The sequence below is a fragment of the Somniosus microcephalus genome, unplaced genomic scaffold, assembly GCF_052327205.1.
Source record: "Somniosus microcephalus isolate GS21.2 unplaced genomic scaffold, FLI_Smic_1.0 unresolved_chr5, whole genome shotgun sequence".
Lineage (NCBI taxonomy): Eukaryota > Metazoa > Chordata > Chondrichthyes > Squaliformes > Somniosidae > Somniosus > Somniosus microcephalus.
In genome coordinates, this window is record NW_028225183.1 from 24,074,014 (window position 1) to 24,129,217 (window position 55,204).

Below are 55,204 nucleotides of genomic sequence, written 5' to 3' on the forward strand. Positions count from 1 at the left end.
ATCATTGTTAAAAACCCTTGAAAACAACATAAGACACGTCTGTGTATTGATTATTCACAGAGTAGTAATCAATATATCGGTTTGGATGCCAACCCGATACAACGCATAGATGTCATGGTCAACAACCTTGCCAAATACAAGGTATTTTCAACCTTCGATTTAAAGAGCGTGTACCATCAGGTACCACTGAAAGACTCTGACAAAAAGTATATGGCCTTTGAGGGCACTGGTCGGCTTTATCAGTTTTGTTGCCTTCCATCTGGGGTCACCAATGCGGTGGCCATCTTCCAACGGGCCATGGATGGCCTAGTCCGGCAAGTGAACTTGACATATACCTTTCCATATTTAGACAATATCACTATTGCCGGCCATGATGAAAAGGAGCATGACGCCAATCTTCAGAGATTTTTTGACGTTCTCTGTCGTCACCACTTAACATTAACCGAATCCAAATCAGTGAAATCGGTGCCAGCAGTGAACATTCTCGGCAACTGGGTGGGCAACGGTGTTATTAAAACGGACCCAGACTGACTTCATCCACTTCAGGAGCTCCCTCCCCCTACGAATCTCGGCTCTCTTCGTCAGGCACTTGGCATGTTTGCTTATTATGCAAAGTGGATAGCTCACTTCTCCGATAAAATACAGCCCCTGCTTCATGCGAAGTCTTTTCCACTAGAAGCAACGTCTATTTCTGCCTTCAACCTCCTCAAACGACAGCTGGAGAAAGCCACGCCTCACTCCATGGATGAAAACCTTCCTTTTGTGGTCGAATACGATGCATCGGAGGTGGCGATCTCGGCTACCTTGAATCAAGGTGGTCGGCCCATGGCATTCCTATCCAGAACCATACAGGGTAGCGAACTCCATTACCCCCCCGTCGAGAAGGAGGCTACAGCCATCATCGAGGCTGTATGCCACTGGAGTCATTTTCTTGCTCAGCGTCATTTCACACTCGTAACTGGCCAGCGCTCCGTGGCCTTCATGTTGGATAACCAGAAGTGCACAAAAATTTAAAATAATAAAATACAACTCTGGAGGATGGAGCTGGCCGCCTTTGAATATATTATCCTTTACCGACCCGGCAAATAGAATTTTGCCCCTGATACCTTCACACGGGCATTTTGCTCTTCAATATCAACGTCGACTCTGGTGGATCTGCATATGGACTAATGCCATCCTGGCGTTACCCTTATCTTGCACTTTGTGCGCTCCAAAAATCTATCATTGTCAACGGAAGACATAAAGAAAACTTGCTCCTCCTGTAGGATTTGTGCAGAATTGAAACCACAATTCTTCTGCCCATCAGGTGACTTGCTCATACATGCAATGCAGTCTATGCAGAGGCTCAGCATAGACTTTAAAGGGCCATTGCCTTCGTCGACGCAGAACACCTACCTACTTACAATGGTAGACAAGCATTCACACTTTCCCTCTGCCTTCCCTGTCCTAATATGCTTACCTCTATGGTAATTAAACACCTCGATCAGGTCTTTTCCCTTTGCTGGATGGCCAATTTTATCCAAATGGATTGGGGTCCCTCCTGTATGTCGAGTGAACTTAAAAGGTATCTCTCCCAATGGGGAATCATCTCGAGTAAGACGACACCATCTCACCCAATCGACAATGGACAGGTTGAAAGCTACAATGCCATTATCTTGAATGGTGTCTGTCTGGCGCTGAGGTCACGCAACCTACCAGACCAGCAGTGGGAAACTGTGCCGCTGACGTGTTACACTCTATCAGGTCTCTCCTCTCCAACTCCACTAATTTCACACCTCATGAGCTATTCTTCAAGTTCTGGCGTCGCTCTACACATGGGACATCTCTACCATCATGGTTGGTGGCTCCAGCCCCGTGCTACTCCAGAGGTTTGTCCGGTCGGCCATGAATGAACCTCTCGTTGACGAGGTGGAGTTAACGGAGGTAAACCCAACATATGCACATGTGCAGTACCCTAATGGCCGGGAGTCCATTGCCTCGCTCAGAGATCTGGCTCCATGCCCAACTGGTCACACAGGCCCGAATGATGTAGGATCCCATGACGATGATGTCAACACTCCGCACCCCTATGAAGATGATGCCCTACCTGGGACATCGAGGGATCTGCCGGCAGTGCTACCGGATCAACTCAGGGAGCCGAACGCTCCCCGTAGGATGGCCGCACGAAATGAGGACGCCGGACAATCTCTGGCTACGACCCAGGATGAGGCCAGCTCCATGCCTGTGAGGACCCGCACCCAGATTCATGATATTCCCAGGCCTCCACAGGACAATCAAGACAATGTGGACTCTACCGACTTACCGGTACGGGCCAAGCGACCCAGGGCCCAGGACACGGTCCGGGGAGATGTGCCCTCCGGTCACAAGCAGAAAGCTAAACGACTACGGCTATTTTTGGTCTGCCTAGTCCGTTAAAGGAAGAGTGGACTTCCAAACCTTTTAGGGAGGAAGAATTTCATAAATTGAAATTTCCACAGGGAAGTACTACTGAACGGCCAGCTGAGGGCGCTGCCCGAGGAGTATAAATACTAGGGCGTGGGCCCAGCTTGGCCAGAGACAGTCTAGAAACAGGAAGCTAGTGGCTACTAACTAGACCTCCATGTTCTGTTACAAGTCGATTAAAGCCTTGCTTTATGTACAACCAAGTGCGTAGTGAGTCTTTATTAATCACAGGGTACTGAATTTGGATTATCAGCCATGATCGCATTGAATGGCAGAGTAGGCTCGAGGGGCCGAATGGCCTACTCCTGCTCCTATCTTCTATGTTTCTATGTTTCTTTGTTTATCGTTTTGCCTTCTGATCGTTATTTGCAATGCAATAGGACATTGCAATTGCACCTCACTTTGCATTGTAGCAGTCATTTGCAATGTAATTGCACATTGTAATTGAATATCCCTGAAACATAATCGCCATTTGCAATGCAATATAACATTGCAGTGGAATATCACTTTGCAGTATAATAGTAATTTGCCATGCAATAGCACATTTCAATGGAATATCACTCTGCAATATACTTCATTTGCAAGGCAATAGTACATTGCAATGGAATATCAATTTGCAATATAATTGACATTTGCAATGCAATAGAACATTTCAATGGAGTATCACTTTGCAATACATTCGACATTTGCAATGCAATAGAACTTAGCAATGGAATATCGCTTTGTAATATGATTGTCATTTGCAATGCAATAGAACATTGTAATGGATTGTCTCTGCAATATAACCAGCATTTGCAATGCAATAAACGTTGCAATGGAATATCAGTTTGCAATATAAAAGTCATTTGCAATGCAATCAAACATTGCAATGGAATATAACTTTGCATTATAATAGTCATTGCAATGCAATGGAACATTGCAATGGAATATAACTTAGCTCAATAATAGCAATTTGCAATGTAATAGAAAATTGCAACGGAATATAGCTTTGCCTTCTGATCGTCATTGCAATGCTGTAGGACTTTGCAATTGAACCTAATTTTGCACTGTAGCAGTCATTTGCAATGCAATTGCACATTACAATGGAATATCACTTTGCAATATAATAGTAATTTACAATGCAGTAGCACATTGCAATGGGATATCACTTTGCAATATGATAATCATTTGCAATGCAATAGAACATTTCAATGATGTATCACTTTGCAATATAACCGTAATTTGCAATGCAATATAACTTTGGAATTAAATATCACTTTGCAATATAATAGTCATGGCAATGCAATGGAACATTGCAATGGAATATTATTTTGTAATATAATAATAATTGCAATGCAATGGAACATTGCACTCGATTATCAGTTTGCATATTAATCATCATTTGCAATGCAACAGAATATTGCAATGGAATATCGCTTTGTAATAAGTTCATGATTTCCAATGCAATAGAACATTGCAATGGAATATTGCTTTTGGATATGATCGTTATTTGCAATTCAGTAGAAAATTGCAAAGGATTATCATTTTGCAATATAATCGTCATTTGCAATGCACTAGCACTTTACAATGTAATGTCACTTTGCAATATAATAGTCATTTGCAATGAAATATGACATTGCAATGGACTATTAACTTGCAATGTAACAGTCACTTGCTACACAATATCACATTGCAATATAATATCACTTTGCAATATGATCGTCATTTTTAATGCTGTAGAATTTTGCAATGGAATAGCGCGTTGCAAAATAATAGTAATTTGCAATGCAATAGCACATTGCAAATTAGTATCACTTTACAATATAATTGCCATTTGAAATGCAATAGGATATTGCAATGTAATTTTAGCTTGCAATATTATATTAATTTGCAATGCAATAGGACATTGCAATGGAATATCAATTTGCAACATAGTAGACATTTTCAATGCAACAGAACATTGTAATTGATTATCACTGCAATATAATTGTCCTTTGCACTGCAATTAACATTGAAAAGGAATATCACTTTGCAATATAATTGTCATTTGCAATGCAATCAAATATAGCAATGTAATATAACTTTAAAATGGAATAGTGATTGCAATGCAATGATCATTGCAATGGAATATCAGTTTGCAACATAATAGTCCTTTGCAATGTAATAGAAAATTACAAATCAATGTCGCTCTGACTTCTGACCATCGTTTGCAATGCAGTAGAATATTGCAATGGAATATCACTTTGCAATATAATCGTCATTTGCACTGCAATAGCACATTGAAATGGAATATCACTTTGCAATATTATAGTCATTTGCAAAGCAGCATGGCATTGCAATGGACTAGTAACTTGCAATATAATAGTCATTTGCAAAACAATATCACATGGCAGTATAATATCGCTTTTATAATATGATCGTCATTTGCAATTTAGTAGAACATTGCAATTGACTAGTGCATTGCAAAATAATAGTAATTTGCAATGCAATAGCACCTTGCAATGGAGTATCACTTTACAATATAATTGTCATTTGAAATGCAACAGAAGATTGCAATGGAAATATAACGTTGTAATATATTTGTCCTTTTACACTGCAATAGAACATTGCAATGGAATATCACTTTGCAATATAATCCTCATTTGTAATGCAATCAAACATAGCAATGGAATATAACTTTGCACTATATTAGACATTGCAATGCAATGGAACACTGCAATGGCATTTCAGTTTGCAATATAATAGTCCTTTGCAATGTAAAAGAAAATCACAATTTAATTTCGGTTTGACTTCTGATCATCATTTGCAATGCAATAGGTCTTTGCAATTGAACCTCACTTTGCATTGTAGCAGTCATTTGCAATGCAATTGCACATTGCAATGGAATATCACTGCAATATAATCGTCATTTGCAGTGCAGTAGAACATTGCAGTGGAATATCAATTTGCAATATTACAGTAATTTACAATGCAATGCCACATTGCAATGGGATATAACTTTGCAATATAATTGACATTTGCAATGCAATAGCACATTACACTGGAGTATCACTTTGCAATATACTCTTCATTTGCAATGCAATAGAGGTAAGAAATGAAGTATCACTTTGCAATATAATAGTCATCACAATGCAATGGAACATTGCACTGGAATATCAGTTTGAAATATAATAGTCATTTGCAATGTAATACAAAATTACAATTTAATATCCCTTTGACTTCTGGGCATCATTTGCAATGCAATAGGACCTTGCATTTCAACCTCACTTTGCATTGTAGCAGTCATTTGCAATGCAATTGCACATTGCAATGGAATATCACTGCAATATAATCGGCATTTGCAATGCAATAGAACATTGCAGTGGAATATCAATTTCCAATATAACATTAATTTACAATGCAATGGCACATTGCAATGGAATATCACTTTGCAATATAATTGACATTTGCAATGCAATAAAACATTGCACTGGAGTATGACTTTGCAATATATTCTTCATTTATAATGAAATAGAAGTTTGGAATGCATTATCACTTTGCAATATAATAGTCATTGCAATTCAATGGAACATTGCAATGGAATCTTACTTTGCAATATAATAGTCATTTGCCATGCAATAGAGCATTGCAGTGTAATATCACTTTGGAATATGATCGTCATTTGCAATGCAGTAGAATATTGCAATGGAATATCACTTTGCAATGTAATCGTCATTTGCAATGCAATAGCACATTGCAATGGAATTTCGCTTTGCAATATAATAATCATTTGCAATGCAATATGACATTGTAATGGACTAGTAACTTGCAATATAATAGTCATTTGCAAAACAGTATCAAATGGCAATGTAATATCGCTTTGCAATATGATTTTCATTTTCAATGCAGTAGAACATTGCAATTGATTAGCTTGTTGCAAAATAATAGTAACTTGCAATGCAATAGCACATTGCAATGGAGTATCACTTTACAATATAATTGTCATTTGAAATGCAACAGAACATTGCAATGGAAATATAACTTGCAATATTATATTCATTTGCAACGCAATATGACGTTGCAGTGGAATATCCCTTTGCAACATAGTATTCATTTGCAATGCAACCAAATATTGTAATTGATTATCACTGCAATATACTTGTCATTTGCACTGCAACAGAACATTGCAATGCAATACCACTTTGCAATATAATCATCATTTGCAATTCAAATCAAACATTGCAATGAAATTTAACTTTGCAATATAATAGTCATTGCAATGAAATGGAACATTGCAATGGAATATCAGTGTGCAATATAATAGTCATTTGCAATGTAATAGAAAATTACAATTTAATATCCCTTTGACTTCTGAGCATCATTTGCAATGCAATAGGACCTTGCATTTCAACCTCACTTTGCATTGTAAGACATTGCAATGGAATATCACTGCAATATAATTGTCATTTGCAATGCAATAGAACATTGCAGTGGAATATCAATTTCCAATATAACATTAATTTAAAATGCAATGGCACATTGCAATGGAATATCACTTTGCAATATAATTGACATTTGCAATGCAATAAAACATTGCACTGGAGTATGATTTTGCAATATATTCTTCATTATTAAAGCAATAGAAGTTTGGAATGCAGTATCACTTTGCAATATAATAGTCATTGCAATTCAATGGAACATTGCAATGGAATCTTACTTTGCAATATAGTACTCATTGCAATGCATTGGAACATTGTACTGGAATATCAGTTTGAAATATAATAGTCATTTGCAATACAGTATAACATTGCAATTGAAGATAACTTCACCATATAATCATCATTTACAATACAATAGCACGATGCAAAAGAATATCACGTTGCAATGTAATAGTGATTTGCAATGCAATATGACATTGCAATGGACTAGTAACTTGCAATATAATAGTCATTTGCAAAACAATATCACATGGCAATATAACATTGCCTTGCAATATGATTGTCATTTGCAATGCAGTAGAACATTGCAATTGATTAGCGTGTTGCAAAATAATAGTAATTTGCATTACAACAGCACATTGCAATGGAGTATCACTTTAAAATATAATTGTCATTTGAAATGCAACCGAACGTTGCAATGGAAAAATAACTTGCAATATAATATTCATTTGCAATGCAATATGACGTTGCAGTGGAACTTCCTTTTGCAACATAGTATTCATTTGCAATGCCACAGAATATTGGAATTGATTATCACTGCAATATAATTGTCATTTGCACTTCAATAGAACATTGCAATGGAATAACACATTGCAATAAAATAGTCATTGCAATGCAATGGAATATTGCAATGGAATATCAGTTTGCAATATAATAGTCATTTGCAATGTAATAGAAAATTACAATTTAATAGCGCTTTGACTTCTGTTCGTGATTTGCAATGCAATAGGACTATGCAATTGAACCTCACTTTGCACTGTAGCAGTCATTTGCAATGCAATTGCACATTGCAATGGAATATAACTGCAATATAATCGTCATTTGCAATGCAATAGAACATTGCAGTGGAATATCAATTTCCAATGTAACATTAATTAAAAATGCAATGGCACACTGCAATGGAATATCACTTTGCAATATAATTGACATTTGCAATGCAATAGAACATTGAACTTGAGTAACATTTTGCAATATACTCTTCATTTGCAATGCAATAGATGTTTGGAATGAAGTATCACTTTGCAATATAATAGTCATTGAAATACAATGGAATATTGCAATGGAATATTACTTTGCAATATAATAGTCATTGCAATACAATGGAACATTGCACTGGAATATCAGTTTGAAATTTAATAGTCATGTGCAATGCAATAGCACATGGCATTAGAATATCACTTTGCAATATAATAAAGATTTGCAGTGCAATATGACTTGCAATGGACTAGTAACTTGCAATATAATTGGCATTTGCAAAAGAATATCACATGGAAATATAATATTGCTTTGCAATATGATTTTCATTTGCAATGCAGTAGAACATTGCAATTGATTAGTGCATTGCAAAATAATAATAATTTGCCATGCAACAGCACATTGCAATGGAGTATCACTTTAAAATATAATTGTCATTTGAAATGCAACTGAAAATTGCAATGGAAATATAACTTGCAATATTATATTCATTTGCAATGCAATAGGACGTTGCAGTTGAATATACTTTTGCAACATAGTATTCATTTGCAATGCAACAGAATATTGTAATTGATTATCACTGCAATATAATTGTCATTTGCACTGCAACAGTACATTGCAATGGAACATCACATTGCAATATAATCGTCATTTGCAATACAGTAGAACATTGCATTGGAATATAAATGTGCAATGTAACATTAATTTACAATGCAATGGCACATTGCAAAGGAATATCACTTTGCAATATAATTGACATTTGCAATGCAATGGAACATTGCACTGGAGTATCACTTTGCAAAACACACTTCATTGCAATGCAATAGAAGTTTGGAATGAAGTAGCACTTTGCAATATCATGGCCATTGCAATGCAATGGAAAATTGCAATGGAATATTACTTTGCAATAGAATAGTCATTGCAATGCAATGGAAAATTGCACTGGAATATCAGTTTGAAATAGAATAGTCATTTGCAATGAAATAGCACATTGCAATGGAATATCACTTTGTAATATAATAGTCATTTGCAACGCAATATGACATTGCAACATAATATCACTTTGCAATATGGTAGTCATTTGCAATGCTTTAGAATATTGCAATTGATTAGCGCATTGCAAAATAATTGTAATTTTCAATGAACAGCACATTGCAATGGAGTATCACTTTACAATATAATTGTCATTTGAAATGCAACAGAACATTGCAATGGAAATATAGCTTGAAATATTACATTCTTTTGCAATGCAATAGGACGTTGCAGTGGAATATCCCTTTGCCACATTGTAGTCATTTGCAAAGCAATAGAAAATTGTAATGGATTATCACTGAAATATCATCGTCATTTGCAACACAATAGAATATTGCATGGAATATCACTTTGCAACATAATAGTCATAGCAATGCAATGGAATTTTGCTATATAATATCAGTTTGTAAGATAATAGTCATTTTCAATGCAATAGAGCATTGCAATGGAATATTATTTTGCAACATAACATTTATTGCAATGCAATGAAACATTGCATTGGAATATTAATTTGCAATGGAATAATAATTTGCAATGCAACAGAACATTGCAATGGAATAAGACATTCCAATGGAATATCACTTTGCAACTTAATGTTCATTGGCAATGTAACAGAACATTGCAATGGAATAGCACTTCAATATAATCGTCATTTGCAATGCAATAGAGCATTGGAATGGAATATCACTTTGCAATATAATGGTTATTTGCAATCCAATATGACATTGCAATGGTCTTTTAACTTGAAATAAATTAATCATTTGCAGAACAAAATCACATTGCAATATAATATCGCTTTGCAACATGATCGGCATTTGCAATGCAGAACATTGCAAAGGATTATCATGTTGCAAAATATCAGTAATCTGCAATGCCGTAGCACATTGCATTGGAGTATCACTTTACAATATAATTGTCATTTGAAGTGCAATAGAAGATTGCAATGGAATTTTAACTTGCAATATTATGTTAATTTGCAATGCAATACGGCGTTGCAATGGAATATCACTTTGCAACAAAGTTGTCATTTGTAATGCAACAGAACATTGTAATGGATTATCCCTGCAATATAATCATCATTTGCAATGCAATAGTGCATTGCAATGGAAAAGCACTTTGCCAAACAATCGTCATTTGCAATGCAAACAAACATTGCAATGAAATATAACTTTGCAATGGAATAGTCATTGCAATACAATGGAGCATTGCAATGGAATATCACTTTGCTATATAATAGTCATTGCAATGCAATAGAATATTGCAGTGAAATATCACTTTGCAATATAATAGTAATTAGCAATGCAATAGCACATTGCAATGGAATATCAACTTGCAATATGATAACCATTTGCAATTCAATAGCACATTGCAATGGAATATCACTTTTCCATATAATTAAAATGCAATGCAACAGCACATTGCAATGGACTTTATCAAATGTCTTTTGCTCCATGTCGACAAGCTAATAATAATTTGTGAACTGGGATTCATAAACCTCTTTGCTCCTCAACGGTTAATAGCTTCCCATTATTTAGAAAATACTCAGAACTATCTTACTTTGTTCCAAAGTGGCTGGTGTCAAACTTGCGTACATTGAACGCGATTTGCCTTTGTTTTGCAGGTTTACTGTGTCTGTCTCTGTCCGTTTGGTTACCTCCATTTCCCAACTGCACGACAAGCAGACTGTCTAACTTAGTGCGATCTTCAAAATATGATGCACAGTGCTCCATTGCTCCATCCAAGTCAGTCATAAATACGGTGAACAGTTGATGATCTAATACAGATATCTGGGGGACGGCACTTGTCACATCTGACTCCGCTGCTAACGAGCGTGTCTTTTGTGGGTGGGTTAATATTTCTGAAGTGATAGTGGTCTGAGGCAGTCAATCCGGATTTGTGGGAGAAATGTGCTGTGCAGGTTGTATTATGGACAAGTAAATTGAATTTGTCGGAGGTGCAATGATGCACTGCAGCCAATGAAAGTACTTTTGTGAGCTTAGCATTGCAAGAGCCCGGACAGCTCAGTCGGTAGAGCATTAGACTTTTAATCTGAGGGTCCAGGGTTCAAGTCCCTGTTCGGGCGCTGCTTTTAAATCGCGATACTCAACTTTACATTCGAACTTTGATCATTTTGCAAAGAAAATAACAACAGCAGCAGGCCATTTCATGCCTGGAGCCTTTCTGCCATTTAATTAAATCATCGATCGATATTCCTTTGCTCCAGATGCCTTAATACCTTTGGTTAACAAACATCTCTCAATCTCAAGTTTAAAATTGACAATTGGCCCAGCTTTAATTGCTGTTTGCGGAAGCGTGTTACAAATTTCTGTCACACAAACTTCTCTCCTGAAACGCTTGGATCTAATGTTGAGGCTATGGCCCCTTCTCCCAGATGGGTCAATCATCAGAAATAGCTTCTCGCTATCTACACTAGCATTTCCTCTTAATATCGTGAATACTTCAATCAAATCACCACTTCAGCTTCTAAATTCCAGGAAAAAAAACCGAGTTTGTGCAATATCCCGTTGTAATTTGTCCCTTGGACTCTATGTCTCCTTCACTTTTTAAGCCTAATAATACATTCCCAAGCTGTGATGCCGAGAATTGAACACAGTACCGCAGCTGTGGCCTAACCAGTGCTTTGTATAGCTGTGGCATCATTTCACCCTCTTATATTGTAATCCTACAGATCTAAGTATCACTTTTCAATTAGCTTTTTGATTCATTTCTGTACCTGTCCATGACCATTTAATGATATATGTACAGGGACACAAGTCTATTTGGATATCAACTGTTTCCAGCTTAACATTATAAGGAGTGTATTCTAAATACTCCTATAAAGATCGGTAGTGGATCACGTCACACTTGCTAATATTTAAATCAATTTGCCAGAAAATTACACATTCACTTAATCTATGAATATCTGGTCAAATGTCTTGCTTCCATCTCAACTGATTATAATGCCGCCTATCTTTTTTGTCATCCTCAAATTTGGATGTGTGGCTCTCAATCCCATCAAGTAAGTCGTTAATGAAATCGGTTATTAGTTGAGTTCCCAAAAGTGATCAATCAGAGACACCACTCGTCATAATCTGCCAATTAATGTACCTGATCATCATCTGCAAACTTTGTCTCCTGCCGTGCCACCAATTTCCTAACCAGGTTAATAATTTGCCTTCAATTACATGCGTTTCAAATTTAGCCCAATGTCCCATATGCGGGACTTTTTCAAATATCTTTGCTCCATGTCTACAAGCAAATAATAATTTGTGAATTGGGATTCATAAACCTCTTTGCTCCTCAACAGTTAATAGCTTCCTATTATTTAGAAAATACTCACAACTATCTTACTTTGTTCCAAAGTGGCTGGTGTCACACTTGCGTACATTGAACTCGATTTGCCTTTGATTTGCCGGCTTACTGTGTCTGTCTCTGTCCGTTTGGTTACCTCCATTTCCCAACTGCACTACAAGCGGACCGTCTAACTTAGTGCGATCTTCAAAATATGATGTACAGTGCTCCATTGCTCCATCCAAGTCAGTCATAAATACGGTGAGCAGTTGATGATCTAATACAGATATCTGGGGGACGGCACTTGTCACATCTGACTCCGCTGCTAACGAGCGTGTCTTTTGTGGGTGGGTTAATATTTCTGAAGTGATGGTGGTCTGAGGCAGTCAATCAGGATTTGTGGGAGAAATGTGCTGTACAGGTTGTATTATGGACAAGTAAATTGAATTTGTCGGAGGTGCAATGATGCACTGCAGCCAAAGAAAGTACTTTTGTGAGCTTGGCACGGCAAGAGCCCGGATAGCTCAGTCGGTAGAGCATCAGACTTTTAATCTGAGGGGCCAGGGTTCAAGTCCCTGTTCGGGCGCTGCTTTTAAATCGCGATACTCAACTTTACATTCGAACTTTGATCATTTAACAAAGAAAATAACAACAGCAGCAGGCCATTTCATGCCTGGAGCCTTTCTGCCATTTAATTAAATCATCGATCGATATCCGTTTGCATTCCTTTGCTCCAGATCCCTTAATACCTTTGGTTAACAAACATCTCTCAATCTCAAGTTTAAAAGTAACAATTGGCCCAGCTTTAATTGCTGTTTGCGGAAGTGTGTTACAAATTTCTGTCACACAAACTTCTCTCCTGAAACGGTTGGATCTAATGTTGAGGCTATGGCCCCTTCTCCCAGATGGGTCAATCATCAGAAATAGCTTCTCGCTATCTACACTAGCATTTCCTCTTAATATCGCGAATACTTCAATCAAATCACCACTTCAGCTTCTAAATTCTATGAAAAAAAAACGAGTTTGTGCAATATCCCGTTGTAATTTGTCCCTTGGACACTATGTCTCCTTCACTTTTTAAGCCTAATAATACATTCCCAAGCTGTGATGCCGAGAATTGAACACAGTACCGCAGCTGTGGCCTAACCAGTGCTTTGTATAGCTGTGGCATTATTTCACCCTCTTATATTGTAATCCTACAGATATAAGTATCACTTTTCAATTAGCTTTTTGATTCATTTCTGTACCTGTCCATGACCATTTAATGATATATGTACAGGGACACAAGTCTATTTGGATATCAAATGTTTCCAGCTTAACATTATAAGGAGTGTATTCTAAATACTCCTATAAAGATCGGTAGTGGATCACGTCACACTTGCTAATATTTAAATCAATTTGCCAGAAAATTACACATTCACTTAATCTATGAATATCTGGTCAAATGTCTTGCTTCCATCTCAACTGATTATAATGCCGCCTATCTTTTTTGTCATCCTCAAACTTGGATGTGTGGCTCTCAATCCCATCAAGTAAGTCGTTAATGAAATCGGTGATTAGTTGAGTTCCCAAAAGTGATCAATCAGAGACACCACTCGTCATAATCTGCCAATTAATGTATCTGATCATCATCTGCAAACTTTGTCTCCTGCCGTGCCACCAATTTCCTAACCAGGTTAATAATTTGCCTTCAACTACATGCGTTTCAAATTTAGCCCAATGTCCCATATGCGGGACTTTTTCAAATGTCTTTGCTCCATGTCTACAAGCAAATAATAATTTGTGAACTGGGATTCATAAACCTCTTTGCTCCTCAACAGTTAATAGCTTCCCATTATTTAGAAAATACTCAGAACTATCTTACTTTGTTCCAAAGTGGCTGGTGTCACACTTGGGTACATTGAACTCGATTTGCCTTTGTTTTGCCGGCTTACTGTGTCTGTCTCTGTCCGTTTGGTTACCTCCATTTCCCAACTGCACTACAAGCGGACCGTCTAACTTAGTGCGATCTTCAAAATATGATGTACAGTGCTCCATTGCTCCATCCAAGTCAGTCATAAATACGGTGAACAGTTGGTGATCTAATACAGATATCTGGGGGACGGCACTTGCCACATCTGACTCCGCTGCTAACGAGCGTGTCTTTTGTGGGTGGGTTAATATTTCTGAAGTGATGGTGGTCTGAGGCTGCCAATCCGGATTTGTGGGAGAAATGTGCTGTACAGGTTGTATTATGGACAAGTAAATTGAATTTGTCGGAGGTGCAATGATGCACTGCAGCCAATGAAAGTACTTTTGTGAGCTTGGCACGGCAAGATGCCGGATAGCTCAGTCGGTAGAGCATCAGACTTTTAATCTGAGGGGCCAGGGTTTAAGTCCCTGTTCGGGCGCTGCATTTAAATCGCGATACTCAACTTTACATTCGAACTTTGATCATTTAACAAAGAAAATAACAACAGCAGCAGGCCATTTCATGCCTGGAGCCTTTCTGCCATTTAATTAAATCATCGATCGATATCCGTTTGCATTCCTTTGCTCCAGATCCCTTAATACCTTTGGTTAACAAACATCTCTCAATCTCAAGTTTAAAAGTGACAATTGGCCCAGCTTTAATTGCTGTTTGCGGAAGTGTGTTACAAATTTCTGTCACACAAACTTCTCTCCTGAAACGCTTGGATCTAATGTTGAGGCTATGGCCCCTTCTCCCAGATGGGTCAATCATCAGAAATAGCTTCTCGCTATCCACACTAGCATTTCCTCTTAATATCGTGAATACTTCAATCAAATCACCACTTCAGCTTCTAAATTCCAGGAAAAAAAACCGAGTTTGTGCAATATCCCGTTCTAATTTGTCCCTTGGACTCTATGTCTCCTTCACTTTTTAAGCCTAATAATACATTCCCAAGCTGTGATGCCGAGAATTGAACACAGTACCGCAGCTGTGGCCTAACCAGTGCTTTGTATTGCTGTGGCATCATTTCACCCTCTTATATTGTAATCCTACAGATATAAGTATCACTTTTCAATTAGCTTTTTGATTCATTTCTGTACCTGTCCATGACCATTTAATGATATATGTACAGGGACACAAGTCTATTTGGATATCAAATGTTTCCAGCTTAACATTATAAGGAGTGTATTCTAAATACTCCTATAAAGATCGGTAGTGGATCACGTCACACTTGCTAATATTTAAATCAATTTGCCAGAAAATTACACATTCACTTAATCTATGAATATCTGGTCAAATGTCTTGCTTCCATCTCAACTGATTATAATGCCGCCTATCTTTTTTGTCATCCTCAAACTTGGATGTGTGGCTCTCAATCCCATCAAGTAAGTCGTTAATGAAATCGGTGATTAGTTGAGTTCCCAAAAGTGATCAATCAGAGACACCACTCGTCATAATCTGCCAATTAATGTACCTGATCATCATCTGCAAACTTTGTCTCCTGCCGTGCCACCAATTTCCTAACCAGGTTAATAATTTGCCTTCAACTACATGCGTTTCAAATTTAGCCCAATGTCCCATATGCGGGACTTTTTCAAATGTCTTTGCTCCATGTCTACAAGCAAATAATAATTTGTGAACTGGGATTCAGAAACCTCTTTGCTCCTCAACAGTTAATAGCTTCCCATTATTTAGAAAATACTCAGAACTATCTTACTTTGTTCCAAAGTGGCTGGTGTCACACTTGCGTACATTGAACTCGATTTGCCTTTGTTTTGCCGGCTTACTGTGTCTGTCTCTGTCCGTTTGGTTACCTCCATTTCCCAACTGCACTACAAGCGGACCGTCTAACTTAGTGCGATCTTCAAAATATGATGTACAGTGCTCCATTGCTCCATCCAAGTCAGTCATAAATACGGTGAACAATTGATGATCTAATACAGATATCTGGGGGACGGCACTTGTCACATCTGACTCCGCTGCTAACGAGCGTGTCTTTTGTGGGTGGGTTACTATTTCTGAAGTGATGGTGGTCTGAGGCAGTCAATCCGGATTTGTGGGAGAAATGTGCTGTACAGGTTGTATTATGGACAAGTAAATTGAATTTGTCGGAGGTGCAATGATGCACTGCAGCCAATGAAAGTACTTTTGTGAACTTGGCACGGCAAGAGCCCGGATAGCTCAGTCGGTATCGCATCAGACTTTTAATCTGAGGGTCTAGGGTTCAAATCCCTGTTCGGGCGCTGCTTTTAAATCGCGATACTCAACTTTACATTCGAACTTTGATCATTTAGCAAAGAAAATAACAACAGCAGCAGGCCATTTCATGCCTGGAGCCTTTCTGCCATTTAATTAAATCATCGATCGATATTCCTTTGCTCCAGATCGCTTAATACCTTTGGTTAACAAACATCTCTCAATCTCAAGTTTAAAATTGACAATTGGCCCAGCTTTAATTGCTGTTTGCGGAAGTGTGTTACAAATTTCTGTCACACAAACTTCTCTCCTGAAACGCTTGGATCTAATGTTGAGGCTATGGCCCCTTCTCCCAGATGGGTCAATCATCAGAAATAGCTTCTCGCTATCTACACTAGCATTTCCTCTTAATATCGTGAATACTTCAATCAAATCACCACTTCAGCTTCTAAATTCCAGGAAATAAAACCGAATTTGTGCAATATCCCGTTGTAATTTGTCCCTTGGACTCTATGTCTCCTTCACTATTTAAGCCTAATAATACATTCCCAAGCTGTGATGCCGAGAATTGAACACAGTACCGCAGCTGTGGCCTAACCAGTGCTTTGTATTGCTGTGGCATCATTTCACCCTCTTATATTGTAATCCTACAGATATAAGTATCACTTTTCAATTAGCTTTTTGATTCATTTCTGTACCTGTCCATGACCATTTAATGATATATGTACAGGGGCACAAGTCTATTTGGATATCAACTTTTTCCAGCTTAACATTATAAGGAGTGTATTCTAAATACTCCTTTTAAGATCGGTAGTGGATCACGTCACACTTGCTAATATTTAAATCAATTTGACAGAAAATTACACATTCACTTAATCGATGAATATCTGGTCAAATGTCTTGCTTCCATCTCAGCTGATTATAATGCCGCCTATCTTTTTTGTCATCCTCAAACTTGGATGTGTGGCTCTCAATCCCATCAAGTAAGTCGTTAATGAAATCGGTGATTAGTTGAGTTCTCAAAAGTGATCAATCAGAGACACCACTCGTCATAATCTGCCAATTAATGTACCTGATCATCATCTGCAAACTTTGTCTCCTGCCGTGCCACCAATTTCCTCACCAGGTTAATAATTTGCCTTCAATTACATGCGTTTCAAATTTAGCCCAATGTCCCATATGCGGGACTTTTTCAAATGTCTTTGCTCCATGTCTACAAGCAAATAATAATTTGTGAACTGGGACTCATAAACCTCTTTGCTCCTCAACAGTTAATAGCTTCCCATTATTTAGAAAATACTCAGAACTATCTTACTTTGTTCCAAAGTGGCTGGTGTCACACTTGCGTACATTGAACTCGATTTGCCTTTGTTTTGCCGGCTTACTGTGTCTGTCTCTGTCCGTTTGGTTACCTCCATTTCCCAACTGCACTACAAGCGGACCGTCTAACTTAGTGCGATCTTCAAAATATGATGTACAGTGCTCCATCCAAGTCAGTCATAAATACGGTGAGCAGTTGATGATCTAATACAGATATCTGGGGGACGGCACTTGTCGCATCTGACTCCGCTGCTAACGAGCATGTCTTTTGTGGGTGGGTTAATATTTCTGAAGTGATGGTGGTCTGAGGCAGTCAATCATGAATTTGTGGGAAAAATGTGCTGTGCAGGCTGGATTATGGGCAAGTAAATTGAATTTGTGGGAGATGCAATGATGCACTGCAGCCAATGAAAGTACTTTTGTGAGCTTGGCATTTCAAGAGCCCGGATAGCTCAGTCGGTAGAGCATCAGACTTTTAATTTGAGGGTCCAGGGTTTAAGTCCCTGTTCGGGCGCTGCTTTTAAATCGCGATACTCAACTTTACATTCGCACTTTGATCATTTAACAAAGAAAATAACAACAGCAGCAGGCCATTTCATGCCTGGAGCCTTTCTGCCATTTAATTACATCATCGATCGATATCCGTTTGCATTCCTTTGCTCCAGATCCCTTAATACCTTTGGTTAACAAACATCTCTCAATCTCAAGTTTAAAATTGACAATTGGCCCAGCTTTAATTGCTGTTTGCGGAAGTGTGTTACGAATTTCTGTCACACAAACTTCTCTCCTGAAACGCTTGGATCTAATGTTGAGGCTATGGCCCCTTCTCCCAGATGGGTCAATCATAAGAAATAGCTTCTCGCTATCTACACTAGCATTTCCTCTTAATATCGTGAATACTTCAATCAAATCACCACTTCGGCTTCTAAATTCCAGGAAAAAAAACCGAGTTTGTGCAATATCCCGTTGTAATTTGTCCCTTGGACTCTGTGTCTCCTTCACTTTTTAAGCCTAATAATACATTCCCAAGCTGTGATGCCGAGAATTGAACACAGTACCGCAGCTGTGGCCTAACCAGTGCTTTGTATAGCTGTGGCATCATTTCACCCTCTTATATTGTAATCCTACAGATATAATTATCACTTTTCAATTAGCTTTATGATTCATTTCTGTACCTGTCCATGACCATTTAATGATATATGTACAGGGACACAAGTCTATTTGGATATCAACTGTTTCCAGCTTAACATTATAAGGAGTGTATTCTAAATACTCCTATAAAGATCGGTAGTTGATCACGTCACACTTGCTAATATTTAAATCAATTTGCCAGAAAATTACACATTCACTTAATCTATGAATATCTGGTCAAATGTCTTGCTTCCATCTCAACTGATTATAATGCCGCCTATCTTTTTTGTCATCCTCAAACTTGGATGTGTGGCTCTCAATCCCATCAAGTAAGTCGTTAATGAAATCGGTGATTAGTTGAGTACCCAAAAGTGATCAATCAGAGACACCACTCGTTATAATCTGCCAATTAATGTACCTGATCATCATCTGCAAACTTTGTCTCCTGCCGTGCCACCAATTTCCTAACCAGGTTAATAATTTGCCTTCAATTACATGCGTTTCAAATTTAGCCCAATGTCCCATATGCGGGACTTTTTTCAAATGTCTTTGCTCCATGTCTACAAGCAAATAATAATTTGTGAACTGGGACTCATAAACCTCTTTGCTCCTCAACAGTTAATAGCTTCCCATTATTTAGAAAATACTCAGAACTATCTTACTTTGTTCCAAAGTGGCTGGTGTCACACTTGCGTACATTGAACTCGATTTGCCTTTGTTTTGCCGGCTTACTGTGTCTGTCTCTGTCCGTTTGGTTACCTCCATTTCCCAACTGCACTACAAGCGGACCGTCTAACTTAGTGCGATCTTCAAAATATGATGTACAGTGCTCCATTGCTCCATCCAAGTCAGTCATAAATACGGTGAGCAGTTGATGATCTAATACAGATATCTGGGGGACGGCACTTGTCACATCTGACTCCGCTGCTAACGAGCATGTCTTTTGTGGGTGGGTTAATATTTCTGAAGTGATGGTGGTCTGAGGCAGTCAATCATGAATTTGTGGGAAAAATGTGCTGTGCAGGCTGGATTATGGACAAGTAAATTGAATTTGTGGGAGATGCAATGATGCACTGCAGCCAATGAAAGTACTTTTGTGAGCTTGGCATTGCAAGAGCCCGGATAGCTCAGTCGGTAAAGCATCAGACTTTTAATTTGAGGGTCCAGGGTTCAAGTCCCTCTTCGGGCGCTGCTTTTAAATCGCGATACTCAACTTTACATTCGAACTTTGATCATTTAGCAAAGAAAATAACAACAGCAGCAGGCCATTTCATGCCTGGAGACTTTCTGCCATTTAATTAAATCATCGATCGATATTCCTTTGCTCCAGATCGCTTAATACCTTTGGTTAACAAACATCTCTCAATCTCAAGTTTAAAATTGACAATTGGCCCAGCTTTAATTGCTGTTTGCGGAAGTGTGTTACAAATTTCTGTCACACAAACTTCTCTCCTGAAACGCTTGGATCTAATGTTGAGGCTATGGCCCCTTCTCCCAGATGGGTCAATCATCAGAAATAGCTTCTCGCTATCTACACTAGCATTTCCTCTTAATATCGTGAATACTTCAATCAAATCACCACTTCAGCTTCTAAATTCCAGGAAATAAAACCGAGTTTGTGCAATATCCCGTTGTAATTTGTCCCTTGGACTCTATGTCTCCTTCACTATTTAAGCCTAATAATACATTCCCAAGCTGTGATGCCGAGAATTGAACACAGTACCGCAGCTGTGGCCTAACCAGTGCTTTGTATTGCTGTGGCATCATTTCACCCTCTTATATTGTAATCCTACAGATATAAGTATCACTTTTCAATTAGCTTTTTGATTCATTTCTGTACCTGTCCATGACCATTTAATGATATATGTACAGGGGCACAAGTCTATTTGGATATCAACTTTTTCCAGCTTAACATTATAAGGAGTGTATTCTAAATACTCCTTTTAAGATCGGTAGTGGATCACGTCACACTTGCTAATATTTAAATCAATTTGACAGAAAATTACACATTCACTTAATCTATGAATATCTGGTCAAATGTCTTGCTTCCATCTCAACTGATTATAATGCCGCCTATCTTTTTTGTCATCCTCAAACTTGGATGTGTGGCTCTCAATCCCATCAAGTAAGTCGTTAATGAAATCGGTGATTAGTTGAGTTCCCAAAAGTGATCAATCAGAGACACCACTCGTCATAATCTGCCAATTAATGTACCTGATCATCATCTGCAAACTTTGTCTCCTGCCGTGCCACCAATTTCCTAACCAGGTTAATAATTTGCCTTCAACTACATGCGTTTCAAATTTAGCCCAATGTCCCATATGCGGGACTTTTTCAAATGTCTTTGCTCCATGTCTACAAGCAAATAATAATTTGTGAACTGGGATTCATAAACCTCTTTGCTCCTCAACAGTTAATAGCTTCCCATTATTTAGAAAATACTGAGAACTATCTTACTTTGTTCCAAAGTGGCTGGTGTCACACTTGCGTACATTGAACTCGATTTGCCTTTGTTTTGCCGGCTTACTGTGTCTGTCCGTTTGGTCACCTCCATTTCCCAACTGCACTACAAGCGGACCGTCTAACTTAGTGCGATCTTCAAAATATGATGTACAGTGCTCCATTGCTCCATCCAAGTCAGTCATAAATACGGTGAACAGTTGATGATCAAATACAGATATCTGGGGGACGGCACTTGTCACATCTGACTCCGCTGCTAACGAGCGTGTCTTTTGTGGGTGGGTTAATATTTCTGAAGTGATGGTGGTCTGAGGCAGTCAATCTGGATTTGTGGGAGAAATGTGCTGTACAGGTTGTATTATGGACAAGCAAATTGAATTTGTCGGAGGTGCAATGATGCACTGCAGCCAATGAAAGTACTTTTGTGAACTTGGCACGGCAAGAGCCCGGATAGCTCAGTCGGTACAGCATCAGACTTTTAATCTGAGGGTCTAGGGTTCAAGTCCCTGTTCGGGCGCTGCTTTTAAATCGCGATACTCAACTTTACATTCGAACTTTGATCATTTAGCAAAGAAAATAACAACAGCAGCAGGCCATTTCATGCCTGGAGCCTTTCTGCCATTTAATTAAATCATCGATCGATATCCGTTTGCATTCCTTTGCTGCAGATCCCTTAATACCTTTGGTTAACAAACATCTCTCAATCTCAAGTTTAAAATTGACAATTGGCCCAGCTTTAATTGCTGTTTGCGGAAGTGTGTTACAAATTTCTGTCACACAAACTTCTCTCCTGAAACGCTTGGATCTAATGTTGAGGCTATGGCCCCTTCTCCCAGATGGGTCAATCATCAGAAATAGCTTCTCGCTATCTACACTTGCATTTCCTCTTAATATCGTGAATACTTCAATCAAATCACCACTTCAGCTTCTAAATTCCAGGAAATAAAACCGAGTTTGTGCAATATCCCGTTGTAATTTGTCCCTTGGACTCTATGTCTCCTTCACTATTTAAGCCTCATAATACATTCCCAAGCTGTGATGCCGAGAATTGAACACAGTGCCGCAGCTGTGGCCTAACCAGTGCTGTGGCATCATTTCACCCTCTTATATTGTAATCCTACAGATATAAGTATCACTTTTCAATTAGCTTTTTGATTCATTTCTGTACCTGTCCATGACCATTTAATGATATATGTACAGGGACACAAGTCTATTTGGATATCAAATGTTTCCAGCTTAACATTATAAGGAGTGTATTCTAAATACTCCTATAAAGATCGGTAGTGGATCACGTCACACTTGCTAATATTTAAATCAATTTGCCAGAAAATTACACATTCACTTAAACTATGAATATCTGGTCAAATGTCTTGCTTCCATCTCAACTGATTATAATGCCGCCTATCTTTTTTGTCATCCTCAAACTTGGATGTGTGGCTCTCAATCCCATCAAGTAAGTCGTTAATGAAATCGGTGATTAGTTGAGTTCCCAAAAGTGATCAATCAGAGACACCACTCGTCATAATCTGCCAATTAATGTACCTGATCATCATCTGCAAACTTTGTCTCCTGCCGTGCCACCAATTTCCTAACCAGGTTAATAATTTGCCTTCAACTACATGCGTTTCAAATTTAGCCCAATGTCCCATATGCGGGACTTTTTCAAATGTCTTTGCTCCATCTCTACAAAGCAAATAATAATTTGTGAACTGGGATTCATAAACCTCTTTGCTCCACAACAGTTAATAGCTTCCCATTATTTAGAAAATACTCAGATCTATCTTACTTTGTTCCAAAGTGGCTGGTGTCACACTTGCGTACATTGAACTCGATTTGCCTTTGTTTTGCCGGCTTACTGTGTCTGTCTCTGTCCGTTTGGTTACCTCCATTTCCCAACTGCACTACAAGCGGACCGTCTAACTTAGTGCGATCTTCAAAATATGATGTACATTGCTCCATCCAATCAGTCATAAATACGGTGAACAGTTGATGATCTAATACAGATATCTGGGGGACGGCACTTGTCACATCTGACTCCGCTGCTAACGAGCGTGTCTTTTGTGGGTGGGTTAATATTTCTGAAGTGATGGTGGTCTGAGGCAGCCAATCCGGATTTGTGGGAGAAATGTGCTGTACAGGTTGTATTATGGAAAAGTAAATTGAATTTGTCGGAGGTGCAATGATGCACTGCAGCCAATGAAAGTACTTTTGTGAGCTTGGCACGGCAAGATGCCGGATAGCTCAGTCGGTAGAGCATCAGACTTTTAATCTGAGCGGCCAGGGTTTAAGTCCATGTTCGGGCGCTGCATTTAAATCGCGATACTCAACTTTACATTCGAACTTTGATCATTTAACAAAGAAAATATCAACAGCAGCAGGCCATTTCATGCCTGGAGCCTTTCTGCCATTTAATTAAATCATCGATCGATATCCGTTTTCATTCCTTTGCTCCAGATCCCTTAATACCTTTGGTTAACAAACATCTCTCAATCTCAATTAAAAAGTGACAATTGGCCCAGCTTTAATTGCTGTTTGCGGAAGTGTGTTACAAATTTCTGTCACACAAACTTCTCTCCTGAAACGCTTGGATCTAATGTTGAGGCTATGGCCCCTTCTCCCAGATGGGTCAATCATCAGAAATAGCTTCTCGCTATCCACACTAGCATTTCCTCTTAATATCGTGAATACTTCAATCAAATCACCACTTCAGCTTCTAAATTCCAGGAAATAAAACCGAGTTTGTGCAATATCCCGTTGTAATTTGTCCCTTGGACTCTATGTCTCCTTCACTATTTAAGCCTCATAATACATTCCCAAGCTGTGATGCCGAGAATTGAACACAGTGCCGCAGCTGTGGCCTAACCAGTGCTGTGGCATCATTTCACCCTCTTATATTGTAATCCTACAGATATAAGTATCACTTTTCAATTAGCTTTTTGATTCATTTCTGTACCTGTCCATGACCATTTAATGATATATGTACAGGGACACAAGTCTATTTGGATATCAAATGTTTCCAGCTTAACATTATAAGGAGTGTATTCTAAATACTCCTATAAAGATCGGTAGTGGATCACGTCACACTTGCTAATATTTAAATCAATTTGCCAGAAAATTACACATTCACTTAAACTATGAATATCTGGTCAAATGTCTTGCTTCCATCTCAACTGATTATAATGCCGCCTATCTTTTTTGTCATCCTCAAACTTGGATGTGTGGCTCTCAATCCCATCAAGTAAGTCGTTAATGAAATCGGTGATTAGTTGAGTTCCCAAAAGTGATCAATCAGAGACACCACTCGTCATAATCTGCCAATTAATGTACCTGATCATCATCTGCAAACTTTGTCTCCTGCCGTGCCACCAATTTCCTAACCAGGTTAATAATTTGCCTTCAACTACATGCGTTTCAAATTTAGCCCAATGTCCCATATGCGGGACTTTTTCAAATGTCTTTGCTCCATCTCTACAAAGCAAATAATAATTTGTGAACTGGGATTCATAAACCTCTTTGCTCCACAACAGTTAATAGCTTCCCATTATTTAGAAAATACTCAGATCTATCTTACTTTGTTCCAAAGTGGCTGGTGTCACACTTGCGTACATTGAACTCGATTTGCCTTTGTTTTGCCGGCTTACTGTGTCTGTCTCTGTCCGTTTGGTTACCTCCATTTCCCAACTGCACTACAAGCGGACCGTCTAACTTAGTGCGATCTTCAAAATATGATGTACATTGCTCCATCCAAGTCAGTCATAAATACGGTGAACAGTTGATGATCTAATACAGATATCTGGGGGACGGCACTTGTCACATCTGACTCCGCTGCTAACGAGCGTGTCTTTTGTGGGTGGGTTAATATTTCTGAAGTGATGGTGGTCTGAGGCAGCCAATCCGGATTTGTGGGAGAAATGTGCTGTACAGGTTGTATTATGGAAAAGTAAATTGAATTTGTCGGAGGTGCAATGATGCACTGCAGCCAATGAAAGTACTTTTGTGAGCTTGGCACGGCAAGATGCCGGATAGCTCAGTCGGTAGAGCATCAGACTTTTAATCTGAGCGGCCAGGGTTTAAGTCCATGTTCGGGCGCTGCATTTAAATCGCGATACTCAACTTTACATTCGAACTTTGATCATTTAACAAAGAAAATATCAACAGCAGCAGGCCATTTCATGCCTGGAGCCTTTCTGCCATTTAATTAAATCATCGATCGATATCCGTTTTCATTCCTTTGCTCCAGATCCCTTAATACCTTTGGTTAACAAACATCTCTCAATCTCAAGTTAAAAAGTGACAATTGGCCCAGCTTTAATTGCTGTTTGCGGAAGTGTGTTACAAATTTCTGTCACACAAACTTCTCTCCTGAAACGCTTGGATCTAATGTTGAGGCTATGGCCCCTTCTCCCAGATGGGTCAATCATCAGAAATAGCTTCTCGCTATCCACACTAGCATTTCCTCTTAATATCGTGAATACTTCAATCAAATCACCACTTCAGCTTCTAAATTCCAGGAAAAAAAACCGAGTTTGTGCAATATCCCGTTGTAATTTGTCCCTTGCACTCTATGTCTCCTTCACTTTTTAAGCCTAATAATACATTCCCAAGCTGTGATGCGGAGAATTGAACACAGTACCGCAGCTGTGGCCTAACCAGTGCTTTGTATAGCTGTGGCATCATTTCACCATCTTATATTGTAATCCTACAGATATAAGTATCACTTTTCAATTAGCTTTTTGATTCATTTGTGTACCTGTCCATGACCATTTAATGATATATGTACAGGGACACAAGTCTATTTGGATATCAAATGTTTCCAGCTTAAAATTATAAGGAGTGTATTCTAAATACTCCTATAAGAATCGGTAGTGGATCACGTCACACTTGCTAATATTTAAATCAATTTGCCAGAAAATTACACATTCACTTAATCTATGAATATCTGGTCAAATGTCTTGCTTCCATCTCAACTGATTATAATGCCGCCTATCTTTTTTGTCATCCTCAAACTTGGATGTGTGGCTCTCAATCCCATCAAGTAAGTCGTTAATGAAATCGGTGATTAGTTGAGTTCCCAAAAGTGATCAATCAGAGACACCACTCGTCATAATCTGCCAATTAATGTACCTGATCATCATCTGCAAACTTTGTCTCCTGCCGTGCCACCAATTTCCTAACCAGGTTAATAATTTGCCTTCAACTACATCCGTTTCAAATTTAGCCCAATGTCCCATATGCGGGACTTTTTCAAATGTCTTTGCTCCATGTCTACAAGCAAATAATAATTTGTGAACTGGGATTCATAAACCTCTTTGCTCCTCAACAGTTAATAGCTTCCCATTATTTAGAAAATACTCAGAACTATCTTACTTTGTTCCAAAGTGGCTGGTGTCACACTTGCGTATATTGAACTCGATTTGCCTTTGTTTTGCCGGCTTACTGTGTCTGTCTCTGTCCGTTTGGTTACCTCCATTTCCCAACTGCACTACAAGCGGACCGTCTAACTTAGTGCGATCTTCAAAATATGATGTACAGTGCTCCATTGCTCCATCCAAATCAGTCATAAATACGGTGAACAGTTGATGATCTAATACAGATATCTGGGGGACGGCACTTGTCATCTGACTCCGCTGCTAACGAGCGTGTCTTTTGTGGGTGGGTTAATATTTCTGAAGTGATGGTGGCCTGAGGCAGTCAATCATGAATTTGTGGGAAAAATGTGCTGTGCAGGCTGGATTATGGACAAATAAATTGAATTTGTGGGAGATGCAATGATGCACTGCAGCCAATGAAAGTACTTTTGTGAGCTTGGCATTTCAAGAGCCCGGATAGCTCAGTCGGTAGAGCATCAGACTTTTAATTTGAGGGTCCAGGGTTTAAGTCCCTGTTCGGGCGCTGCTTTTAAATCGCGATACTCAACTTTACATTCGCACTTTGATCATTTAACAAAGAAAATAACAACAGCAGCAGGCCATTTCATGCCTGGAGCCTTTCTGCCATTTAATTACATCATCGATCGATATCCGTTTGCATTCCTTTGCTCCAGATCCCTTAATACCTTTGGTTAACAAACATCTCTCAATCTCAAGTTTAAAATTGACAATTGGCCCAGCTTTAATTGCTGTTTGCGGAAGTGTGTTACGAATGTCTGTCACACAAACTTCTCTCCTGAAACGCTTGGATCTAATGTTGAGGCTATGGCCCCTTCTCCCAGATGGGTCAATCATAAGAAATAGCTTCTCGCTATCTACACTAGCATTTCCTCTTAATATCGTGAATACTTCAATCAAATCACCACTTCAGCTTCTAAATTCCAGGAAAAAAAAACGAGTTTGTGCAATATCCCGTTGTAATTTGTCCCTTGGACTCTATGTCTCCTTCACTTTTTAAGCCTAATAATACATTCCCAAGCTGTGATGCCGAGAATTGAACACAGTACCGCAGCTGTGGCCTAACCAGTGCTTTGTATAGCTGTGGCATCATTTCACCCTCTTATATTGTAATCCTACAGATATAATTATCACTTTTCAATTAGCTTTATGATTCATTTCTGTACCTGTCCATGACCATTTAATGATATATGTACAGGGACACAAGTCTATTTGGATATCAACTGTTTCCAGCTTAACATTATAAGGAGTGTATTCTAAATAATCCTATAAAGATCGGTAGTTGATCACGTCACACTTGCTAATATTTAAATCAATTTGCCAGAAAATTACACATTCACTTAATCTATGAATATCTGGTCAAATGACTTGCTTCCATCTCAACTGATTATAATGCCGCCTATCTTTTTTGTAATCCTCAAACTTGGATGTGTGGCTCTCAATCCCATCAAGTAAGTCGTTAATGAAATCGGTGATTAGTTGAGTTCCCAAAAGTGATCAATCAGAGACACCACTCGTTATAATCTGCCAATTAATGTACCTGATCATCATCTGCAAACTTTGTCTCCTGCCGTGCCACCAATTTCCTAACCAGGTTAATCATTTGCCTTCAATTACATGCGTTTCAAATTTAGCCCAATGTCCCATATGCGGGACTTTTTCAAATGTCTTTGCTCCATGTCTACAAGCAAATAATAATTTGTGAACTGGGACTCATAAACCTCTTTGCTCCTCAACAGTTAATAGCTTCCCATTATTTAGAAAATACTCAGAACTATCTTACTTTGTTCCAAAGTGGCTGGTGTCACACTTGCGTACATTGAACTCGATTTGCCTTTGTTTTGCCGGCTTACTGTGTCTGTCTCTGTCCGTTTGGTTACCTCCATTTCCCAACTGCACTACAAGCGGACCGTCTAACTTAGTGCGATCTTCAAAATATGATGTACAGTGCTCCATTGCTCCATCCAAGTCAGTCATAAATACGGTGAGCAGTTGATGATCTAATACAGATATCTGGGGGACGGCACTTGTCACATCTGACTCCGCTGCTAACGAGCATGTCTTTTGTGGGTGGGTTAATATTTCTGAAGTGATGCTGGTCTGAGGCAGTCAATCATGAATTTGTGGGAAAAATGTGCTGTGCAGGCTGGATTATGGACAAGTAAATTGAATTTGTGGGAGATGCAATGATGCACTGCAGCCAATGAAAGTACTTTTGTGAGCTTGGCATTGCAAGAGCCCGGATAGCTCAGTCGGTAGAGCATCAGACTTTTAATCTGAGGGTCCAGGGTTCAACTTTACATTCGCACTTTGATCATTTAACAAAGAAAATAACAACAGCAGCAGGCCATTTCATGCCTGGAGCCTTTCTGCCATTTAATTACATCATCGATCGATATCCGTTTGCATTCCTTTGCTCCAGATCCCTTAATACCTTTGGTTAACAAACATCTCTCAATCTCAAGTTTAAAATTGACAATTGGCCCAGCTTTAATTGCTGTTTGCGGAACTTCTCTCCTGAAACGCTTGGATCTAATGTTGAGGCGATGGCCCCTTCTCCCAGATGGGTCAATCATCAGAAATAGCTTCTCGCTATCTACACTAGCATTTCCTCTTAATATCGTGAATACTTCAATCAAATCACCACTTCAGCTTCAAAATTCCAGGAAAAAAATCCGAGTTTGTGCAATATCCCGTTGTAATTTGTCCCTTGGACTCTATGTCTCCTTCACTTTTTAAGCCTAATAATACATTCCCAAGCTGTGATGCCGAGAATTGAACACAGTACCGCAGCTGTGGCCTAACCAGTGCTTTGTATAGCTGTGGCATCATTTCACCCTCTTATATTGTAATCCTACAGATATAAGTATCACTTTTCAATTAGCTTTATGATTCATTTCTGTACCTGTCCATGACCATTTAATGATATATGTACAGGGACACAAGTCTATTTGAATATCAACTGTTTCCAGCTTAACATTATAAGGAGTGTATTCTAAATACTCCTATAAAGATCGGTAGTGGATCACGTCACACTTGCTAATATTTAAATCAATTTGCCAGAAAATTATACATTCACTTAATCTATGAATATCTGGTCAAATGTCTTGCTTCCATCTCAACTGATTATAATGCCGCCTGTCTTTTTTGTCATCCTCAAACTTGGATGTGTGGCTCTCAATCCCATCAAGTAAGTCGTTAATGAAATCGGTGATTAGTTGAGTTCCCAAAAGTGATCAATCAGAGACACCACTCGTCATAATCTGCCAATTAATGTACCTGATCATCATCTGCAAACTTTGTCTCCTGCCGTGCCACCAATTTCCTAACCAGGTTAATAATTTGCCTTCAATTACATACGTTTCAAATTTAGCCCAATGTCCCATATGCGGGACTTTTTCAAATGTCTTTGCTCCATGTCTACAAGCAAATAATAATTTGTGAACTGGGACTCATAAACCTCTTTGCTCCTCAACAGTTAATAGCTTCCCATTATTTAGAAAATACTCAGAACTATCTTACTTTGTTCCAAAGTGGCTGGTGTCACACTTGCGTACATTGAACTCGATTTGCCTTTGTTTTGCCGGCTTACTGTCTCTGTCCGTTTGGTTACCTCCATTTCCCAACTGCACTACAAGCGGACCGTCTAACTTAGTGCGATCTTCAAAATATGATGTACAGTGCTCCATTGCTCCATCCAAGTCAGTCATAAATACGGTGAACAGTTGATGATCTAATACAGATATCTGGGGGACGGCACTTGTCACATCTGACTCCGCTGCTAACGAGCGTGTCTTTTGTGGGTGGGTTAATATTTCTGAAGTGATGGTGGTCTGAGGCAGTCAATCATGAATTTGTGGGAAAAATGTGCTGTGCAGGCTGGATTATGGACAAGTAAATTGAATTTGTGGGAGATGCAATGATGCACTGCAGCCAATGAAAGTACTTTTGTGAGCTTGGCATTTCAAGAGCCCGGATAGCTCAGTCGGTAGAGCATCAGACTTTTAATTTGAGGGTCCAGCGTTTAAGTCCCTGTTCGGGCGCTGCTTTTAAATCGCGATACTCAACTTTACATTCGCACTTTGATCATTTAACAAAGAAAATAACAACAGCAGCAGGCCATTTCATGCCTGGAGCCTTTCTGCCATTTAATTACATCATCGATCGATATCCGTTTGCATTCCTTTGCTCCAGATCCCTTAATACCTTTGGTTAACAAACATCTCTCAATCTCAAGTTTAAAACTGACAATTGGCCCAGCTTTAATTGCTGTTTGCGGAAGTGTGTTACAAATTTCTGTCATACAAACTTCTCTCCTGAAACGCTTGGATCTAATGTTGAGGCTATGGCCCCTTCTCCCAGATGGGTCAATCATCAGAAATAGCTTCTCGCTATCTACACTAGCATTTCCTCTTAATATCGTGAATACTTCAATCAAATCACCACTTCAGCTTGTAAATTCCAGGAAAAAAAACCGAGTTTGTGCAATATCCCGTTGTAATTTGTCCCTTGGACTCTATGTCTCCTTCCCTTTTTAAGCCGAATAATACATTCCCAAGCTGTGATGCCGAGAATTGAACACAGTACCGCAGCTGTGGCCTAACCAGTGCTTTGTATAGCTGTGGCATTATTTCACCCTCTTCCATTGTAATCCTACAGATATAAGCATCACTTTTCAATTAGCTTTTTGATTCATTTCTGTACCTGTCCATGACCATTTAATGATATATGTACAGGGACACAAGTCTATTTGGATATCAAATGTTTCCAGCTTAAAATTATAAGGAGTGTATTCTAAATACTCCTATAAAGATCGGTAGTGGATCACGTCACACTTGCTAATATTTAAATCAATTTGCCAGAAAATTACACATTCACTTAATCTATGAATATCTGGTCAAATGTCTTGCTTCCATCTCAACTGATTATAATGCCGCCTATCTTTTTTGTCATCCTCAAACTTGGATGTGTGGCTCTCAATCCCATCAAGTAAGTCGTTAATGAAATCGGTGATTAGTTGAGTTCCCAAAAGTGATCAATCAGAGACACCACTCGTCATAATCTGCCAATTAATGTACCTGATCATCATCTGCAAACTTTGTCTCCTGCCGTGCCACCAATTTCCTAACCAGGTTAATAATTTGCCTTCAACTACATCCGTTTCAAATTTAGCCCAATGTCCCATATGCGGGACTTTTTCAAATGTCTTTGCTCCATGTCTACAAGCAAATAATAATTTGTGAACTGGGATTCATAAACCTCTTTGCTCCTCAACAGTTAATAGCTTCCCATTATTTAGAAAATACTCAGAACTATCTTACTTTGTTCCAAAGTGGCTGGTGTCACACTTGCGTACATTGAACTCGATTTGCCTTTGTTTTGCCGGCTTACTGTGTCTGTCTCTGTCCGTTTGGTTACCTCCATTTCCCAACTGCACTACAAGCGGACCGTCTAACTTAGTGCGATCTTCAAAATATGATGTACAGTGCTCCATTGCTCCATCCAAATCAGTCATAAATACGGTGAACAGTTGATGATCTAATACAGATATCTGGGGGACGGCACTTGTCATCTGACTCCGCTGCTAACGAGCGTGTCTTTTGTGGGTGGGTTAATATTTCTGAAGTGATGGTGGCCTGAGGCAGTCAATCATGAATTTGTGGGAAAAATGTGCTGTGCAGGCTGGATTATGGACAAATAAATTGAATTTGTGGGAGATGCAATGATGCACTGCAGCCAATGAAAGTACTTTTGTGAGCTTGGCATTTCAAGAGCCCGGATAGCTCAGTCGGTAGAGCATCAGACTTTTAATTTGAGGGTCCAGGGTTTAAGTCCCTGTTCGGGCGCTGCTTTTAAATCGCGATACTCAACTTTACATTCGCACTTTGATCATTTAACAAAGAAAATAACAACAGCAGCAGGCCATTTCATGCCTGGAGCCTTTCTGCCATTTAATTACATCATCGATCGATATCCGTTTGCATTCCTTTGCTCCAGATGCCTTAATACCTTTGGTTAACAAACATCTCTCAATCTCAAGTTTAAAATTGACAATTGGCCCAGCTTTAATTGCTGTTTGCGGAACTTCTCTCCTGAAACGCTTGGATCTAATGTTGAGGCGATGGCCCCTTCTCCCAGATGGGTCAATCATCAGAAATAGCTTCTCGCTATCTACACTAGCATTTCCTCTTAATATCGTGAATACTTCAATCAAATCACCACTTCAGCTTCAAAATTCCAGGAAAGAAATCCGAGTTTGTGCAATATCCCGTTGTAATTTGTCCCTTGGACTCTATGTCTCCTTCACTTTTTAAGCCTAATAATACATTCCCAAGCTGTGATGCCGAGAATTGAACACAGTACCGCAGCTGTGGCCTAACCAGTGCTTTGTATAGCTGTGGCATCATTTCACCCTCTTATATTGTAATCCTACAGATATAAGTATCACTTTTCAATTAGCTTTATGATTCATTTCTGTACCTGTCCATGACCATTTAATGATATATGTACAGGGACACAAGTCTATTTGAATATCAACTGTTTCCAGCTTAACATTATAAGGAGTGTATTCTAAATACTCCTATAAAGATCGGTAGTGGATCACGTCACACTTGCTAATATTTAAATCAATTTGCCAGAAAATTATACATTCACTTAATCTATGAATATCTGGTCAAATGTCTTGCTTCCATCTCAACTGATTATAATGCCGCCTGTCTTTTTTGTCATCCTCAAACTTGGATGTGTGGCTCTCAATCCCATCAAGTAAGTCGTTAATGAAATCGGTGATTAGTTGAGTTCCCAAAAGTGATCAATCAGAGACACCACTCGTCATAATCTGCCAATTAATGTACCTGATCATCATCTGCAAACTTTGTCTCCTGCCGTGCCACCAATTTCCTAACCAGGTTAATAATTTGCCTTCAATTACATACGTTTCAAATTTAGCCCAATGTCCCATATGCGGGACTTTTTCAAATGTCTTTGCTCCATGTCTACAAGCAAATAATAATTTGTGAACTGGGACTCATAAACCTCTTTGCTCCTCAACAGTTAATAGCTTCCCATTATTTAGAAAATACTCAGAACTATCTTACTTTGTTCCAAAGTGGCTGGTGTCACACTTGCGTACATTGAACTCGATTTCCCTTTGTTTTGCCGGCTTACTGTCTCTGTCCGTTTGGTTACCTCCATTTCCCAACTGCACTACAAGCGGACCGTCTAACTTAGTGCGATCTTCAAAATATGATGTACAGTGCTCCATTGCTCCATCCAAGTCAGTCATAAATACGGTGAACAGTTGATGATCTAATACAGATATCTGGGGGACGGCACTTGTCACATCTGACTCCGCTGCTAACGAGCGTGTCTTTTGTGGGTGGGTTAATATTTCTGAAGTGATGGTGGTCTGAGGCAGTCAATCATGAATTTGTGGGAAAAATGTGCTGTGCAGGCTGGATTATGGACAAGTAAATTGAATTTGTGGGAGATGCAATGATGCACTGCAGCCAATGAAAGTACTTTTGTGAGCTTGGCATTTCAAGAGCCCGGATAGCTCAGTCGGTAGAGCATCAGACTTTTAATTTGAGGGTCCAGCGTTTAAGTCCCTGTTCGGGCGCTGCTTTTAAATCGCGATACTCAACTTTACATTCGCACTTTGATCATTTAACAAAGAAAATAACAACAGCAGCAGGCCATTTCATGCCTGGAGCCTTTCTGCCATTTAATTACATCATCGATCGATATCCGTTTGCATTCCTTTGCTCCAGATCCCTTAATACCTTTGGTTAACAAACATCTCTCAATCTCAAGTTTAAAATTGACAATTGGCCCAGCTTTAATTGCTGTTTGCGGAACTTCTCTCCTGAAACGCTTGGATCTAATGTTGAGGCGATGGCCCCTTCTCCCAGATGGGTCAATCATCAGAAATAGCTTCTCGCTATCTACACTAGCATTTCCTCTTAATATCGTGAATACTTCAATCAAATCACCACTTCAGCTTCAAAATTCCAGGAAAAAAAACCGAGTTTGTGCAATATCCCGTTGTAATTTGTCCCTTGGACTCTATGTCTCCTTCACTTTTTAAGCCTAATAATACATTCCCAAGCTGTGATGCCGAGAATTGAACACAGTACCGCAGCTGTGGCCTAACCAGTGCTTTGTATAGCTGTGGCATCATTTCACCCTCTTATATTGTAATCCTACAGATATAAGTATCACTTTTCAATTAGCTTTATGATTCATTTCTGTACCTGTCCATGACCATTTAATGATATAGGTACAGGGACACAAGTCTATTTGAATATCAACTGTTTCCAGCTTAACATTATAAGGAGTGTATTCTAAATACTCCTATAATGATCGGTAGTGGATCACGTCACACTTGCTAATATTTAAATCAATTTGCCAGAAAATTATACATTCACTTAATCTATGAATATCTGGTCAAATGTCTTGCTTCCATCTCAACTGATTATAATGCCGCCTGTCTTTTTTGTCATCCTCAAACTTGGATGTGTGGCTCTCAATCCCATCAAGTAAGTCGTTAATGAAATCGGTGATTAGTTGAGTTCCCAAAAGTGATCAATCAGAGACACCACTCGTCATAATCTGCCAATTAATGTACCTGATCATCATTTGCAAACTTTGTCTCCTGCCGTGCCACCAATTTCCTAACCAGGTTAATAATTTGCCTTCAATTACATACGTTTCAAATTTAGCCCAATGTCCCATATGCGGGACTTTTTCAAATGTCTTTGCTCCATGTCTACAAGCAAATAATAATTTGTGAACTGGGACTCATAAACCTCTTTGCTCCTCAACAGTTAATAGCTTCCCATTATTTAGAAAATACTCAGAACTATCTTACTTTGTTCCAAAGTGGCTGGTGTCACACTTGCGTACATTGAACTCGATTTGCCTTTGTTTTGCCGGCTTACTGTCTCTGTCCGTTTGGTTACCTCCATTTCCCAACTGCACTACAAGCGGACCGTCTAACTTAGTGCGATCTTCAAAATATGATGTACAGTGCTCCATTGCTCCATCCAAGTCAGTCATAAATACGGTGAACAGTTGATGATCTAATACAGATATCTGGGGGACGGCACTTGTCACATCTGACTCCGCTGCTAACGAGCGTGTCTTTTGTGGGTGGGTTAATATTTCTGAAGTGATGGTGGTCTGAGGCAGTCAATCATGAATTTGTGGGAAAAATGTGCTGTGCAGGCTGGATTATGGACAAGTAAATTGAATTTGTGGGAGATGCAATGATGCACTGCAGCCAATGAAAGTACTTTTGTGAGCTTGGCATTTCAAGAGCCCGGATAGCTCAGTCGGTAGAGCATCAGACTTTTAATTTGAGGGTCCAGCGTTTAAGTCCCTGTTCGGGCGCTGCTTTTAAATCGCGATACTCAACTTTACATTCGCACTTTGATCATTTAACAAAGAAAATAACAACAGCAGCAGGCCATTTCATGCCTGGAGCCTTTCTGCCATTTAATTACATCATCGATCGATATCCGTTTGCATTCCTTTGCTCCAGATCCCTTAATACCTTTGGTTAACAAACATCTCTCAATCTCAAGTTTAAAATTGACAATTGGCCCAGCTTTAATTGCTGTTTGCGGAACTTCTCTCCTGAAACGCTTGGATCTAATGTTGAGGCGATGGCCCCTTCTCCCAGATGGGTCAATCATCAGAAATAGCTTCTCGCTATCTACACTAGCATTTCCTCTTAATATCGTGAATACTTCAATCAAATCACCACTTCAGCTTCAAAATTCCAGGAAAAAAAACCGAGTTTGTGCAATATCCCGTTGTAATTTGTCCCTTGGACTCTATGTCTCCTTCACTTTTTAAGCCTAATAATACATTCCCAAGCTGTGATGCCGAGAATTGAACACAGTACCGCAGCTGTGGCCTAACCAGTGCTTTGTATAGCTGTGGCATCATTTCACCCTCTTATATTGTAATCCTACAGATATAAGTATCACTTTTCAATTAGCTTTATGATTCATTTCTGTACCTGTCCATGACCATTTAATGATATATGTACAGGGACACAAGTCTATTTGAATATCAACTGTTTCCAGCTTAACATTATAAGGAGTGTATTCTAAATACTCCTATAAAGATCGGTAGTGGATCACGTCACACTTGCTAATATTTAAATCAATTTGCCAGAAAATTATACATTCACTTAATCTATGAATATCTGGTCAAATGTCTTGCTTCCATCTCAACTGATTATAATGCCGCCTGTCTTTTTTGTCATCCTCAAACTTGGATGTGTGGCTCTCAATCCCATCAAGTAAGTCGTTAATGAAATCGGTGATTAGTTGAGTTCCCAAAAGTGATCAATCAGAGACACCACTCGTCATAATCTGCCAATTAATGTACCTGATCATCATTTGCAAACTTTGTCTCCTGCCGTGCCACCAATTTCCTAACCAGGTTAATAATTTGCCTTCAATTACATACGTTTCAAATTTAGCCCAATGTCCCATATGCGGGACTTTTTCAAATGTCTTTGCTCCATGTCTACAAGCAAATAATAATTTGTGAACTGGGACTCATAAACCTCTTTGCTCCTCAACAGTTAATAGCTTCCCATTATTTAGAAAATACTCAGAACTATCTTACTTTGTTCCAAAGTGGCTGGTGTCACACTTGCGTACATTGAACTCGATTTGCCTTTGTTTTGCCGGCTTACTGTCTCTGTCCGTTTGGTTACCTCCATTTCCCAACTGCACTACAAGCGGACCGTCTAACTTAGTGCGATCTTCAAAATATGATGTACAGTGCTCCATTGCTCCATCCAAGTCAGTCATAAATACGGTGAACAGTTGATGATCTAATACAGATATCTGGGGGACGGCACTTGTCACATCTGACTCCGCTGCTAACGAGCGTGTCTTTTGTGGGTGGGTTAATATTTCTGAAGTGATGGTGGTCTGAGGCAGTCAATCATGAATTTGTGGGAAAAATGTGCTGTGCAGGCTGGATTATGGACAAGTAAATTGAATTTGTGGGAGATGCAATGATGCACTGCAGCCAATGAAAGTACTTTTGTGAGCTTGGCATTTCAAGAGCCCGGATAGCTCAGTCGGTAGAGCATCAGACTTTTAATTTGAGGGTCCAGCGTTTAAGTCCCTGTTCGGGCGCTGCTTTTAAATCGCGATACTCAACTTTACATTCGTACTTTGATCATTTAACAAAGAAAATAACAACAGCAGCAGGCCATTTCATGCCTGGAGCCTTTCTGCCATTTAATTACATCATCGATCGATATCCGTTTGCATTCCTTTGCTCCAGATCCCTTAATACCTTTGGTTAACAAACATCTCTCAATCTCAAGTTTAAAATTGACAATTGGCCCAGCTTTAATTGCTGTTTGCGGAACTTCTCTCCTGAAACGCTTGGATCTAATGTTGAGGCGATGGCCCCTTCTCCCAGATGGGTCAATCATCAGAAATAGCTTCTCGCTATCTACACTAGCATTTCCTCTTAATATCGTGAATACTTCAATCAAATCACCACTTCAGCTTCAAAATTCCAGGAAAAAAAACCGAGTTTGTGCAATATCCCGTTGTAATTTGTCCCTTGGACTCTATGTCTCCTTCACTTTTTAAGCCTAATAATACATTCCCAAGCTGTGATGCCGAGAATTGAACACAGTACCGCAGCTGTGGCCTAACCAGTGCTTTGTATAGCTGTGGCATCATTTCACCCTCTTATATTGTAATCCTACAGATATAAGTATCACTTTTCAATTAGCTTTATGATTCATTTCTGTACCTGTCCATGACCATTTAATGATATATGTACAGGGACACAAGTCTATTTGAATATCAACTGTTTCCAGCTTAACATTATAAGGAGTGTATTCTAAATACTCCTATAAAGATCGGTAGTGGATCACGTCACACTTGCTAATATTTAAATCAATTTGCCAGAAAATTATACATTCACTTAATCTATGAATATCTGGTCAAATGTCTTGCTTCCATCTCAACTGATTATAATGCCGCCTGTCTTTTTTGTCATCCTCAAACTTGGATGTGTGGCTCTCAATCCCATCAAGTAAGTCGTTAATGAAATCGGTGATTAGTTGAGTTCCCAAAAGTGATCAATCAGAGACACCACTCGTCATAATCTGCCAATTAATGTACCTGATCATCATTTGCAAACTTTGTCTCCTGCCGTGCCACCAATTTCCTAACCAGGTTAATAATTTGCCTTCAATTACATACGTTTCAAATTTAGCCCAATGTCCCATATGCGGGACTTTTTCAAATGTCTTTGCTCCATGTCTACAAGCAAATAATAATTTGTGAACTGGGACTCATAAACCTCTTTGCTCCTCAACAGTTAATAGCTTCCCATTGTTTAGAAAATACTCAGAACTATCTTACTTTGTTCCAAAGTGGCTGGTGTCACACTTGCGTACATTGAACTCGATTTGCCTTTGTTTTGCCGGCTTACTGTCTCTGTCCGTTTGGTTACCTCCATTTCCCAACTGCACTACAAGCGGACCGTCTAACTTAGTGCGATCTTCAAAATATGATGTACAGTGCTCCATTGCTCCATCCAAGTCAGTCATAAATACGGTGAACAGTTGATGATCTAATACAGATATCTGGGGGACGGCACTTGTCACATCTGACTCCGCTGCTAACGAGCGTGTCTTTTGTGGGTGGGTTAATATTTCTGAAGTGATGGTGGTCTGAGGCAGTCAATCATGAATTTGTGGGAAAAATGTGCTGTGCAGGCTGGATTATGGACAAGTAAATTGAATTTGTGGGAGATGCAATGATGCACTGCAGCCAATGAAAGTACTTTTGTGAGCTTGGCATTTCAAGAGCCCGGATAGCTCAGTCGGTAGAGCATCAGACTTTTAATTTGAGGGTCCAGCGTTTAAGTCCCTGTTCGGGCGCTGCTTTTAAATCGCGATACTCAACTTTACATTCGCACTTTGATCATTTAACAAAGAAAATAACAACAGCAGCAGGCCATTTCATGCCTGGAGCCTTTCTGCCATTTAATTACATCATCGATCGATATCCGTTTGCATTCCTTTGCTCCAGATCCCTTAATACCTTTGGTTAACAAACATCTCTCAATCTCAAGTTTAAAATTGACAATTGGCCCAGCTTTAATTGCTGTTTGCGGAAGTGTGTTACAAATTTCTGTCACACAAACTTCTCTCCTGAAACGCTTGGATCTAATGTTGAGGCTATGGCCCCTTCTCCCAGATGGGTCAATCATCAGAAATAGCTTCTCTCTATCTACACTAGCATTTCCTCTTAATATCGTGAATACTTCAATCAAATCACCACTTCAGCTTCTAAATTCCAGGAAAAAAAACCGAGTTTGTGCAATATCCCGTTGTAATTTCTCCCTTGGACTCTATGTCTCCTTCACTTTTTAAGCCTAATAATACATTCCCAAGCTGTGATGCCGAGAATTGAACACAGTACCGCAGCTGTGGCCTAACCAGTGCTTTGTATATCTGTGGCATCATTTCACCCTCTTATATTGTAATCCTACAGATATAAGTATCACTTTTCAATTAGCTTTTTGATTCATTTCTGTACCTGTCCATGACCATTTAATGATATATGTACAGGGACACAAGTCTATTTGGATCTCAAATGTTTCCAGCTTAACATTATAAGGAGTGTATTCTAAATACTCCTATAAAGATCGGTAGTGGATCACGTCACACTTGCTAATATTTAAATCAATTTGCCAGAAAATTACACATTCACTTAAACTATGAATATCTGGTCAAATGTCTTGCTTCCATCTCAACTGATTATAATGCCGCCTATCTTTTTTGTCATCCTCAAACTTGGATGTGTGGCTCTCAATCCCATCAAGTAAGTCGTTAATGAAATCGGTGATTAGTTGAGTTCCCAAAAGTGATCAATCAGAGACACCACTCGTCATAATCTGCCAATTAATGTACCTGATCATCATCTGCAAACTTTGTCTCCTGCCGTGCCACCAATTTCCTAACCAGGTTAATAATTTGCCTTCAACTACATGCGTTTCAAATTTAGCCCAATGTCCCATATGCGGGACTTTTTCAAATGTCTTTGCTCCATCTCTGCAAAGCAAATAATAATTTGTGAACTGGGATTCATAAACCTCTTTGCTCCACAACAGTTAATAGCTTCCCATTATTTAGAAAATACTCAGATCTATCTTACTTTGTTCCAAAGTGGCTGGTGTCACACTTGCGTACATTGAACTCGATTTGCCTTTGTTTTGCCGGCTTACTGTGTCTGTCTCTGTCCGTTTGGTTACCTCTATTTCCCAACTGCACTACAAGCGGACCGTCTAACTTAGTGCGATCTTCAAAATATGATGTACATTGCTCCATCCAAGTCAGTCATAAATACGGTGAACAGTTGATGATCTAATACAGATATCTGGGGGACGGCACTTGTCACATCTGACTCCGCTGCTAACGAGCGTGTCTTTTGTGGGTGGGTTAATATTTCTGAAGTGATGGTGGTCTGAGGCAGCCAATCCGGATTTGTGGGAGAAATGTGCTGTACAGGTTGTATTATGGAAAAGTAAATTGAATTTGTCGGAGGTGCAATGATGCACTGCAGCCAATGAAAGTACTTTTGTGAGCTTGGCACGGCAAGATGCCGGATAGCTCAGTCGGTAGAGCATCAGACTTTTAATCTGAGCGGCCAGGGTTTAAGTCCATGTTCGGGCGCTGCATTTAAATCGCGATACTCAACTTTACATTCGAACTTTGATCATTTAACAAAGAAAATATCAACAGCAGCAGGCCATTTCATGCCTGGAGCCTTTCTGCCATTTAATTAAATCATCGATCGATATCCGTTTGCATTCCTTTGCTCCAGATCCCTTAATACCTTTGGTTAACAAACATCTCTCAATCTCAAGTTTAAAAGTGACAATTGGCCCAGCTTTAATTGCTGTTTGCGGAAGTGTGTTACAAATTTCTGTCACACAAACTTCTCTTCTGAAACGCTTGGATCTAATGTTGAGGCGATGGCCCCTTCTCCCAGATGGGTCAATCATCAGAAATAGCTTCTCCCTATCCACACTAGCATTTCCTCTTAATATCGTGAATACTTCAATCAAATCACCACTTCAGCTTCTAAATTCCAGGAAAAAAAACCGAGTTTGTGCAATATCCCGTTGTAATTTGTCCCTTGCACTCTATGTCTCCTTCACTTTTTAAGCCTAATAATACATTCCCAAGCTGTGATGCCGAGAATTGAACACAGTACCGCAGCTGTGGCCTAACCAGTGCTTTGTATAGCTGTGGCATCATTTCACCATCTTATATTGTAATCCTACAGATATAAGTATCACTTTTCAATTAGCTTTTTGATTCATTTGTGTACCTGTCCATGACCATTTAATGATATATGTACAGGGACACAAGTCTATTTGGATATCAACTGTTTCCAGCTTAACATTATAAGGAGTGTATTCTAAATACTCCTATAAAGATCGGTGTTGGATCACGTCACACTTGCTAATATTTAAATCAATTTGCCAGAAAATTACACATTCACTTAATCTATGAATATCTGGTCAAATGTCTTGCTTCCATCTCAACTGATTATAATGCCGCCTATCTTTTTTGTCATCCTCAAACTTGGATGTGTGGCTCTCAATCCCATCAAGTAAGTCGTTAATGAAATCGGTGATTAGTTGAGTTCCCAAAAGTGATCAATCAGAGACACCACTCGTCATAATCTGCCAATTAATGTACCTGATCATCATCTGCAAACTTTGTCTCCTGCCGTGCCACCAATTTCCTAACCAGGTTAATAATTTGCCTTCAATTACATGCCTTTCAAATTTAGCCCAATGTCCCATATGCGGGACTTTTTCAAATGTCTTTGCTCCATGTCTACAAGCAAATAATAATTTGTGAACTGGGACTCATAAACCTCTTTGCTCCTCAACAGTTAATAGCTTCCCATTATTTAGAAAATACTCAGAACTATCTTACTTTGTTCCAAAGTGGCTGGTGTCACACTTGCGTACATTGAACTCGATTTGCCTTTGTTTTGCCGGCTTACTGTGTCTGTCTCTGTCCGTTTGGTTACCTCCATTTCCCAACTGCACTACAAGCGGACCGTCTAAATTAGTGCGATCTTCAAAATATGATGGACAGTGCTCCATTGCTCCATCCAAGTCAGTCATAAATACGGTGAGCAGTTGATGATCTAATACAGATATCTGGGGGACGGCACTTGTCACATCTGACTCCGCTGCTAACGAGCATGTCTTTTGTGGGTGGGTTAATATTTCTGAAGTGATGGTGGTCTGAGGCAGTCAATCATGAATTTGTGGGAAAAATGTGCTGTGCAGGCTGGATTATGGACAAGTAAATTGAATTTGTGGGAGATGCAATGATGCACTGCAGCCAATGAAAGTACTTTTGTGAGCTTGGCATTGCAAGAGCCCGGATAGCTCAGTCGGTAGAGCATCAGACTTTTAATCTGAGGGTCCAGGGTTCAAGTCCCTGTTCGGGCGCTGCTTTTAAATCGCGATACTCAACTTTACATTCGCACTTTGATCATTTAACAAAGAAAATAACAACAGCAGCAGGCCATTTCATGCCTGGAGCCTTTCTGCCATTTAATTACATCATCGATCGATATCCGTTTGCATTCCTTTGCTCCAGATCCCTTAATACCTTTGGTTAACAAACATCTCTCAATCTCAAGTTTAAAATTGACAATTGGCCCAGCTTTAATTGCTGTTTGCGGAAGTGTGTTACAAATTTCTGTCACACAAACTTCTCTCCTGAAACGCTTGGATCTAATGTTGAGGCTCTGGCCCCTTCTCCCAGATGGGTCAATCATCAGAGATCGCTTCTCGCTATCTACACTAGCATTTCCTCTTAATATCGTGAATACTTCAATCAAATCACCACTTCAGCTTCTAAATTCCAGGAAAAAAAACCGAGTTTGTGCAATATCCCGTTGTAATTTGTCCCTTGGACTCTATGTCTCCTTCACTTTTTAAGCCTAATAATACATTCCCAAGCTGTGATGCCGAGAATTGAACACAGTACCGCAGCTGTGGCCTAACCAGTGCTTTGTATAGCTGTGGCATCATTTCACCCTCTTATATTGTAATCCTACAGATATAAGTATCACTTTTCAATTAGCTTTTTGATTCATTTCTGTACCTGTCCATGACCATTTAATGATATATGTGCAGGGACACAAGTCTATCTGCATATCAACTGTTTCCAGCTTAACATTATAAGGAGTGTATTCTAAATACTCCTATAAAGATCGGTGTTGGATCACGTCACACTTGCTAATATTTAAATCAATTTGCCAGAAAATTACACATTCACTTAATCTATGAATATCTGGTCAAATGTCTTGCTTCCATCTCAACTGATTATAATGCCGCCTATCTTTTTTGTCATCCTCAAACTTGGATGTGTGGCTCTCAATCCCATCAAGTAAGTCGTTAATGAAATCGGTGATTAGTTGAGTTCCCAAAAGTGATCAATCAGAGACACCACTCGTCATAATCTGCCAATTAATGTACCTGATCATCATCTGCAAACTTTGTCTCCTGCCGTGCCACCAATTTCCTAACCAGGTTAATAATTTGCCTTCAATTACATGCGTTTCAAATTTAGCCCAATGTCCCATATGCGGGACTTTTTCAAATGTCTTTGCTCCATGTCTACAAGCAAATAATAATTTGTGAACTGGGACTCATAAACCTCTTTGCTCCTCAACAGTTAATAGCTTCCCATTATTTAGAAAATACTCAGAACTATCTTACTTTGTTCCAAAGTGGCTGGTGTCACACTTGCTCGATTTGCCTTTGTTTTACCGGCTTACTGTGTCTGTCTCTGTCCGTTTGGTTACCTCCATTTCCCAACTGCGCTACAAGCGGACCGTCTAACTTAGTGCGATCTTCAAAATATGATGTATAGTGCTCCATCCAAGTCAGTCATAAATACGGTGAGCAGTTGATGATCTAATACAGATATCTGGGGGAGGCACTTGTCACATCTGACTCCGCTGCTAACGAGCATGTCTTTTGTGGGTGGGTTAATATTTCTGAAGTGATGGTGGTCTGAGGCAGTCAATCATGAATTTGTGGGAAAAATGTGCTGTGCAGGCTGGATTATGGACAAATAAATTGAATTTGTGGGAGATGCAATGATGCACTGCAGCCAATGAAAGTACTTTTGTGAGCTTGGCATTGCAAGAGCCCGGATAGCTCAGTCGGTAGAGCATCAGACTTTTAATCTGAGGGTCCAGGGTTCAAGTCCCTGTTCGGGCGCTGCTTTTAAATCGCGATACTCAACTTTACATTCGCACTTTGATCATTTAACAAAGAAAATAACAACAGCAGCAGGCCATTTCATGCCTGGAGACTTTCTGCCATTTAATTACATCATCGATCGATATCCGTTTGCATTCCTTTGCTCCAGATCCCTTAATACCTTTGGTTAACAAACATCTCTCAATCTCAAGTTTAAAATTGACAATTGGCCCAGCTTTAATTGCTGTTTGCGGAAGTGTGTTACAAATTTCTGTCACACAAACTTCTCTCCTGAAACGCTTGGATCTAATGTTGAGGCTGTGGCCCCTTCTCCCAGATGGGTCAATCATCAGAGATAGCTTCTCGCTATCTACACTAGCATTTCCTCTTAATATCGTGAATACTTCAATCAAATCACCACTTCAGCTTCTAAATTCCAGGAAAAAAAACCGAGTTTGTGCAATATCCCGTTGTAATTTGTCCCTTGGACTCTATGTCTCCTTCACTTTTTAAGCCTAATAATACATTCCCAAGCTGTGATGCCGAGAATTGAACACAGTACCGCAGCTGTGGCCTAACCAGTGCTTTGTATAGCTGTGGCATCATTTCACCCTCTTATATTGTAATCCTACAGATATAAGTATCACTTTTCAATTAGCTTTTTGATTCATTTCTGTACCTGTCCATGACCATTTAATGATATATGTACAGGGACACAAGTCTATCTGCATATCAACTGTTTCCAGCTTAACATTATAAGGAGTGTATTCTAAATACTCCTATAAAGATCGGTGTTGGATCACGTCACACTTGCTAATATTTAAATCAATTTGCCAGAAAATTACACATTCACTTAATCTATGAATATCTGGTCAAATGTCTTGCTTCCATCTCAACTGATTATAATGCCGCCTATCTTTTTTGTCATCCTCAAACTTGGATGTGTGGCTCTCAATCCCATCAAGTAAGTCGTTAATGAAATCGGTGATTAGTTGAGTTCCCAAAAGTGATCAATCAGAGACACCACTCGTCATAATCTGCCAATTAATGTACCTGATCATCATCTGCAAACTTTGTCTCCTGCCGTGCCACCAATTTCCTAACCAGGTTAATAATTTGCCTTCAATTACATGCGTTTCAAATTTAGCCCAATGTCCCATATGCGGGACTTTTTCAAATGTCTTTGCTCCATGTCTACAAGCAAATAATAATTTGTGAACTGGGACTCATAAACCTCTTTGCTCCTCAACAGTTAATAGCTTCCCATTATTTAGAAAATACTCAGAACTATCTTACTTTGTTCCAAAGTGGCTGGTGTCACACTTGCTCGATTTGCCTTTGTTTTACCGGCTTACTGTGTCTGTCTCTGTCCGTTTGGTTACCTCCATTTCCCAACTGCGCTACAAGCGGACCGTCTAACTTAGTGCGATCTTCAAAATATGATGTACAGTGCTCCATCCAAGTCAGTCATAAATACGGTGAGCAGTTGATGATCTAATACAGATATCTGGGGGAGGCACTTGTCACATCTGACTCCGCTGCTAACGAGCATGTCTTTTGTGGGTGGGTTAATATTTCTGAAGTGATGGTGGTCTGAGGCAGTCAATCATGAATTTGTGGGAAAAATGTGCTGTGCAGGCTGGATTATGGACAAATAAATTGAATTTGTGGGAGATGCAATGATGCACTGCAGCCAATGAAAGTACTTTTGTGAGCTTGGCATTGCAAGAGCCCGGATAGCTCAGTCGGTAGAGCATCAGACTTTTAATCTGAGGGTCCAGGGTTCAAGTCCCTGTTCGGGCGCTGCTTTTAAATCGCGATACTCAACTTTACATTCGCACTTTGATCATTTAACAAAGAAAATAACAACAGCAGCAGGCCATTTCATGCATGGAGCCTTTCTGCCATTTAATTACATCATCGATCGATATCCGTTTGCATTCCTTTGCTCCAGATCCCTTAATACCTTTGGTTAACAAACATCTCTCAATCTCAAGTTGACAATTGGCCCAGCTTTAATTGCTGTTTGCGGAAGTGTGTTACAAATTTCTGTCACACAAACTTCTCTCCTGAAACGCTTGGATCTAATGTTGAGGCTGTGGCCCCTTCTCCCCGATGGGTCAATCATCAGAAATAGCTTCTCGCTATCTACACTAGCATTTCCTCTTAATATCGTGAATACTTCAATCAAATCACCACTTCAGCTTCTAAATTCCAGGAAAAAAAACAGAGTTTGTGCAATATCCCGTTGTAATTTGTCCCTTGGACTCTATGTCTCCTTCACTTTTTAAGCCTAATAATACATTCCCAAGCTGTGATGCCGAGAATTGAACACAGTACCGCAGCTGTGGCCTAACCAGTGCTTTGTATAGTTGTGGCATCATTTCACCCTCTTATATTGTAATCCTACAGATATAAGTATCACTTTTCAATTAGCTTTTTGATTCATTTCTGTACCTGTCCATGACCATTTAATGATATATGTACAGGGACACAAGTCTATTTGGATATCAACTGTTTCCAGCTTAACATTATAAGGAGTGTATTCTAAATACTCCTATAAAGATCGGTGTTGGATCACGTCACACTTGCTAATATTTAAATCAATTTGCCAGAAAATTACACATTCACTTAATCTATGAATATCTGGTCAAATGTCTTGCTTCCATCTCAACTGATTATAATGCCGCCTATCTTTTTTGTCATCCTCAAACTTGGACGTGTGGCTCTCAATCCCATCAAGTAAGTCGTTAATGAAATCGGTGATTAGTTGAGTTCCCAAAAGTGATCAAGCAGAGACACCACTCGTCATAATCTGCCAATTAATGTACCTGATCATCATCTGCAAACTTTGTCTCCTGCCGTGCCACCAATTTCCTAACCAGGTTAATAATTTGCCTTCAATTACATGCGTTTCAAATTTAGCCCAATGTCCCATATGCGGGACTTTTTCAAATGTCTTTGCTCCATGTCTACAAGCAAATAATAATTTGTGAACTGGGACTCATAAACCTCTTTGCTCCTCAACAGTTAATAGCTTCCCATTATTTAGAAAATACTCAGAACTATCTTACTTTGTTCCAAAGTGGCTGGTGTCACACTTGCTCGATTTGCCTTTGTTTTACCGGCTTACTGTCTCTGTCCGTTTGGTTACCTCCATTTCCCAACTGCGCTACAAGCGGACCGTCTAACTTAGTGCGATCTTCAAAATATGATGTACAGTGCTCCATCCAAGTCAGTCATAAATACGGTGAGCAGTTGATGATCTAATACAGATATCTGGGGGAGGCACTTGTCACATCTGACTCCGCTGCTAACGAGCATGTCTTTTGTGGGTGGGTTAATATTTCTGAAGTGATGGTGGTCTGAGGCAGTCAATCATGAATTTGTGGGAAAAATGTGCTGTGCAGGCTGGATTATGGACAAGTAAATTGAATTTGTGGGAGATGCAATGATGCACTGCAGCCAATGAAAGTACTTTTGTGAGCTTGGCATTGCAAGAGCCCGGATAGCTCAGTCGGTAGAGCATCAGACTTTTAATCTGAGGGTCCAGGGTTCAAGTCCCTGTTCGGGCGCTGCTTTTAAATCGCGATACTCAACTTTACCTTCGCACTTTGATCATTTAACAAAGAAAATAACAACAGCAGCAGGCCATTTCATGCCTGGAGCCTTTCTGCCATTTAATTACATCATCGATCGATATCCGTTTGCATTCCTTTGCTCCAGATCCCTTAATACCTTTGGTTAACAAACATCTCTCAATCTCAAGTTTAAAATTGACAATTGGCCCAGCTTTAATTGTTGTTTGCGGAAGTGTGTTACAAATTTCTGTCACACAAACTTCTCTCCTGAAACGCTTGGATCTAATGTTGAGGCTGTGGCCCCTTCTCCCAGATGAGTCAATCATCAGAGATAGCTTCTCGCTATCTACACTAGCATTTCCTCTTAATATCGTGAATACTTCAATCAAATCACCACTTCAGCTTCTAAATTCCAGGAAAAAAAACCGAGTTTGTGCAATATCCCGTTGTAATTTGTCCCTTGGACTCTATGTCTCCTTCACTTTTTAAGCCTAATAATACATTCCCAAGCTGTGATGCCGAGAATTGAACACAGTACCGCAGCTGTGGCCTAACCAGTGCTTTGTATAGCTGTGGCATCATTTCACCCTCTTATATTGTAATCCTACAGATATAAGTATCACTTTTCAATTAGCTTTTTGATTCATTTCTGTACCTGTCCATGACCATTTAATGATATATGTACAGGGACACAAGTCTATCTGGATATCAACTGTTTCCAGCTTAACATTATAAGGAGTGTATTCTAAATACTCCTATAAAGATCGGTGTTGGATCACGTCACACTTGCTAATATTTAAATCAATTTGCCAGAAAATTACACATTCACTTAATCTATGAATATCTGGTCAAATGTCTTGCTTCCATCTCAACTGATTATAATGCCGCCTATCTTTTTTGTCATCCTCAAACTTGGATGTGTGGCTCTCAATCCCATCAAGTAAGTCGTTAATGAAATCGGTGATTAGTTGAGTTCCCAAAAGTGATCAATCAGAGACACCACTCGTCATAATCTGCCAATTAATGTACCTGATCATCATCTGCAAACTTTGTCTCCTGCCGTGCCACCAATTTCCTAACCAGGTTAATAATTTGCCTTCAATTACATGCGTTTCAAATTTAGCCCAATGTCCCATATGCGGGACTTTTTCAAATGTCTTTGCTCCATGTCTACAAGCAAATAATAATTTGTGAACTGGGACTCATAAACCTCTTTGCTCCTCAACAGTTAATAGCTTCCCATTATTTAGAAAATACTCAGAACTATCTTACTTTGTTCCAAAGTGGCTGGTGTCACACTTGCTCGATTTGCCTTTGTTTTACCGGCTTACTGTGTCTGTCTCTGTCCGTTTGGTTACCTCCATTTCCCAACTGCGCTACAAGCGGACCGTCTAACTTAGTGCGATCTTCAAAATATGATGTACAGTGCTCCATTGCTCCATCCAAGTCAGTCATAAATACGGTGAGCAGTTGATGATCTAATACAGATATCTGGGGGAGGCACTTGTCACATCTGACTCCGCTGCAAACGAGCATGTCTTTTGTGGGTGGGTTAATATTTCTGAAGTGATGGTGGTCTGAGGCAGTCAATCATGAATTTGTGGGAAAAATGTGCTGTGCAGGCTGGATTATGGACAAGTAAATTGAATTTGTGGGAGATGCAATGATGCACTGCAGCCAATGAAAGTACTTTTGTGAGCTTGGCATTGCAAGAGCCCGGATAGCTCAGTCGGTAGAGCATCAGACTTTTAATCTGAGGGTCCAGGGTTCAAGTCCCTGTTCGGGCGCTGCTTTTACATCGCGATACTCAACTTTACATTCGCACTTTGATCATTTAACAAAGAAAATAACAACAGCAGCAGGCCATTTCATGCCTGGAGCCTTTCTGCCATTTAATTACATCATCGATCGATATCCGTTTGCATTCCTTTGCTCCAGATCCCTTAATACCTTTGGTTAACAAACATCTCTCAATCTCAAGTTTAAAATTGACAATTGGCCCAGCTTTAATTGTTGTTTGCGGAAGTGTGTTACAAATTTCTGTCACACAAACTTCTCTCCTGAAACGCTTGGATCTAATGTTGAGGCTGTGGCCCCTTCTCCCAGATGAGTCAATCATCAGAGATAGCTTCTCGCTATCTACACTAGCATTTCCTCTTAATATCGTGAATACTTCAATCAAATCACCACTTCAGCTTCTAAATTCCAGGAAAAAAAACCGAGTTTGTGCAATATCCCGTTGTAATTTGTCCCTTGGACTCTATGTCTCCTTCACTTTTTAAGCCTAATAATACATTCCCAAGCTGTGATGCCGAGAATTGAACACAGTACCGCAGCTGTGGCCTAACCAGTGCTTTGTATAGCTGTGGCATCATTTCACCCTCTTATATTGTAATCCTACAGATATAAGTATCACTTTTCAATTAGCTTTTTGATTCATTTCTGTACCTGTCCATGACCATTTAATGATATATGTACAGGGACACAAGTCTATCTGCATATCAACTGTTTCCAGCTTAACATTATAAGGAGTGTATTCTAAATACTCCTATAAAGATCGGTGTTGGATCACGTCACACTTGCTAATATTTAAATCAATTTGCCAGAAAATTACACATTCACTTAATCTATGAATATCTGGTCAAATGTCTTGCTTCCATCTCAACTGATTATAATGCCGCCTATCTTTTTTGTCATCCTCAAACTTGGATGTGTGGCTCTCAATCCCATCAAGTAAGTCGTTAATGAAATCGGTGATTAGTTGAGTTCCCAAAAGTGATCAATCAGAGACACCACTCGTCATAATCTGCCAATTAATGTACCTGATCATCATCTGCAAACTTTGTCTCCTGCCGTGCCACCAATTTCCTAACCAGGTTAATAATTTGCCTTCAATTACATGCGTTTCAAATTTAGCCCAATGTCCCATATGCGGGACTTTTTCAAATGTCTTTGCTCCATGTCTACAAGCAAATAATAATTTGTGAACTGGGACTCATAAACCTCTTTGCTCCTCAACAGTTAATAGCTTCCCATTATTTAGAAAATACTCAGAACTATCTTACTTTGTTCCAAAGTGGCTGGTGTCACACTTGCTCGATTTGCCTTTGTTTTACCGGCTTACTGTGTCTGTCTCTGTCCGTTTGGTTACCTCCATTTCCCAACTGCGCTACAAGCGGACCGTCTAACTTAGTGCGATCTTCAAAATATGATGTACAGTGCTCCATTGCTCCATCCAAGTCAGTCATAAATACGGTGAGCAGTTGATGATCTAATACAGATATCTGGGGGAGGCACTTGTCACATCTGACTCCGCTGCTAACGAGCATGTCTTTTGTGGGTGGGTTAATATTTCTGAAGTGATGGTGGTCTGAGGCAGTCAATCATGAATTTGTGGGAAAAATGTGCTGTGCAGGCTGGATTATGGACAAGTAAATTGAATTTGTGGGAGATGCAATGATGCACTGCAGCCAATGAAAGTACTTTTGTGAGCTTGGCATTGCAAGAGCCCGGATAGCTCAGTCGGTAGAGCATCAGACTTTTAATCTGAGGGTCCAGGGTTCAAGTCCCTGTTCGGGCGCTGCTTTTAAATCGCGATACTCAACTTTACCTTCGCACTTTGATCATTTAACAAAGAAAATAACAACAGCAGCAGGCCATTTCATGCCTGGAGCCTTTCTGCCATTTAATTACATCATCGATCGATATCCGTTTGCATTCCTTTGCTCCAGATCCCTTAATACCTTTGGTTAACAAACATCTCTCAATCTCAAGTTTAAAATTGACAATTGGCCCAGCTGTAATTGTTGTTTGCGGAAGTGTGTTACAAATTTCTGTCACACAAACTTCTCTCCTGAAACGCTTGGATCTAATGTTGAGGCTGTGGCCCCTTCTCCCAGATGAGTCAATCATCAGAGATAGCTTCTCGCTATCTACACTAGCATTTCCTCTTAATATCGTGAATACTTCAATCAAATCACCACTTCAGCTTCTAAATTCCAGGAAAAAAAACCGAGTTTGTGCAATATCCCGTTGTAATTTGTCCCTTGGACTCTATGTCTCCTTCACTTTTTAAGCCTAATAATACATTCCCAAGCTGTGATGCCGAGAATTGAACACAGTACCGCAGCTGTGGCCTAACCAGTGCTTTGTATAGCTGTGGCATCATTTCACCCTCTTATATTGTAATCCTACAGATATAAGTATCACTTTTCAATTAGCTTTTTGATTCATTTCTGTACCTGTCCATGACCATTTAATGATATATGTACAGGGACACAAGTCTATCTGGATATCAACTGTTTCCAGCTTAACATTATAAGGAGTGTATTCTAAATACTCCTATAAAGATCGGTGTTGGATCACGTCACACTTGCTAATATTTAAATCAATTTGCCAGAAAATTACACATTCACTTAATCTATGAATATCTGGTCAAATGTCTTGCTTCCATCTCAACTGATTATAATGCCGCCTATCTTTTTTGTCATCCTCAAACTTGGATGTGTGGCTCTCAATCCCATCAAGTAAGTCGTTAATGAAATCGGTGATTAGTTGAGTTCCCAAAAGTGATCAATCAGAGACACCACTCGTCATAATCTGCCAATTAATGTACCTGATCATCATCTGCAAACTTTGTCTCCTGCCGTGCCATCAATTTCCTAACCAGGTTAATAATTTGCCTTCAATTACATGCGTTTCAAATTTAGCCCAATGTCCCATATGCGGGACTTTTTCAAATGTCTTTGCTCCATGTCTACAAGCAAATAATAATTTGTGAACTGGGACTCATAAACCTCTTTGCTCCTCAACAGTTAATAGCTTCCCATTATTTAGAAAATACTCAGAACTATCTTACATTGTTCCAAAGTGGCTGGTGTCACACTTGCTCGATTTGCCTTTGTTTTACCGGCTTACTGTGTCTGTCTCTGTCCGTTTGGTTACCTCCATTTCCCAACTGCGCTACAAGCGGACCGTCTAACTTAGTGCGATCTTCAAAATATGATGTACAGTGCTCCATTGCTCCATCCAAGTCAGTCATAAATACGGTGAGCAGTTGATGATCTAATACAGATATCTGGGGGAGGCACTTGTCACATCTGACTCCGCTGCTAACGAGCATGTCTTTTGTGGGTGGGTTAATATTTCTGAAGTGATGGTGGTCTGAGGCAGTCAATCATGAATTTGTGGGAAAAATGTGCTGTGCAGGCTGGATTATGGACAAGTAAATTGAATTTGTGGGAGATGCAATGATGCACTGCAGCCAATGAAAGTACTTTTGTGAGCTTGGCATTGCAAGAGCCCGGATAGCTCAGTCGGTAGAGCATCAGACTTTTAATCTGAGGGTCCAGGGTTCAAGTCCCTGTTCGGGCGCTGCTTTTAAATCGCGATACTCAACTTTACATTCGCACTTTGATCATTTAACAAAGAAAATAACAACAGCAGCAGGCCATTTCATGCCTGGAGCCTTTCTGCCATTTAATTACATCATCGATCGATATCCGTTTGCATTCCTTTGCTCCAGATCCCTTAATACCTTTGGTTAACAAACATCTCTCAATCTCAAGTTTAAAATTGACAATTGGCCCAGCTTTAATTGCTGTTTGCGGAAGTGTGTTACAAATTTCTGTCACACAAACTTCTCTCCTGAAACGCTTGGATCTAATGTTGAGGCTGTGGCCCCTTCTCCCCGATGGGTCAATCATCAGAAATAGCTTCTCGCTATCTACACTAGCATTTCCTCTTAATATCGTGAATACTTCAATCAAATCACCACTTCAGCTTCTAAATTCCAGGAAAAAAAACCGAGTTTGTGCAATATCCCGTTGTAATTTGTCCCTTGGACTCTATGTCTCCTTCACTTTTTAAGCCTAATAATACATTCCCAAGCTGTGATGCCGAGAATTGAACACAGTACCGCAGCTGTGGCCTAACCAGTGCTTTGTATAGCTGTGGCATCATTTCACCCTCTTATATTGTAATCCTACAGATATAAGTATCACTTTTCAATTAGCTTTTTGATTCATTTCTGTACCTGTCCATGACCATTTAATGATATATGTACAGGGACACAAGTCTTATTTGGATATCAACTGTTTCCAGCTTAACATTATAAGGAGTGTATTCTAAATACTCCTATAAAGATCGGTGTTGGATCACGTCACACTTGCTAATATTTAAATCAATTTGCCAGAAAATTACACATTCACTTAATCTATGAATATCTGGTCAAATGTCTTGCTTCCATCTCAACTGATTATAATGCCGCCTATCTTTTTTGTCATCCTCAAACTTGGATGTGTGGCTCTCAATCCCATCAAGTAAGTCGTTAATGAAATCGGTGATTAGTTGAGTTCCCAAAAGTGATCAATCAGAGACACCACTCGTCATAATCTGCCAATTAATGTACCTGATCATCATCTGCAAACTTTGTCTCCTGCCGTGCCACCAATTTCCTAA

General features: G+C 39.5%; 14 non-coding genes across 14 annotated transcripts; all 14 read left to right on the top strand.

The window, feature by feature from the left end:
• The first annotated feature begins 11,135 nt into the window (after positions 1 to 11,135).
• On the top strand, positions 11,136 to 11,208 carry trnak-uuu (transfer RNA lysine (anticodon UUU)). Its single transcript has one exon. It is a non-coding gene; the product is annotated as a tRNA-Lys (tRNA).
• A 1,721-nt stretch (positions 11,209 to 12,929) lies between these two features.
• On the top strand, positions 12,930 to 13,002 carry trnak-uuu (transfer RNA lysine (anticodon UUU)). The gene has a single exon. It is a non-coding gene; the product is annotated as a tRNA-Lys (tRNA).
• Positions 13,003 to 18,324: 5,322 nt separating this feature from the next.
• trnak-uuu (transfer RNA lysine (anticodon UUU)) lies at positions 18,325 to 18,397 on the top strand. Its single transcript has one exon. It is a non-coding gene; the product is annotated as a tRNA-Lys (tRNA).
• A 1,733-nt stretch (positions 18,398 to 20,130) lies between these two features.
• Positions 20,131 to 20,203, top strand: trnak-uuu (transfer RNA lysine (anticodon UUU)). Its single transcript has one exon. It is a non-coding gene; the product is annotated as a tRNA-Lys (tRNA).
• A 1,715-nt stretch (positions 20,204 to 21,918) lies between these two features.
• On the top strand, positions 21,919 to 21,991 carry trnak-uuu (transfer RNA lysine (anticodon UUU)). The gene has a single exon. It is a non-coding gene; the product is annotated as a tRNA-Lys (tRNA).
• A 5,302-nt stretch (positions 21,992 to 27,293) lies between these two features.
• On the top strand, positions 27,294 to 27,366 carry trnak-uuu (transfer RNA lysine (anticodon UUU)). The gene has a single exon. It is a non-coding gene; the product is annotated as a tRNA-Lys (tRNA).
• A 5,268-nt stretch (positions 27,367 to 32,634) lies between these two features.
• On the top strand, positions 32,635 to 32,707 carry trnak-uuu (transfer RNA lysine (anticodon UUU)). Its single transcript has one exon. It is a non-coding gene; the product is annotated as a tRNA-Lys (tRNA).
• A 10,617-nt stretch (positions 32,708 to 43,324) lies between these two features.
• trnak-uuu (transfer RNA lysine (anticodon UUU)) lies at positions 43,325 to 43,397 on the top strand. Its single transcript has one exon. It is a non-coding gene; the product is annotated as a tRNA-Lys (tRNA).
• A 1,712-nt stretch (positions 43,398 to 45,109) lies between these two features.
• trnak-uuu (transfer RNA lysine (anticodon UUU)) lies at positions 45,110 to 45,182 on the top strand. The gene has a single exon. It is a non-coding gene; the product is annotated as a tRNA-Lys (tRNA).
• Positions 45,183 to 46,894: 1,712 nt separating this feature from the next.
• trnak-uuu (transfer RNA lysine (anticodon UUU)) lies at positions 46,895 to 46,967 on the top strand. The gene has a single exon. It is a non-coding gene; the product is annotated as a tRNA-Lys (tRNA).
• A 1,699-nt stretch (positions 46,968 to 48,666) lies between these two features.
• Positions 48,667 to 48,739, top strand: trnak-uuu (transfer RNA lysine (anticodon UUU)). Its single transcript has one exon. It is a non-coding gene; the product is annotated as a tRNA-Lys (tRNA).
• Positions 48,740 to 50,459: 1,720 nt separating this feature from the next.
• trnak-uuu (transfer RNA lysine (anticodon UUU)) lies at positions 50,460 to 50,532 on the top strand. Its single transcript has one exon. It is a non-coding gene; the product is annotated as a tRNA-Lys (tRNA).
• Positions 50,533 to 52,252: 1,720 nt separating this feature from the next.
• On the top strand, positions 52,253 to 52,325 carry trnak-uuu (transfer RNA lysine (anticodon UUU)). Its single transcript has one exon. It is a non-coding gene; the product is annotated as a tRNA-Lys (tRNA).
• A 1,720-nt stretch (positions 52,326 to 54,045) lies between these two features.
• Positions 54,046 to 54,118, top strand: trnak-uuu (transfer RNA lysine (anticodon UUU)). Its single transcript has one exon. It is a non-coding gene; the product is annotated as a tRNA-Lys (tRNA).
• Positions 54,119 to 55,204: the final 1,086 nt, after the last annotated feature.